The sequence below is a fragment of the Ambystoma mexicanum genome, chromosome 4q (genome assembly GCF_040938575.1).
Source record: "Ambystoma mexicanum isolate Mex_15411 chromosome 4q, UKY_AmexF1_1, whole genome shotgun sequence".
Taxonomy (NCBI): domain Eukaryota; kingdom Metazoa; phylum Chordata; class Amphibia; order Caudata; family Ambystomatidae; genus Ambystoma; species Ambystoma mexicanum.
This window is the reverse complement of record NC_090928.1, coordinates 1212779640-1212851728: the sequence shown is the minus strand read 5'-3', so window position 1 is coordinate 1212851728 and position 72089 is coordinate 1212779640.

The window sequence follows — 72089 nt, the reverse complement described above, 5'->3', positions numbered from 1 at the left end:
CAGGTTGTACTCCATGCAACAGCCCTACATCATGGGGGCCTGTTGTCCACAAATTATTTGGTACGAACCTCATGTCATCATCGAAGAATGACGGCGGTGCTCCTACCACTGCCATCAGCTGAACAGGGATTTCCCTGGCTTGAATCAAAATGTCACAGGGCATCGCTATTTCCATTACTATTTCACCATCCCCCTCTGCATCTGAGAAGAGATCCTCATCTGTTAAGTCTCTTAGGGCGATATTGGCATTTGTACACAGTACTGTACGCCACTCACATCCTTCCATATCTATTCCAATCACAGAAATTCTTTTCGCTGATATCTGTACAGCATGCAAATCTAATGATACCACTGATCCTGGTGCTGTGTCAGGGCACACTATTGGGCGGAAGAGGAACTCCGCTGGAATCCTCCAATCCATTCTTCTCAGCTCTGGAATTATGAGGGCCAATGTCTTTAGCCCTTCAATAAACCTTTTCTCGTTTTCCGGCAAACCTCGTATTTCTTGTGTGGTTGTGTGAGCCTGTACTACCAACATTACACGTAATGGGCATATTCCGGGTGTTGAACACACTATACCTCTCTCAGTGAAGGATATGGTCATGTTGAGTTTACTCAGGAGATCCCTCCCTAATAAATTTATTGGTGAGTGTTCATAATACAGTAAGGGTGTCTTTACAATTTTGCCCCCCACTGTTACATCCAATGCTTCTGTGTAAGGAACTTCAATTACAGCCCCAGAGAACCCCTGCGTCTCTAACTTCCGGTTAGATAACGGGAACCGGCCCTCTCTAATGCATGATTTCTCCGCTCCCGAATACACCATGAATATGAACTGCTTGTCTCCTATCTGTGCCCCTACCAATGGTTCCTCTGATGCATCGTAGGTGGTAGATAGAACTGGACACGCAAGTGTTCTCTGTGGGCTGTCCTATGCGGGGTGTCTCATTGCCCCCCCCTGATTGAAGACGCTCCCTGAAACCACTGACACGCCACTATAGGGGGCTGGTGCGGGGGCCCCATTTGCTGTTGTCGCAAAAGGGTTGCCTGGCGTGTACTGCATATTGTCATTGTTTTGTGGGTGGTTCTGTGTTCTATACTGATGCCCCTGTTGTTGCTCATTGTGCCCCCGGCCTGGGTTTCTTTGTTGTTGTTGTCCCATTGGGAGACGATATGGGCTCCCCGGATGGGGATGGCCATAATGTTCTGCCTCTTGGAACCCGTTGTTGGGTCTGCTTCTGCACTCCCTAGAGTAATGTCCCCATCTTCCGCAGTTCCAACAACTCCCTTGTACACCTCTAGGACCCTGCCATCCATTTCCTCCCATTCCCCCATACCCTGGTCCACCTCCTCTTCGGCCCCTGTACCCACCTCGTCCCCCTCGAGGGGCCCACTCTTGCCACTGCGGACCTCTGCCTTGCTCCTGCTCGTTCCACTGCCGCTGTCCTGCTCCAGCCCAATTAGTTGCCATCCTTCCTTGTATTGCTACCAGCCCCTCCTCCTCCTCATCTCCCTCCCTGCTGTGTAGGAGCGCGGCTACTGCTGCTGCGACCTTCACCAACTTTGTCTGCACTAGTTTCGCTTTGTCTGCCAATCTTTTCTGCGCCACCTCCTTCTCCCTTTGTTTTATTCTCTTACAGTGGTGCACTATTATGCTTTGAATCTCAGGCCATCCTTTCGCTTCAATACCTGCTATCTTGTCGAGCGCCTTTTGCACCTCTTTTGGGAGCCCTCTTTTTATAATGAAGTAAAATAAAGATGTTGATTGATACCAGGGCGTACCCGTTTCTGCTCTCCACATCTCTTGGACCTGAAAAATGTAATCCATAGCGTCTTCCCCGTCATTCATTGTACACTGCATTACTGACTGTAAGTCTGGTGTATCTGGAAAAGTTTCCCGCAAGGCATCCCACACCCTCGCACGCACTGTGTTAAAGGAGGCCCCATCATGGCGGTCGCAGTCTAATGTTACTCCCGGGAAACCAGCCTTGACCCACACTCTATCAGCCTGATCTCCCACTGCTGATACAAGCAAGCTCTTCACATCTCCTATTGCTAGGGGTACCCCGGCAGTGTGTTTTTCAAATGCGTATATCCACTTGCTCGCCCCTCCCGATAACGGGGGCAATAACTTTAATAAATTGGCCTTATCCATCTGAGCCCACGGGATGTAATTCGGCCTCCCTCCTCCCCTATGTATCAGCGGGAGCTGTAACTTTCCTTTCATCGTGGTATATGTACCCGTCTTCACTCCTGATGTTCCCAATGATGCCATTTTCCCCACCCTGTTTCTCATTCACCCCGTCCACTCATCATCCAGTGTTCTCATTGAACATGCACCATCTAACCCTTCACTTCCTCCTCCCAGTGCCATGCTCAACCTGTCGCTTTCCTCCAAATCGTCCCTTATATCACATAGTAGTTCTTCCCTGTCCCCTATAGGCCTTTCTTCATTGTCAGTACATCCCTCTCTTGTCCCTAGTTCAATTATTCGTGTTGGTTCTTCTTGAATTCTGAATAGTATCTCACCTTTTTTCCACCCGTCTTAAAGTGTTCTGCTCTCGCTCGGCGCTCTAGACGTGTGCTCTGATCTCGCTGCATTAAGTGCTGTTCGCTCACATATGCCTTTTATCCTCGAGAGCTCATCTTTGGCTATTGAGAGTCTTGACTCCAGATCGTCTGTTAGCTTTTCTATGTCCACCCTTTGTGTACTTACCTGGGCTCGCTCCCTAGTACTCTCGTATGGCGGGGGTGCCGTTGGCCTTTGGGGTGTAGTAGTTGTGGGGGGAGGCACATAAGTGGGGTCACTGTACCCCTCTGCGGGCACAGGCTTGTTCAATATCGGGTACAAACTTATTACCTCTATTGGTGGCTCTGCATTTGGCAATTCTTTAGCATCTTTCTGTATCATTAGTGAATTTTCAGTGGTAGATGGTACGTCAGGATTTAATTCTGGCGCTTTAGGCGGTGGTATCTCTTCAAACAACCTCCAGAGATCTAATATTTCTCTCCTATTATGCAACTGCTTCCCCTTGTATTTCAAACAAATGCATGTGGCTACCATATCCAGGACACTTTTGTCAAATGACCCCCCCTTGGGCCATATCTGGGGCAACCCCTCTCTCTTCAACTCTGTGATCCATTGGTCATGATATTTCTTAATTCGCTCCGCGTACCCCGCTAGGTTCTTACAAATATTTGATAAGGGTGTTTCTGCCCCCATCCTTTGTGCCCTCCTGGTACTTGTGTGTCTCTGTGTATCTCAAAATTACAATGTAAACGTATCACCATGTGAGTCCTCGTCTTCTATGTCTCATTCAATAATGGGCGCCTTTGTGCTCCTCCCCTTGCCTGCACGCCACAAGAATGGCTGTACGCAGTCTCTATTCTATTCTCTTTGGGGGGCACATACGAGAGCAAACCATCAGTGATCTCGGCAATGTTAACCCAGAAATCAAAAAGGTACACACTCACTTCACCTTATTATTTTTGTCTTCATGAAACTTTGTCCGGCCACACTTACCATGACCATTCAATGGCTATACATTTATGACCATTTTTACACACCCACAACACCAAATTATCTCCTGACGCATACGATGTGCACACACCTTTCTGTAACACTCTATTCACAATTCAATTTGCCCTCCCTTTCCTCCCTGGCCGGCTGTCCCTGTCCGTCTTATTCAGATATATGTATCCACATATATATATTTATAGGTTTGATCTTCACTCTTACAGTAGAACTCTCTGTCTCTTACTTTATCTCTATGGTTTTGTACTAATCTCACTTTTATTTTTCCCCCAACCCTAAAGAAAAGAATAGAAAGAATAGCAGTCACTAATATATTCTCCGTGTCCCCCTTTGCCAGACACTTTTATCTTATTATCCACTTCTTCATATATTCCCAGTACTAGTCAAGATTGCACTATGCGGCGCCGCCTTCCACCCCCTCTCGGAGCTAGGTTCCCGTCACTTTTGTCTCTTATTCACCTCTTAATCCTAATGGCCATATGCAAAGAAAAAGCAAAGAAAGTCTAAGATGGTCCTTAGTAGACCTACGTAACCCCCTTTCTACCCCTCCTCGTTCCCTGTCCTAGATTTCCTCCTCCACTCCCTTTATGATCACTCGCACTCAATACTCACGTGCCCGTCTTGAACCGATAGTCTCTGAAACTGGGTCCGTCCAGGCAGTGTTGCCGTCCGCTCAACAGTCAGCCCCGGCTCCGGCGAGCGGTACTCAAAGGGGATTTTTCACCCGGGATCCCGTACCCTCTCTCTGTTGAGTGCGCACTTCTGAGTGTACCGGTCGCCGTTGGTGGGCAGCCTCCCTGAGCCGGCGCACAGTGCGTATCCCTTTTCGACCGGAGATTTTCGTGCCAAAAGGGGACGGTAGTGATAGGTTAGGAAAAAATAATAATAATCACGCTTTCAGGGTCACCACTGAAGGCAAGCGTCCCCAACCAGCACGATCCTCCCCGCAATGAGAGACAATGAAGGACTCTCCCAAGTTGGGAATAAAGCCAAGACAGAGTGCGGGTGAGCTTAAATGGGAGTTTATCAATCAGAATAGGGCATGCAAAGAACTCTGCAAACTCCGATAGCGCTCTGTCTGACAATAGCAAAGTCAGGCGTATATATTTACAAAACACGTCATCAGAACCTACATACTATAAGGGGCACAAGTTCAATGGGATTGGGTGGTGATGACTAGCTATAGGTGCTGCTGCGATGTGGTTGGCCTTGGCTGGAGGACGTCACTGGTCAGCCTCGTGGGTTGGGCTGGGCCTGGCGGGTCGGCTGAGTTCATCCGGGCGGTGTTGTTGTGCTATTGTGGCCAGTGTCAGAGATGAATGTCTTTTCCTGACTTATTTGCCCTAGGCCATGCACACCGCAGTCATTCAGTTATTGCAATATTATCTTCTTTAGTAAATCTTTCAATAGGTTATTCTACAGGTTAATGCAACACAGAAGGAATGCACCTTGTGAGGGGTCTGATGGACATTCATCAGTGCATGGTTACCAGTGTCCTGTTGACCGGTACCATAGGTCGAGGGGCTAAGTCTCAGGGCATGGGACGGGCGTACATGCCTCTCTGTCTTGTTAGAAGTCGTTATGAATGGGCTGCTGTATGTTGCCACAGTATTGGGTATCCTAATTGCACAGGGCCATAAGTCTAAGGTGATCCGGTGGGTTGTGGGGTTTAAGAGGGGGCGCCTTTGGATTTGTGTATTCAGGCAGAGGTTTACTGCTATGATGTAAATAATGCAGGTGGCGGGCCGTGGCCTTAGGTGCTGCAGAGGGGACTACAAATCTTTGAAGCGGCTCAAGCCTGGTTGGGGGAGGTGGAGCAGCGCGGCGCGGGCCTCTGCTCTCTTGTTTGGCAGTCTTCGCAGGGTGGGAGGGGGAATGGCCTTGCACATATTCACAAAGGTATCTTCCTCGTGTGTTGCTGACTTTAGGTACAAACACTCTATAATACTCATTTGGATCACTCGAAAGCATACATTTCAACTTTGCTAAATGTCTCTCAAATATAGCCAGTCTGAGCACCTTATTTGTACACTATGTTTTAACAACTACAGCATTTAGTTATATGCATATACATTTGCAGTAAGTGAGGTAGTAGTGTGGTTGGTGGAGCACAAAGAAAGAGACCCGCCACCGTGCGTGGCGGTAGTGGCACATAAGGGCTTAGACATACACACATGACGGGTGAATTCTCGCGCGTCCTTCACATGAGCCCTCTGTATGATTACACTTGTCTTCCCTTGTACTCTAGCAGCATTAATTCGGTTATGGCGCGGGACCGTGGAGTGTAAGCTTTTCAGTGATACATATAATGAATAGTCCCCCGGAACGCTTTTTATTATTTGCACACAACTGCAGGGGTGTGGGTCCTTCATTGCTGGTGTCATGTGGACATGCGTTCTACCATAATTACACATTTTTACATGTTTCTTTAATCGAAGAAGTTTTGTGAAGAGAATGCGCGTATTACAAGTAGTTTTGGCATTAGTATTTGGGGACTTTTCTGCTTTCATCTGATGACCATTTTATAGTTCTCTCCATCACCCAGGCCTCGCTGGCTGGGTCATGCTGGGAGCAGTGATACACTGCGGAAGGTGAAATGTTACAGTGTTAGTATCTTACGCTAGCTCATGTCCGTCTTGTTCGTGGGAACGGGCTCACAGCGGATCTGCCAGGGCGCTGCGGCAACAGGGATAATTGAAACTCTCCGAGGGTGGGGGCCGCGCTACAGTGCGCTGAGCTCACACCATCTTTATTAGACAAAATGGTTTCTGAGGCCTAGCTAAATTCAATACGTGTGGGCAATGTCTTCAGCAGGTGAGCCCTCCACCACCTGGGCCCTGGTGGTATGAGGGGACGCCCAATGAGCCATGGCCCTCACCTGGGGAAGGGATGTAGGCAAGGGGGGTCTCTTCGACCAACCCTCCCCTACACACCCATGGGGGATCTTCCCATGTATACATGCCAGAGAGGTGCCCGGAGCTCGCAGATTGATTTTATATATATATTTCTGAGGCTTGTGGAATCTGCTTAGATCACATGCTGTGCATAGGCCGACATCTAGTGGAAGCTGCGGAGTATTACAGTTTGTTTTTCGAAAGTCGAAAATGGGCGTCGACACAGGCGTGCCAGTAATACTATCCCTAGTGTGACGTCCACTGTACCCAAGATCCCTCACGCGTGTAGGATCCTCAGATTGTTTTTTTCCGCCATACTGGTCGGAAGCATCTTGCGGAGTTCCCTGGCCTTAGCCATACTTTTGCTGTTATTATAATTATACTTCTTATTCATTCCCTTCCCCACCCCAACGTCGACCCTCAACCTCGACGACGGCTGGAGAAGTCATCGACCGTCGGCTGCTGCACGACGGATCTGGGCCTAGGAAGGCCGCCGGCCTCGGCCCGGGCCTAGTAGGCCGCTGGCCTCGGCCCTTACAAGTAGGGAGAGTGGGGGGTGGTACATACTCTTCACTCTTGATATATAGATTTACATTTATATATTCCTACACTTAGCAGCCCGCTGCCTTAAGGTGCGTATGGAGGGTACCCCTTTTCAATTCTGCCCCAAGTGCAATCGCAAATACCCTTGGGTCGACAGGCACGCCACGTGCAATCTCTGCTTGCCGAGGGATCACCCCGAAGCGAACTGCAGAGCGTGTAGTAGGTTTAAACCTAAGACACTTAAGGACCGTTCGACAAAGCGTTGGGCCCACCACGCCAGGCAGGAGGCCATGGCAGCGGAGGGCGCCTTCAGCGATGGCAGCGACGCCGTACTTTCGGACGGCGAGGGCATTATGGCGTCGAAAGACAGCCGACGAGCGCAGGTCCCCGACCTCGGAAGGTCGTCCGGCAGGGCGGCTATGGGGAAGACCCCCGGCGACGCAAGCGCTACACACATAGCATACACTAAACACACTAAGACCAACCGGACCTCGACGACGTCGACTTCCCGGAAAGAGGCACAAAAAGAACGGTCCGACTCGGTGTCCTCTGGGCGCTCTCGATCGAGATCACCTCACGACGCAAGGCAATCATCCACTCTTGCCAAGGGTGCCTCGCTACACACATTAACGGAAGTTCGATCGTCGGGAGACGAAGACGACTTCCACCCCCAGGCCGCGCTCCAAGATACCGAGACCGCGGTTAACACCAGTGAGGCCCCACGCCCAAATACCTCTCCAGACCCTCGGCGCCAGGCGTCGAAAGTCTCTGGGGCCTCCAAGGGACAGGGAAAACATTTTTCCACGCACGGGGAGGGGGGGAAACAGCGGAAAGCACAGCCTTCCACCCCTGTAAAGCCATCCTCTCACCCTAGGCAGACAAGTAAACTCAAGTCTACCCTTGAAAAGTCCCATAAATCATCACCTGCTAAAGTAATACCCTGTTCCAGGGAATGGTCCAGTGTAGACATAGACAGAGTTATGTCTAGGATGTCTTCCTTGGCTGATTTTTATGACAAGAACCCAGAACACTTTCTTTCATATAACCCTCAAGGGGCCACACCCTCAGGCTCCTCCGATCCTATCCCGCTAAGTAAAAAGTCCCGGGTCGAAAGTCCTGAACCCTTCAAGGTTCAGCCTTACTCCACTCCATACTCTACTCCACTCCCCAGTTACCAGGGACAAGTTTTCCCGAAAGAGGACCAGGAGTTAGAAATTATGGAAGAACAAACCGGGACAGATTACTATGCAGAAGATGAGGACCTGGAGGAGGAAGAAGATGAGCAGGAAATGTACAGAGTAGATTCCCCAGTACAAAGCGAAGCCCCAGTTACTGACTCTCCAGTTGATAACCAGCCCCTCCTTAACGAGGTTCTCGCGCGAGCAGCGGAACACTTCCACATCGACACCCACGGTGTACAGGAGGAAAGGGACTTCGCGGAGGAGTTTGTAGGAGAGAGAAGACCGGTCGCTCAGACCATCCCTATCCTCAAATCCATCCAACGAAGAATAGATCCTTCCCTGGTGAATCCTAACCTCACCAGAGCTGTCAACCCCAGAATTGAAAAGATTTTCCGGGCAGCCCAGTCTGACCCTCTGTATATAAGGGGACATCTTAGACCAGATTCCCTAGTGGTGACCAACACTAGAAAAAGGGCTGGCACGCCCTTATCTTCATCAGAAGCTCCTCCCGACAAGGAGAGCAAAAAGCTTTACGGGTTTGGCAGGAAGGTAGCCTCAACGTCCGCCTACCAAGCAAGGATTGCGAATTCCACCACCCTGTTGGCTAGTTACAATTGCCATCAATGGGAAGAAGTCGCGGCGCTCATTGCCTCTGCTCCAGAACCGTTAAAGGGCCAGCTGGCTCGGATCTCGGCAGAGGGGAGAGCCGTGTCTGGTTGCATTTTAAAGGCAACTTTCGACGCCGCTGACAACGCAGGGAGATTGATAGCAGAAGGTACTGTTATCAAGAGACATGCGTGGTTACGGCAGTCGGGATTCAAGACAGAGACCCAGGCTTCTTTAATAGACAAGCCAGTGGAACCCGACCTATTGTTTGGGAAAGCGGTCGAAGACGCACTTAAAAATGCCAAAGATGAATATGAGACTCTCAAATCCCTTGGCCAGCTTACCAACAAACCCCCTAACCAGAGGGGGAACAATAATTTTCGTCGCCCACGCGGCCAAAATTCACAAAGAGGCAACTATGCCCAGGGACAGGGTACACAATGGAATAACAACCAGCAGTCTACCCAAAGTTACGGCAGGGGTAACAAGAGAGGTCGTGGAAGAGGCAGAGGCAGCCCCAACAAGGGAGGGGGCACGCCTCCACCAAAACAGTGATGCTCAGTTCAGGGTCCCTTGCCACGCAACCCCAGTAGGGGGACGCATTTCCACCTTCACCCAGGCTTGGGAAGGGATCACCTCAGACAGATGGGTGCTGTCAACAGTATCCGCAGGATATTGTATAGAACTACTGCAGCGTCCCCGGAATCATCCCCCACGACAAAGAGTGCACTCCCTAGAGCATCAAAGGATCCTTCTCGAGGAGATCGCCATTCTGCTAGAAAAGGACGCGATAGAACTCGTCCCAGGACACCAGGTAAACAAGGGTATCTATTCAACTTACTTCCTTGTGCCAAAGAAAGATTTGACAATGCGCCCAGTATTGGACTTACGGCCTGCCAACAAGTATGTCAAGCCCCAAAAATTCCGTATGACCACGCTACAAGAGGTAATCCCCCTCCTAAAAAAGGGGGATTACATGGCAACCTTGGATATGAAAGATGCTTATTTTCATATTTCCATGCTCCCAGCGCACAGAAAGTACTTGCGCTTCAAGGTAGACAGTCGCCACTACCAATTCAAGGTACTGCCCTTCGGGATAGCTTCAGCACCAAGGGTTTTCACCAAGGTACTGGCGGTGGCGGCTGCACACCTACGCAGGGAAGCAATCCCGGTGTACCCTTATCTGGACGACTGGCTCATAACGGGGGAAACCCCAGGAATTTGCAGATCAAACATTCAGAGGACTATCGACCTCCTCCACGAATTAGGCTTCTCCATCAACGAGAAAAAGTCAAGTCTGGTGCCAAGCACCTCAAAACAGTTTCTAGGAGCTATCCTAGATACTCAGAAAGGATTGACCTTCCCTTCGGAAGAGAGAATTCGGAATATACTTCTGCAAATTCCGCATTATCAGTCAGGTCAACAGATAACAGTACGCAAAGCAATGCGGTTACTGGGCATGATGGCGTCATGCATTTACCTGGTCCCCCACGCGCGTCTGCGCATGCGCCCCATGCAGGAATGGTTGGCGAAACAGTGGTCTCAGGCAAGTGGTCAGTGGGACGATCTAGTGGTCGTTTCGCCAACACTAGTACAAAGCCTACTCTGGTGGACAAGAGAGAATCTCGCAAGGGGAAAACCCTTTTACGATCCAGAAGTACAGGCAGTGGTGACTACAGACGCATGCCTGACTGGGTGGGGAGCTCACCATCTCCACCACACAGCTCAGGGTCTCTGGTCTCACTCAGTAGCCAAGAACCACATCAATCTGCTAGAGCTTCTGGCAGTATTCCGAGCGCTAAGGGCGTTCGAGCCCCATCTACTGAACTTGTCGGTGCAGATCAGGACGGACAGCACGACAGCCATGTTCTATCTGAACAAACAAGGAGGGACTCGTTCGCCAAATCTGTCCAAGCTTGCCCAGAAAATATGGATATGGGCACTCAGACGGAACATCTTCCTGTCATCGCAACATGTTCCAGGGGAGCTCAATTCCCTAGCGGATGCTCTAAGCAGAGACTCCCTCCCAGAAGAACACGAATGGGTCCTTCACAGAGACGTAGTAGAAGATCTCTTCTCTCAGTGGGGTTTCCCCACTATAGACCTATTCGCCACAAGCGAAAACAAACAATGCCCAGGATTTGCATCCAGGTTCCCCCAACCGGACTCCCAAGGGAATGCCCTGTGGATGAACTGGTCAGGGATGTTTGCGTACGCTTTTCCACCAACTCCTCTCATCAGGAAGGTGGTGTACAAGATGAACAAGGAATCGATGACGCTCATCCTAGTTGCTCCCATGTGGGCGAGACAACCATGGTTTCCACACCTACGCAGGATGGCGGTGTGCGAACCCATCAGACTCCCAGCCTGGTACAACCTACTGTCCCAGCAGCAGGGTCAAACAGTGCATCAGGAACCCAACTCTATGAACCTAGCAGCATGGCTCCTGAAGTCATAGAGTTTGGACATCTCAAATTACCTCAGAGGTGTATGGACATTCTAAAGGAGTCCAGGAAACCAAATACAAGGCACTGTTACTTTGATAAGTGGAAAAGATTCGTTATCTGGTGCCAGTATAAACAAATCAACCCGGTTGATTGCACTCCTTCCAACGTTGTAACATACATGCTCCACCTGCTGGATGCAGGGTTGGTTTTTAACTCGCTGAAAGTACACCTGGCAGCCCTCTCGGCTTACACCACATCCCATAACAAGGTCTCGTGGTGGAAAGTACCAGTGGTTAAAGCCTTCATGGAAGGAGTAAAGAGACTTCACCCTCCTATTTCTAACCCACCGCCAGGATGGGACCTCAACGTGGTGCTAGCTAAGCTCATGGGACCCCCATTCGAACCCATGCATAAAAGTAGTCTCAAACACCTGACTTTTAAAACGGCCTTCTTAGTAGCCATTACCTCCATAAGAAGGGTCAGTGAAATTCAGGCTCTGTCAGTGCAGGATCCTTTCTTTACTATCCACAAGGACAAACTGGTTTTACGCACACACCCTAGGTTCTCACCTAAATTCATATCCAAGTTCCATGTAAACCAGTCCATCGAGCTTCCGGCTTTCTTCCAGAACCCGCAAAGCTCGGCTGAGGTGAAACTACACACTCTAGATGTGCGTAGGGCGGTCCTATACTATGTAAATAAAACCAGACCGCTAAGGAAAACAGATCAACTGTTTGTCTCCGTAGCTACAGGCAGAGAGGGGGATCGCGCCTCTAAGGGCGCTATCTCGAAGTGGATTATCAACTGTATACAGCTGTGTTACTCTCTTTCTGAAAAGACTCTGCCTTTTACGCCAAGGGCCCACTCTACTAGAGGCATTGGTGCCACTCTGGCTTTCATTGCAAATGTTCCCCTCGACACCATTTGCAAAGCGGCTACTTGGAGCTCTATTCACACTTTTACTCAGCATTACTGCATTGACACTCATTCCAAGGCAGATACACAAGTGGGACAAGCGGTTCTAAGACACCTGTTTGCTCATGACCCTTCTCACATCCCACCTCCTTCTTCTGGTACTGCTCGCTAATCTATGCACAGCATGTGATCTAAGCAGATTCCACAAGCCTCAGAAGGGATACATTACTCACCGTAATCGTATTTCTGATGCTTGTATCTGCTTAGATTCACATGCGACCCACCCTTCCTCCCCTCCGAGAGAAGGCGCATGATTGCTTGTGGTCTTACCTTTCTGTCTATCTGCTTGGATTATCTGTACTCACGCTACTCCTCATGCTTCCTCATGTCAGAAAAAATACAATCTGAGGATCCTACACGCGTGAGGGATCTTGGGTACAGTGGACGTCACACTAGGGATAGTATTACTGGCACGCCTGTGTCGACGCCCATTTTCGACTTTCGAAAAACAAACTGTAATACTCCGCAGCTTCCACTAGATGTCGGCCTATGCACAGCATGTGAATCTAAGCAGATACAAGCATCAGAAATACGATTACGGTGAGTAATGTATCCCATATATATATATATATATGTCTACCCCCGTAATAACAAATTGTGGACCTCTTAAACTATTTGATCCAAATGTGGGGGACCACATGGCCTTACATTTTACCTTCAGATTTTTCACGATGCACATGAACAGCTTCCTATCCTGTCTTGCAGGGTGAGGACATAGACCTAGGTGGGATGAGAGATTGTGCCAGAGGTTTGTGACTTTTATGCTTGAGAAGATAGATGAATCTGGATTGAGTTGATGTTCCTGTGTATCTGGTGGCAGAATGGTTGCTAAATTTAATGAAATCATTACCATCTGTTTAAAATGGATTACCTTAGATCATTCAACGATTGTGGGTAAAACCAACACATTTCTCCACCGATTTGATGCAAAAGTCACTGCTTCTAAGAGGCTCAAACGTAAAGCCTTTAAAGGGCTCTGTGATAAAGGTTTACACCCTATTGCATATCAGAGAGAGAAAAAACCCATCTGCCAAGGTCACAGTAATTAGACTAAATCACTTAAGATGGATTTGTTTATGGAGGACTACCAAATCATGCTGAACTATTTGATGTGGGCAAATTGCAGAGATTTTTGGGCTAGTATTAATAAAAGCGTAGGTGATTATCCTTCTTCTATGAGCTATTTCAGAGGGCGTATAGGTCGAATTCTGCAGAGACATGTTTCAGTTGCCCCACACTTTTTCTGGACTAAAGGACCCCTTGATTGGTAATTTAATTTCTGGTTCCTGTCCATGGTCAGAGGAGGATGTTGAATGGTCTATTACTAAATTAAAACCAACTAGGGCCTCCACCCCGGAAGGCATTCCATCTTGTGTCATAAAGAATGCCCCATCACTCTGGATCCCCTTCCTGAAGGCCCAATTTGATCTTATTTTAGAGATCCATATTATTACATCTTCATGGTGTCAATCCATTGTTATTCCGGTCTACAATTAGGTGATCCGAGTTCACCAAAAAACTATAGACCGATTGCTTTAACTGACTCCATTAGCAAGGTCTTCTCTATTCTCATCTTGAGAGATCTTAATTTAGTTATACGCAAATGTTCCATTCTGTCAAAGTACCAAGTGGGGTTTCGACAAACCATGGGCACAGTTCTAAATGCGACTGTGTTATCACATCTACTCCATACTGTCTGACACCGCCATACGGGCCTTGTCTATATGGCATATGTGGTCATGTCCTTTGCTTTCGACTGCGTAGTACGAGAAAATCATTGACTCAAACTGATAAGCTGTAGAGCCCTCCCAAACTTGTGCAGCTAATTGCTCTTCTACCTAGGGATACATCGATAAAGATCTGCTTAACTTGGGAGGGTGCCCTCACTAGATCCATTCCCTTCCAGGTTGGCCTCAAGCAGGGCTGTATTTTAGCCCCCACACTTTTCAATCTGTATTTGACTGATATGATATGATATGATGTGATTGGTTCGTTATAATGCGCCTAATACCCAGAGGTTTCAAAGCGCGGACCCGGGGATCGAACCTGTATTGCTCCACGTCGTCTTGCTTCCAATGCGAGCACGTTGCTCCTGAGCTATCTCCTCGAGATATTGATGAGTTGGGGCAGGTGGATAATATGCCCTGCTGGGATAGGTAAATTAAAGCTGCATTGGTTCGCTTTTGCAGACAATTTGATTTGTTTTGACCGCACGTCCTTTGGCCTGCAGCTAAAATTAGACATATTGTTTCAATATGCAAGAAAGAATAATCTCCAGGCCAATGGTTCCATATCTAAAACCGTCGTCTTCTCGAGCAGCAACAAACCCAAGGGCGCATTGGGTGATGAGAGGATCGAGCATGTTCCTTCCATTAGGTATTTGGGGTATAATGTTTCAAATGGCTCTACTTTAGCTATTGGAGGGATTCCCTGAAGGGTAAGCGGCGTCCTCTCATCTCACACAGGAAACGCCTTTTGACACAAGTGTTTGGACTTTCCATTCTTCCGGCCCTACGTAATTACCTCATGAAGATCGAGCCGTTCTTACTCTATGGGCTTGATCTTTCCCTCTTGGATTTAGGTAATTATTTGAACGTCCTGCAGGGGCCTCTTTGGAAGGATGTCCTCAGTCTGGCCTCATCTATCCCCAAGGCAGTAATTCGTCATGAGCTGGTCCTCGCATCTCTGCAAGCTCGCTACTTGTGGAGACAATTGTTAAACTATTCTAAGTTTCTCAGGCTTTACTGCATCCTAGAAGAGGTGGCCGGGGATACATCCTCACAGTCAATCAATATATATATATATATTTATATTTCTGATGTCTGTTAATCTGCTTAGATTCACATGCTGTGCATAGGTCCGACATCCAGTGGTCACTATTGCATTTTGTTTTTCGTAGTCGAAAAAGGGGACGTCGACAAGGCGTGTCTGTAAAACTATCCCTATAGTTACGTGTGTTGTACCCACAATCCCTCACGCGTCGAGGTCCCTCAGATTGTTTTTTTCCGCCCAGCTTCTGGTCGCCTTACGCGGAGCTCCTAGAGATTGCAAAATACTTAATTATACTTATTATATTGTTAAGGATCCCTCCACTCGATGTTAGCTGTGAAGCTGTTTCTCCGCCGAGCAAGTTTTCGACGGAGGGGAAGAGACGGAGGGGATCCTTCGGCGCTGCCGAACACGTGGCCTGGCCTCGCCGGCCAACATACAGTAGGGAGAGTGGGGGTTCGAACTTTTATCTTCTCTTTGAGAATGTCTTTCTTTCTCCCCTATCTTTCCCTTGGGGTTGTTATCACCAGTTATTATTGCCTCAGCTATGGAGTGGACACCTTTTAAGTTTTGCCCACGCTGTAGGGGCAAATACACTTGGAAGGACAAACACAAGCTCTGTAATCGTTGCTTGCCCCTCGATCATAAGGAGGACAGCTGCGCGGCCTGTAAGCTCTTGAAACCAAGAACTCTTAAAGAACGGAAAGTTAAGAGGTGGGCGGACTACGCTATGTCGAAGTCAGTTTCCTCACCCGCCGCCGCTGTTACAGAAAGTGACGACGAGGGTGATAACTCGACGTCCGTTACGGAAGTCATTAACCCCCAGAAGGAGCGCTCGCGCTCCTCGACGTCCGTCCCCGGCCCCGACGGGCTCGGCTCACGCCCTGCTTATGGGGATGAACACCCCGGCGACAAGGACGCACATAGACCCCATAGGCCTAAGCACACAACCCACAGCTCTTCTGCGTCAAAGACGAAGGATCCATCAGCGCCGAAAGGGACGCAGGGCACTCCGGCGTCTACCTCAGACCGTAAGGGTCTCAAGCCCCACCCGCAAACGCAGCCGCGACCAGCGATTGGGCTTTCATCAAACACGGGCGCTACCTCAAAAACATCCGAAGTAACGCTCCATAGAGCGGCCGTCGAGAAACAACGCGTAACGCAGGCAACGTCGACACCAGAGCCCTCTACTGACGAACTCGTTGTCGAGAGCCTGGCGAGAATTGTTTCCGAAGCCAAACGTAAGCGGACGACGAAACAGACGTTGAATACCGCACCAAAAGCTATAGAAACGCCGAAAAAGCACAAGAGTAGCCAGGAACTGCCCCCTTCATCTAAGGGCACTTCTGAACTACCGGAGGGCTTTTCTGAGGGCGACGGAAACCTTTCGTCGACGTTGTGGGAGCGTTCTAGGCGTTTGGAAGGTGAAAACACTGATTTCCCCCCTCTAGACTATTCAGGGGTCCCCCATGAGACTCTTGAAAGACTCCATTCTTGTATGGAGAAAATGGAAAGGTTTTTGGGAAGCCAAAACCCACCCACACCCACACCCAAAAGACCAAGAGAATGGCCCCAGGATGACCCTAGGGTCAAGATTCCTAGGCTGTTTCCCCCTTCTACAGACGCATATGACCTCACTGAGGAGGAGCAATACCTCCAGGAAGATGAGGAGTGTTTGGGTGGAGAGGAAGAACATGAGGAAGAGGGGTTTGAAGAAGATCCTTACACTAGTGCAGGAGCTTTTGAAGAAGATACAGCTACCTCGCAGCCCTGGCAATCCCCATCAGTGCAGCCTTGGCAATCCCCATCTGTGCACTCAGACCCTGATGCCTTTCACCCTTCTCCTCTCAAGGATTCACCTATTGGAAACACATCTCCCATAGATGACCAACCTTCACTTAATGCACTATTGCGCAAGGCAGCAGCGCATTTTGAAATAGACACAGGGGAAACTCTTCCTGACATAGACTTTGTAGAAAAAGTTATTAAAGAAAAAGCCCCTGTTAGTCAGTCTATTCCGCTCCTGGCTTCTATAAAGAGAAGAATAACTCCTTCCCTTTCCAATCCTGCATTAGTCAGAGGGGTCAACCCTCGGATTGAAAAGCTCTTCAGCCCTTCGTCCTCTGACCCCTTGTACATCAGAGGACATTCTATTCCGGACTCCCTTGTAGTTACTAATACAAGAAAAAGAGCGGGGGTACCACTATCCACTAGTGAGGCACCACCTGACAAAGAGGGCAAGAAGCTCTATGCACTTGGGAAGAGAATCACGACCTCCGCAGCCTTCTCAACTAGGATTGCAAATAACAATTCCCTACTAGCTAGCTACGCAGATGCACAGTGGAGCAAGCTGCGCAGCGAAGCAGAGGACGCACCAGAACCCCTGCGTTCACGCCTGTTAGCTATCATCTCAGAGGGAACTCTTGTAAACCAGGGCATCGTAAAGAACTCCTTAGATGCTGCAGAGACGGCTGGCCGTTCCCTGGTTCAGGGAATACTTCTCAAACGCCATGTCTGGCTGCGCAATTCGGGATTTAAGCCAGAAACCCAGGCTTCCCTGATAAATAAGCCCATAGAACAAACACATCTGTTTGGGATAGCAGTTGATGAGGCCCTAGAACATGTGAAGAAGGAGTTTGATACCATCAAGACTCTTGACCAAATTTCTAGGCCCCCTAACAGACGCGGCTATGGCAATAGACGCTCCTTTCGTGGCCAACGCCAGCAAAACCAACAGCAATTTTACTCTGCTACCAACTGGCCCTCTAACCAGGGTAACAACCAGTTCAGTCAAAGAGGCCAACGCCGTGGCAAAGGAAGAGGTCGCGGCTCCAGCCCCAAAGTTTCCACGCCCAATACCAACAAATGACCCGAAGATTCGGGTCCCCTCCCATGCATCACTGGTCGGGGGCCGGCTAACATCGTTCCTATCAGCATGGGAGGAAATATCGTCAGACCGCTGGGTTTTATCCACCATAGCCCACGGATACTGCATCAAATTCAACGGTTCCCCGAAGTACAGACCCCCAAGGAACCGACGCATGACACCGGAACACCTCACCATTCTTCTTCAAGAAGCAGAAGAGCTACTGAAAAAAGAAGCTATAGAGGCTGTCCCCCTATCTCAGGTAGCAGAAGGTATTTATTCAGTGTACTTCCTTATACCCAAAAAGGACTTAATCATGCGCCCTGTATTAGATCTGCGCCCAGCGAACAAGTTTGTCAAACCCCAAAAGTTTCGTATGGTGACCTTGCAGGAAGTAATCCCACTGTTATCACAAGGGGATTACATGACAACATTAGACATGAAAGATGCATACTTTCATATTTTAATGTTGCCAGCGCACAGAAAATACCTCAGGTTCAAGATAGAGAACAAGCACTACCAGTTCAGAGTACTACCCTTCGGGATAGCATCTGCACCAAGGGTATTCACGAAAGTACTGGCAGTGGCAGCAGCCCACCTACGCAGGTTATCCATCCCGGTATACCCTTACCTCGACGACTGGCTCATAACAGGGGATTCTTACGAAACATGCTTCTCCAATACCCAAAAGACCGTAGACCTTTTGTCCCAACTGGGCTTCTCCATCAACGAAAAGAAGTCCAGCTTAGACCCCAGCCAAATCAAACAATTCCTAGGGGCTCTAATTCAAACAAAGGACGGCCTCGTCTTCCCCTCCAACGAGAGGGTCCAAAACATGCTGTTTCAGATCCCACATTATGTGGCAGGTCGAGAGGTGGCGGTACGCAAAGCAATGCGCTTGCTAGGGATGATGGCGTCATGTATTTATTTGGTACCTCACGCGCGCCTGCGCGTGCGCCCAATGCAAGAGTGGCTCTACAGCCAGTGGTGTCAGGCCAGCGGACAATGGGACGATCTAGTGGTGGTCTCGCAGGCCTTGATCTCTCGCTACGGTGGTGGACAAAAGAAAACCTGTTATTAGGGAAAACTTTTGCCACACCCGCAGTGGAAGCCACTCTAACCACAGACGTATCCCTTACAGGATGGGGAGCTCACCTATCCCATCAGACTGCTCACGGAGTGTGGACTCCGAGCTTAGCATCCAAGCATATAAACCTGCTGGAACTACTAGCGGTGTTCAAAGCACTGAAAGCCTTTCAGGAACACGTACAAGGAAAGACAGTGATGGTCCTCACAGATAGCACCACAGCCATGTACTACCTCAACAAGCAAGGGGGCACTCACTCTCCAGGACTGTCCAAGCTGTCCCAGAATATATGGAAGTGGGCTCTCAAACACAGCATGTTCCTACTATCACAACATGTACAAGGGGAACTCAATCTGCTAGCAGACAAACTCAGCAGAGACTTCCCCCTGCCCGAAGAGTACGAATGGCAATTGCACGAAGACATCGTCTTAGACGTCTTCACGCAATGGGGATTCCCGGAAATAGACCTGTTCGCAACCCTGGAGAACTCACAATGCCAAAGTTACGCCTCCAGGTACCCCCAGAACCAGTCCAAGGGGAACGGTCTGTCGATTCAATGGTCAGGGAAATTTGTTTACGCCTTTCCCCCGACTCCCCTTCTCAACAAAGTGGTGCACAAGATGCACCAGGAGCAGGTTACCATGATACTAGTGGCCCCAATGTGGGCCCGGCAGCCATGGTTCGCTCACTTGATGGAGATGTCCCTATCTCCCCCAGTGAAACTTCCCTGCCCGTACAACATGCTGTCACAAGACAAGGGCAGGACACTGCATCCATGCCCTCAGACCATGAACTTAGCAGCCTGGCTCCTGAGATCATAGAATTTGGACATTTACAACTCCCGCAGTGATGTATGGACATCCTCAGGGAAGCCAGAAAACCTAATACTCGCCACTGCTATTCTAGCAAGTGGAAAAGATTTGTCATCTGGTGTAGAGGTAAGAGCATCAACCCGGTTGACTGCTCTCCCACTAACATTGTTCTGTACTTGACCCATTTACTGGATTCAGGTCTAGTGTTCAATTCCATTAAAGTCCACCTAGCGGCACTTTCTGCATACACCACTTCCCAACTTAAAGTGTCGTGGTGGAAGATACCAGTTATCAAGGCCTTCATGGAAGGGGTAAAGAGAATACACCCTCCAATAGCTAACCCAGCTCCCGGATGGGACTTAAATGTGGTACTTTCTAGACTCATGGGCCCTCCTTTCGAACCCATGCACAAGGCAACTCTTAAAGACCTCACTCTTAAGACTGCTTTCCTAATAGCTATCACCTCCATTAGGAGAGTAAGTGAACTACAGGCTCTTTCTGTACTAGACCCCTTCCTAACAGTTCACAAGGATAAGGTGGTTCTACGCACACACCCAAGGTTTGCACCAAAATTCATCTCGAAATTTCATGTAAACCAGTCAATAGAACTACCAACGTTCTTTCAAAACCCTTCCAGCTTGGGAGAAAAAAGTCTGCATACACTAGATGTACGCAGAGCTGTCATGTTCTACATGGAAAGAACCAGACCACTGAGAAAGACTAATCAGTTATTTGTCTCTGTGGCAGCAGGAAGAGAAGGAGATGCAGTTTCAAAGTCCACTATATCTAGATGGATTGTTCAATGCATCACTCTCTGTTACACTCTTGCTAAGAGAGAACTACCCTTCAAGCCAAGAGCACATTCCACTCGAGGCACTGGGGCTTCCATAGCGTTCATTGCAAATGTTCCCCTTGAGTCCATCTGCAAAGCGGCTACCTGGAGTTCTGTGCACACCTTTACAAAACACTACTGTCTAGATGCACATTCTAGATCTGACTCCCAGGTGGGACAGGCAGTTTTAAGACATCTTTTCTCTACTGTTCCTTCTCATAACCCACCGCCAACTCCCGGTACTGCTCGCTAGTCTATGCACAGCATGTGATTCTAAGCAGATTAACAAACATCAGAAGACAATGCATTACATACCATAAAAGCATTTCTGATGGTTGTATCTGCTTAGATTCACATGCGCCCACCCTCCCTCCCCGCTTGGATGGAAGGAACATAGACATCTTTCTACATCTCTCTCTTTTCTGTACTCACTCACATATAGAAGGCTCCCTCAGGGCAGAAAAATACAAACAGAGGGACCTCGACGCGTGAGGGATTGTGGGTACAACACACGTCACTATAGGGATAGTGTTACAGACACGCCTTGTCGACGTCCCCTTTTTCGACTACGAAAAACAAAATGCAATACTCCGCAGTGACCACTGGATGTCGGACCTATGCACAGCATGTGAATCTAAGCAGATACAACCATCAGAAATGCTTTTACGGTAAGTAATGCATTGTCATACATAGGATGCAGGACTTAATTTCATCTATTAGTTCTTCAGAGGAGCAACGTCTAAATCGTCCTGAAGGGTTAAAATTGAAACCTTTTAGACATGATTGGTTGCAGGCAATGGACACCATTAAATCATATTCCTCCTACACTGAGTATACGAGATTTATGAGAAAAAGATGTATTTCTTTGTATTTGATCTGTTTTCCTTGCAGTAAATATCATTTACTTTACATGCAGTTTAGACTTAATCAGTTCCCCACCAGAGAACAGATAAAATTTTGGGGTTTCTTGGAAACTTAAGGTTCCTCTGGAAATCGTCCTTTTTGCAACCTTTTAGGTTGTCTTGAGACATTGTGTGACTGGATTTTGGATTGTCAAACTCTACAGCAGAGTAGATCCAGATTCTATAGGTACCTCGAATGTTTTGACAGATTTTTTCAGAGATCTGTTATGGGCCAGATTTATGTGGGGGTAAAATGTGTCTTTAATAATTGTGTTATGTCAGTTCTTAAGTCAGGTTTTAAGTAGTTTGCATTGATTGTATATGTAATTTGGCATATGTTTTATTTCTTTTGATAATGAATTCTTTTTATCTTGTGTAAGGCTATTGTAAACCATATCACAACAAATAAAAAAATGGAATCAAGCATGGAGCTCACTTATCCTGACTCCTTAAGTCCAAATCCTTAATTATTTTTTCATCCTTTTTTTATTCTCATGCTTGTCTTTCTGCAAAGGAAAATGTGGCAATAGAGAGGAAGAAAATCACTGCAGAATTTAATGGCATGCACCTGCTCCTGAAAATGCAAGAGCTGATCTTCCACAGTCAGCTGCTGGAGATGGACAAGGCGATTGAAAGTGCTCCTTTATGGAGGCTGGAATCACAATTGCACTCTCTAGAAAGCCGGTTCATGGAGATCGAGGAGAAGTGCAAGCTGTCAACCTGTGGCTTTCCTGAGGTGAGACGTGAGATCACTACTTTCATCCAGAACCAAATAAGGTAGTTCTGTGTAATTCCTTACTCACAACCGACTGATGAAAAACACCATGGCATGTGGCTCGCAAGGTTCTGCCGAATCAGTGCTTCACAGCCTATAACTCCAGTGAGCCCCAACGTGTAACTCGGGATCATCATGTTGCTCGCGGCACCCTAAATTGTTGCTCACCAGTTGCTCTGGGCCATGGTGTGGAGGCTTACAAGGAGGTACTGAAGGGATGAGACCTCAGTAGCAGTATACCCAGGACAAGAGTCCTGGACTGTGCATGAAACTTGGCCAAAGAGCCTGCTGTTGTTCCAGCTGTCTTATTTTTATACATGCAAGATTTGTGTTTGTTGTCACCATGCAAATTATTTTTCGGTGAATGTCCTTACTTATTATAGCAGCGTCATTGTTAAAACCCTGTCCTCTTCAGATACTTTGCTTAGCTAACAAATAAATGAGCAAAATAATTGAACCATGCATGTGTCCTGGAAAAACTTTTATACAGCTAGTAGGCGCATAATGGGCAAATAAGTGGCATGATTATACACCTTTCCTTTATTAAATAATTTGCATGCACTGCGTTTTGTACAAGTGAGGTTTGGGTTTGATGCCACCATGCATTATATTTATCGGAAATATCAATTTTAGTGTCATGTATATTTATTATTACATAGTGTTCCTATCGGAAAAGTCATCATCGTTTGATACTCTGCCCATCTGGCACGTGGATAATGGGCAGATAAGGTAAATGTATGACACATTTTTCATAATTAATTTGCCCTATATTCAAATAAAATTAAGTTATTGTTAATAAATGTAAATTAACAAGCAAATTAATTAATCCAAATACTTAGTTAACACCACCACACCTCTGGATGAAGTGGTCATCAAATGCTCAATGTTTTGACCAATGTTTGCCACTAAGTCTTGTGAAAAATCCTTTTTGTGCAGAGAAAAGAGGCTCCAAATCCTTCAGAAAAATAGTATTATTATTCCTAACCACGTTTTCACCAGTGTAGCATGCCCCAGAAGTTTTAAAATGCACTATTTGCCATTACATGCCAAATAGATTCTTAGGAGGTAATCTCTAACGCCCCAGTGAAGTGACCTTTAAAGCCTAGCATGTAATAGCCAGTATAACTTAATCAATATTTATTTAATCGCATTTCTTCATTAAGTTAGCAACATTTAAAAACATGCATATTTCATAATATTATCATAGAACAAGCACAAAATAAAAAAGCAGCTTTAACATATTCAAACAAGCTATTTATAAAACCGTGATCATTACAATTAATTATATAAAACATAGCTGCCATGTATGTCCACGCTTACGCAAAATAAAGAAACAACAAATTCACAGAAAATGAAATCTTTATCACCTACTTTGCAGGCACACGTTGTGCTTCCTCCGGCACACCGTAATTTATTGAGGGGTGGGTACATTTAAAGGTACCATTAGCATCAGCCTCCCGCATTCTGGGGATCTTATTTCACAGATACCAGCTTATATAAGTACGTAAGTCTGTATATAAAGTTAAAGAGGGCAGCCTATGTATATTTTGGGCATCTGCCTCTCTCCCCATCGGACAAGCTCTTGCTTTAAGAGCTATTTTGAGTTGACTTAATGTGCCTAATTTAGTTATATCCCACCCTCTATCCAAATAGACAGTGCCTTACAACCCCCCGTACCACAAGTATTTTTCTTTACCTGGGGAGGCTGCAATCGCATGTGCACAAAAATTCATTTTATGATTAGCAGAAAATCCCAGATGCGCTTTAAATAAATAATTACAAATCTTAAGTAGCGCGACACCTTCAAACTGAACACCTCTGATTCAGCTCATAAGGCGATACCAGGTGTATCTTCAGGGAGGCCTGCTATGCCATTTGGCACAGGAATTTATTTAGCAATCCCTCCAGCACATGACAGTTTGAACCACCCTAGATTTCGCTGCCATAAAAATCATGGAATAGAACTTTGCCTTATAGACCTCCAAGCGCTTGTCCAATCAGAATCCCCCAAACTCGAAAAGAAAATGTAAAAAGCCCTTTAATCCTTAATGACGGCTTTCAGCTGTCTTCTAAATATGATTGACCCAAGCACCGCTCTTTGAGAAGAGTAGACTCAAATAAAAATGAGATTGCCCCCTCATCTCTACATTCATTTAAAAACTAGCTACAAGGTTTCACCCTTTTACTGAACGCCATCATTTTTGTTTTTATCATACTTAATTTCAAACTATAGTTCCCAAAATAGTCATTTGTGAGCAGTCCCTTTTGGAGAACTGCCGGGCTTAAGTCCATATTAGCTGTGTCTTCGGTTTAAAGAAGCATGCTATAACATGTACCTTCCAGAGAAGGTGGATTAACTATTGTAAGATAAGTACTAAAATTAATGTCTGAACAGAATACCTTGGGGCCAGCTGACGCTATCGATCAAATCATATGTTTTCTCCAAATCTGAAAAAAGACAAAAATCTCACTCCCTTAACCATTTCTCCATTTTGGTGCTCAGAGTGAAGCAGCAGTTCGCTGTACTAAGCCCTCCCCTGAAACCCGTTTCAGAGGCCTTCAAGATATTGTTACTTTGAGTCCACGTCTCCAGTCTGAGCAACAAACATTTGGAGAATATCTTACTTGCAATGTCCAATGAGGAAATTGGCCTATGATATGATATGGCATTTATAACGCGCCTATAAACAATTGTTCAAGGCGCGACGAGGCAAGGGACGGGAACAGAGGGTAGACAGAGACAATGATCCTACTAGGCCAGGTGACATTCAGATTGCGCAAGTGCACAAGTGCAGTGGTATGGGGAAGGGGAAAAGTGTAGGGGGAAAGGGGAGGGAGAAGTGCAGTACATAGTGTAACAGTAAAATAAATAAAGACAATACATAATAAATAAATAAAGTGTGTCCAGCTGGTGGCAAGGGTAAGTGCAGACATCAGGTGTCAAGTGCTAATAGGGGCTGTAGGGATACAGCAACAGTCCCCGAATGCAACAGTTGCCAGGGGGTCAGTGCAGGTGTGCAACTGGCAGGGAGGGGACTTGGGCCCGAGATCAGAGGGTAGCCAGGTAACCAGTGCAGTTCCAGATTCAGCCAGGAGATCAGCATGGGAGAGGAGGAGAGAGAAAGCAGAAGCAAAGAGGAAGGTCTTGGGGTGCTTCTGGAACCAGAGATGGTTCTCCTTAAGTTTCAGAGAGGCAGGGAGGCTGTTCCAGAGGGAGGCCGCAGCAGAAGAAAGAGATCTACCACCAACTCGCTGCTTGGAGAAGCGACTAACCCTGAGCGAATTGGAGGCGGATGAGCGAAGAGCTCGAGAAGGAAGATATTTAGGAAGAGAGAGGTTGGCTTGAGGGCCTTGGACCAAGACGGTACCATTCACGTAAACATTAATGATGACTTTAGAGGAGAGGGTCTCCCACCGGGTGCCACCATTAATGGGACAGGCAGAAAAGGGAGAGAGCACAGAGACCATATGTAGAGTCCATGGGTCTGGCGAGGGAACAACAAAGGATGTCGGTGAAAGTTTGCATGGAGGAAGCACTGGTATAGGTGTCGGTGATAGGGAGGCCTGGGCTGGAGACCAGGACGTCCTTTTTAAACTTCTTCCTACCAGATTTAGTGAGGAGAGCAGTATAGTCGAAAACGAAGAAGTAGTTAGAAAAGATAGGAGCGACAGAGAGCACCATAGAGTAGGTAGGGAAAGGAGAGAGGAGGAAGGGAGTGGGAAGGGATAGGAGAGAACACTAGGGAAGGACACAGGGCAGGGAGCAAGAACAAAAAGAGGGGGTGCAAGCAAAAACTTCAAAAGGGGCTAGGGCACTAGAAAACCTAAATTAGGTCAATGATACGCAAAAAAAGAAGTACAATGCCCTCTGGCCATGTATAACAATGAACTTTTAAACAAAAGCAATCTTTCAATGTATATAAAGCAAACAATACTTTATTTTTATCTATATTGTAATCAAAAAACAACACACAATTCAAATGGAACATAAATTATTTGCCTAACACAGAAATACATTTGTATTCCTAACCGCAATGCAAATATGACACTGCTAACCAACCATGTATCACAGCAGACCTACTACTTTCATACCACTGTTACATACCACAAGCAGACATAACATAAGCAGTCATCAACAAACAATAAACTTTAAAATCATGTAGATTGTTCTATTACTAAACCAATTGCATGAATGAAACCATTGATTTTTTCATACAGGTATCTGAAATTCTCCAGCATTGGATCTTTCATGGATTCACATGCTTAGAATATTCCCCGTCGTCAGACTGGGAACCCTCGGTACACTTATGAAGCCGTTTCCCATAGTAAAACTTCTGACACTTTTGTGTCCTATCTAAGTCGTTTTTGGGGCCGCCCACGCTTGCCCCACTAGGACGTAGCGGTATAAATGCCCCGCCCTCGCGGCTCCCTTCAGATTTCAACCATCTCCAAAGTAGTGGGAGCACCGCGTGTAGTCTACTATTTTGTCTAGGTTGTGCTGTTGGAGTTTTGTCCTGATGTCGGGGGAAAAGCGCTGTTCCGCCCGTGCGCTACGTGCGGGTTGAAGAAGGTGTATGAGGGGGACAGGCATATAGATTGCATATATTGTCTATACCCTCATCATTCGGCAGACAAGTGCGACATATGTAAGGGCTTCTCCCAGAAGACTCTTAAAGATCGAAGTCGACGACTAGTGGCATGGTTAAACGATGGAGAGGGGGCATGCCCGCCTTCGGAGGTAGGCTCCACGCGCAGCGTGGCCTCAGCGTCAAATTCTTCAGGGGCCCCGCACCGTTCGACATCGTCGGAACCCCGGTGAAGAAATCACGTCCGGAGGAGAAGGAATCATCGAGAAGCCATTCTAAGGAGTCCTCCTCGAAGAAAGCCTTGCCATCCTCATCTTCGACGAAGAAAGACAGAAAGGAAAAGTCGAAATCCTCCTCGGGCGATCACCATAGATCGACCTCGAGTCAAGAAGCGGAGAAGCGTAAGTCAAGTTCAGAAAAGGCGGGAACACCTCAGGGACCTACACGACCACCACCATCGTCGACGGCAAGGCAGTCGTCGACCCCTTCTATGCCACTGACACAATTGGTCTCAACTATTCTTGGGCCGCAGACGGTCACGACGACGACGGGGACATTTTTAGCCTCGTTGACGGAGATTCCGCAAGAGGCCTGGCGACCAGAAGTATTCAACCCGGTTTTGTCGGAGACACTACTGCAGCAAGAGGCGGCCTTCTCGGTGTCCTCCGGAGATGAGGATGTGAGAGTAGCTGGCCCTGCAGACCTCGGGTTACGGGGAATTAGCAGGCCTCTCTCCGGGGGAGCCAGCATTCCGGGGTCTACCCCTCTTCTCAATCCGCAGTCACTCTTGTCGCTGGAGGTTTTATCCACGTTACAAACTTTGCTGAAGACACTGGACGAGAGGCTACCTCAAGCAACACCGGCCAGGTCGGCCATCGACGAACCGGGCCCGTCTCGTCGGCCACCTCCGTCAACCCCCACGGCAGTGCCAGCGGGTGAAGACCTTTCTGCTTCACGCCACGAGAAGGGAGAACTGATAGATTCGGACAGGAGAATCTTATCGGATGTCTCACTTTCCCCCTCCAGGGATCCAACCTGGGAGTCTGAGGTGGAATTAGAAACCCAGAGAAGCCCGGCTCAGCCGTCTCCCCCGGACGACATTGGGCCATTTCACGCCATGATGGCCAAAGCGTGTACAGAATTCGGGTTGGCCCAGGAAGAGGAGAAAAAGGACTGCTTTCTTTTCGACCACATGGGAAAAAGAAGAAGGTCGGTGTTCTCGGTACCCATCCTGGATCATGTGTGGCAGGAGGGGTTACAGACCATGCGTCACCCTTTCTCAGAACCGGCAATAAAAGGTTGCCTGGAGAAAAAAATGTAAGGCCCCAGAAGCTGCCCCCAAGTGTCTGTCCTCCCAACCAACCCCTGACTCGGTGGTGGCGGCGGCGAGAAAGGCGAGGGCCCAGCACAAGTGCACGACCCACCCGGAAAGTGAAGCCAGAAGACAGGATGCCTTTGGCAAAAAAAGTGCTGTCGGTAGGAGCAATCACAGTGAAAGCGGCCAACTCTCTGGCTATAGTAGCCAGATACAACAGAGAGATGTGGCACCGACTGGCACCTATGCTGGAGCATCTTCCGGAAGAACATTGTAAGTCGGCGATGTTACTCGTCAGGGAAGGTGAAGAGGCCTCCAATCATGCCATAAACATCGCGGTGGACCTCGCAGAATCTGTGTTTAAACAGGTGAATCACGGTGTGGTTCTCCGAAGGCAAGCATGGCTGAAATGCACCAACTTTAGACCAGAGGTGCAATACAAGGTGCTGGATATGCCCTTTGAGGGAGACCTTCTGTTCGGAGAGAAGGTGGACGAGGCCCTGAAGGGCATGAAGGAGGACTCGGACACGGCGCGTTCCTTGGGTGCCCTCCAGAGTGCTCGAAGTTTCAGGTCTTTTCGCCCCTTTAGGGGAGCATTGGGAAACTCCAGATTCTCGGCATCGAGAGAAAGATCCTTCAGTAGGCCGACGTACCCCTCCCAGGGATACAGACGGGCTTCTCAAGCGGCAAAACGACGCTGGGACTACCCGACCCCCAGGAAGAGAACGGGTTACTCGTTGTCGACAGGAGATAAGCAGACCAAGGTCCAGCAATGACGGGCATCGGAACGTTCTGGGAGGCAGAGTATCGTGCTACATCGACGAATGGGAGCAAATAACACCGGATCAGTGGGTGTTGGACACAGTAAGATACAGACATTCCCTGCAATTCAAAAACAACCCCTCCGCACATTCCACCGGCATTTGTAGCTCAACTCCATCTGAGCGTGTTGCAGCAGGAAGTAGCACTTATGCTACGAAAAGGTGCTATAGAATTGGTTCCGTCATCGCAGAAGGGTCAAGGGGTTTGTTCCTGATACTTCGTGGTGAAAAAACCAAACGGAAAATGGCGTCCCATTCTAGACCTGCGCGATCTCAACAAGACATTGAAAAGCCTAAAATTCAAGATGTTCACGCTCCAGGAAGTGATCCGGTCAGTTCAGGAAGGGGACTTTCTGGCGTCTCTGGACCTGCAGGACGTGTACTTCCACATACCAATGTGTCGGCGACACAGAAAGTTCCTATGGTTTGTGGTAGGACGGACTCACTACCAGTTCACAGTACTTCCTTTTGGGCTGAAATCCTCTCCCAGAACGTTCACGAAATGTTTGGCCCCGGTGGCGGCTTGGCTGAGAAGGCAAGGTCATTGTGTGTACCCGTATCTTGACGACTAGTTGGTGAGGGGGTCCTCCCCTATGTCGATTCACACAAGTTTGCAGGCCACCATGCAACTCTTACAACGGCTGGGGTTTGCGGTAAACTTCGAGAAATCTTTGTTGATGCCCTCTAGAAGCTTGGTGTTCTTGAGCGCGCAATTTGAGACCCAGTCAGGGTTAGTGAAGCCATCCCTCGACAGAATCACCAAACTCAAATCGATTGGCAGGTCGGCTGAGAATCAATACCAGACTATCAGTGAGAACATATGTGTCGATTCTGGGCACTATGGCGTCCTGCATTCCTCTAGTGGGCAACTGCCGCCTGTTCATGAGGCCGGTTCAAGAGTTTCTGGCGGACCGGTGGATGCAGGCCCAAGGGCTCTGGTCAGACAAGCTGACCGTCGACGATGACAAGCTCCTACTAGCTCCTCAGTGGTGGCAGAGCTTTCAGAATCTATCCAGAGGGGTACCCCTACAGGAGCCGGAGTTTCGGCTAACCATAGTGACAGACTCATCCCTGACAGGCTGGGGAGCACACATGGACACTCTACAAACGCAAGGTCGTTGGTCCCGGAGGGAGTCACTCCTGCACATCAACGTTCTGGAACTGAGAGCAGTGCGCTGGGCCTTGGAGTCTTTCCTGCCGCACATCAGAGGGTCCATAGTGAGAATATTGACAGACAACACGACGGCGATGTTTTACTTAAGGAAGCAAGGTGGCACGCGGTCCAGAACCCTTTCCGCCGAGGCTCAGAAGGTGTGGCATTGTGCTCTGAAACACGATATATCCATCGTAGCTCATCATCACCCGGGAGTAAGGAACGAGCAAGCGGAATCACTCAGCAGTAAAATGGACCAAATACACGAATGGGAGATAGACAGCGTTCAGTTGTCGAAGGTCTTTGAGAAATGGGGACGGCCTCCGCTTGATCTCTTCGCAACGAAGAGGAACAAGAAGTGCGAGATGTATGCCAGCAGACGGCCACAGGATGGTTCTCTGGGGGAAGCGTTCTCCTTCCCGTGGATGGACAAGTTCCTTTACACCTTCCCTCCGTTCCCTCTTATAAGGAGAACTCTGCAGTGGATACGCAGGTACAGGTGCCGGGTCATCCTAGTGGCACTGTGTTGGCCGAGGCAGCCGTGGTTTTCCGAACTGCTTCAACTGTCAGTAGATCAACCGATAACGTTCCCGAAGGTTCCCAATCTCCTGTCCCGGGATGAAGGAACAGTGTGGCATCACAATCCAGACAGTCTCAATCTCACAGCTTGGCTCCTAACTTTTCGGAATTTGGTGCCTTGAGCATTTTGTCGGATTGTCGGGGAATCCTGCAAGCAGCACGGGCCCCTTCCACCAACAAGTCGTACGCATGTAAGTGGAAAAGGTTCTGTACGTGGTGTCAAGGACAGCCGGGAGTGCAACCTCTAAGGGTAACTCCGGAGCAACTTCTACCGTATCTGCTACACCTGGCTAAGAGCGGATTATCTTTTTCATCAATAAAGGTACACCTGGCGGCCATCTTTAGGTTCACGAGGAGGAGGCAGTCGTCTCCCTTGTTTAGTGACAGGCTGGTGAAACACTCCATGAGGGGTCTGTTCCGAACATTCCCGCCGGTTAAACGTTTTCCACCAACGTGGAGTCTTAATGTGGTGCTAGCAGGGTTAATGAAAGCACCCTTTGAACCAATGGCCTCGTCGTCGATGAAGTTCTTGTCATGGAAATTGGCTTTTCTAATAGCTATAAGATCTGCTAGGCGGCCCTCAGAATTGCAAGCATTGGTCGTAGACCCGCCGTACCTAAGGTTCTTTAAGGACAAAGTGGTTCTGTCAACTAATCCTCGTTTCATTCCAAAAGTTCCTACGGCTTATCATAAACACTCGTCCATTGTCCTGCCTACCTTTTTCGCGACCCCCTCATCGGCTGCGGAAAAAGTCCTGCATACCTTGGACGTGAAGAGAGCTCTAAAATATTACCTTCATCGGACTCAACAACTTAGATCTACGCAGCAACTCTTCATTGCATATGGTCCATCGGCGAGAGGAAAAGCAATTTCAAAGCAGGGACTGGCCCGATGGGTCTCATCGACAATTGCCTTCTGTCATTCCAAAGCGGGAAAAACGCTACAAGGGCATCCGAGAGCTCATTCCACAAGGGCAACTTTGTCTTCGACGGCGTTGTGGGCAGGAATCCCGCTGGCAGACATTTGCCAGGTGGCGGCATGGTCAGTGCCTCACACGTTTACCCGCCATTACTGCATCGAACGGCAGCATGCAGACGAGATACAAATGGGAAGAGCAGTCTTACGCCATCTGTTTCAATAAGGTAAGCCCTTTTCAGGAAGGGTCTGTACTTATTTTAACATATGTATATATGGACGTATATAGGTATATGTGTGTGTATATATATATATATATATATATATATATATGTGTATATATATATATATATATATATATATATATATATATATATATATATATATATATATTGATATTTGCATGTACTTTTGCGTATTCATAAGTTGGCAGTTTTACGTAAGCATTGTTCGGTATACGTATGCTTAGGAGGGTGCCGGATTGCATTCACACCTCCCCTTTTCAGGATCACTGCTGTATATTCTATTCTAAGCATGTGAATCCATGAAAGATCCAATGCTGGAGAAGGGAATAGTTTCTTACCTGTAACTCCATTTCTCCAGCATTGGTATCTTTCATGGATTCACATGCGCCCGCCGGCCTCCCCGGAATGCAATCTACTTGTATAACTAGGTTTTCACCCCATTCTGCTTTGGAGGGGTCGAAATCTGAAGGGAGCCGTGGGGGCGGGGCATTTATAAAGTGGGGCATGCGTGGGCGGCCCCAAAAACGACGTAGATTGGACACAAAAGTGTCGGAAGTTTTCCTATGGGAAACGGCTTTATAAGTGTACCGAGGGTTCCCAGGCTGTCGACGGGGAATATTCTAAGCATGTGAATCCATGAAAGATACCAATGCTGGAGAAATGGAGTTACAGGTAAGAAACTATTCCCTTCTTCAATATTTTGATATTGTTGTGTACCAATTCTACATTGTTTAAAAGTTTTCAACTTCTTGGAAAAAGGTATGAATCCGGGGTCTTCGTCTAGTCGAGTTTCCGCTTAACAGAGTTCCTCAAGATGCTTGATGGACCAGCCTCATCAGGACGAAGTGGATGAAAGGTGGTGAAAGAAATTGCTTGTTTGTACTGTGATAGAAAAATTCATAACCTTAGAATAGTTCATCTACAGACAGCAACATGGTGGGTTACTGTGCACCCATCACTTGTAAAGTAAATTTCAAAAAGGAAAAGAAAAGGGTGGGATGGGAGAGAAAAAAGGAAAAATTGCTTCAAATCCAAGATTACTAACTGAAGACTTTTAACTAATAAAAGATTAATAATGCACTGGCGTTCCCTGCAGAACCCCCATCCGGGCGGAGCGCCTCAAGAGTCAAAGTCAAGCAGAGAGAGAGAAAGGACAAGAACCAACATCAACCAGGATTGTTGGTTAGTTGGTGCACAAAGCAGCATTCCGAGATTGGAACAGCGTGATGGCATAGAAGCTCAGACTGAATAACATAGGTAATCTCCCAAAGTTCAAAGTGGAGGTGGAAAATCAAAGAAAGGCAGGTAAAGGCACCCGTATTGTGATGTAAATTCAAACCTGAAGGCCTTTATGGCCATCAATTGACCTGAAAACCGGTGTTCTGTGTATAGGGAAGTTATTGGCACTTCTTGATAGATGGTACTGCGGCAGAGTTTGTTGTGCTGTAATGAACACATTCTGTCATATTAATATGCATTCTTGCCTATACATCAGAGACAGAAATGTTTGGTCCTCTACATTTCTAAGTGTGCATCTCTCTAACTTCTCATTGCACCCACTGTGTCAATCAATCAGCCAACAGCCAGGCATGAATCCAGCTAGGCAAAACCAGTGTGAAGATGGAATACAAAACCCCTTACCTACTGTCTTTGTCACCAGTCCTTGATGGGGGTCACATTAGGTTGCGTGTAATAATTCCCATCAGCGCAGGTTGAATGAAAAATGGGCCACGTTGCTGTGAAAAGGCAGACAAGACAGAGAGAGATGAGACAAGTTGACAATTGGACAGACAACAGGCGCTTAGATAGTGGTAGAAAGATTTGCCAGATGAGTGCTTTGCTAGGAGGCAAAGCCACAGAACGGCACTACTTTCACAATTCATTTTTAAAAACAGGAGAAAACACACATAAGTTTGAGAGTCCTGAAAGAGGGGAAAGGCATATGTTTCACAATGCAATTTTAAATACTTTCACAATGCAATTTTTTAAATTAAAAAAACAGGAGAAAAAAGACGTACGTTTCAGAGTCCTGAAAGTGGGGAAAAGGCCTAGGTTTCACAGTGCAATTTTAAATATTTTCACAATTTTTTTTAAAAACAGGAGAAAAACACCTAAGTTTGAGAGTCTTCTATATGGACAGGATTGCAGGGTAGAGTGAGGTTCTGCACCTAACCCGGGCCACTCCTATACTCCGACCTTACTAGGAGCTGATGGTTGACGGCTGGCAACTGGCTTCCCCTGCGGACACCTGTAGACACTAGCTTGAGCCGCCACTAGAGGAACCGCCCTTTGCCTAGGGGCCCTTAGCCGCAGGGAATGCACGGGGAGGTGAGTTAAGTGTACGGAAGGGGGGCTGGTGGCCCAAAGACTACTTTTCAATGAGATGGCATAATGATTGTCTTGGCAACTGCATTAAACATAAAATACGTTGGTGTCCTTCAAAAAAGCTTGCATTGTTTCCAATAAGTGCCATTTTAAAACTATTAATCTGGCCAGCCATGTACACACCACTTATTAAATTGTGGTGGAATTTTCTTTTCAAGATTGTACATTCTGCATCTAACCATGGGGCATCCCTTTCTATAGCCTGGACATCCTGAACTTGGGGATACCGTTAGTCAATAGCTCTGTCCCAGATAGTTTCAACCAAAGACTCAAACTGACACTTTCCTTTGTGGCCTCTGAACTTTTTAACAGTTTTAAGAGAATATCTTAATTTCTGGTGATTTAGTAATTCTTTCCAATGCCTGCTTGTGAAGCTTGGGCCTCGCCAACTAGCCCTTCTGACTGTCGGACATCTTCTCAGTAGTGCCTTGTGTTAATTGGAAAATTAACACAAGAGGATAGTGTTCACTCTTTGTTCGAACATAAATGTAAAATTTCATAACATTCCTGAAAAAAAAAAGAAAAAACAATCCTGAAGAAAAAACAATCCACTATACAGTAATCGATCGCTGTGGAACAGTATTGCTGATCTTATATGCTTAGGAGTGCACCATTTGCCACTGAAGATCCCAGAAAAGTGGCACCCCAAAGTACACCTGAAAATCAATGTTCCACTTGTGACCACTTTTACTGTCCAAACACCTGCACTAAATTTCATTAAAATATTTTGCTTGAGAACCTGAAACTCCTAGTAATGTTAAATGCAGCCCTACTATATTTTTGAACTTGACCCTATGTGTCTAAAATGTACTACTGACTACTCAATTTCCTCACCAATTTCTGTAAACAACCACCTAATGTCAAATGAAGTTCAAGGCTTTGCAAATTTCCTTTACTGGAATTGCACGTGGTCTACCAACTATTAAGTACTGCAAATTAAAGTGTTCTTTGAACAGTCATAAGTTTATTACATTTCTAATTTGCGTTGCAATCATTTGTCTGCCAACTCAGCTGCAATACGTTCAGTCGAAAAATGGATGCTGCTCACCATTTCATTTGATATGCACATTTTGCTCATTGTGTACAAGAGGTTAGGGCCCCCTGGCCTACACAGTAGGAAGAGTGGGTGGAAAAAGACTTCTAATTTTACATTTAGAGGAGAATGCCTCTATATTTTCCCCTTACTATCTAGAGTCTCAATGTTCACCATTGTTGACCATGGAAAATACTCCATTTAAATTTTGTCCTACATGCAACCGAAAATTTCCCTTGAAAGATGCACACAATGGGCCTCATTACGAGTATGGAGGTAGCCATGCCGCTTTTAGCGGCATGGCTACCGCCATACCGGGTCCGGGTTCCTGGAATGGGGAAATACCGGGCCATTCCGACCTTGGAGGGCCCAGTGATTACTTTCCAGGGACCCGGTATATCCCCATTCCCATTTGAGCCCCCATAGGGCTCAATGGGAATGGGGAGGATGCTAACAACAGGCCCGTTAATGACAGGCCCGTTGTTAGCATCCTGGTCTGCTAGCGGGTCCTGCTAAGGACGCCTGGTTTTACGAGACGTCCTTAGCGTGACCCGCTAGCAGACCTCGTAATGAGGCGGTAGAGGGTTAACGGCGCCGGCAACTCTATCGGCGACGTTAACCGTCTACCGCCTGGGTCGTAATGAGGCCCAATGTATGTAAACATGGTCTTCCAAGAGACCAGCAGGATTATACATGTCTGGTGTGTAAACTCTTCAAACCGAAGACGCTTAAGGATCGACTGTCAAAATGCTGTGTGGCCTACTCAATGCAAGCTGAGGCACCGTCTGAATACCCCGCTAGGCGGACAAATCTGAGGCTGAGCCGGACTTTCCCGGTTTCGTTAGTGATACCGAGGAGACTTCCGATAGGGAGCCTAAAGATTCCCAAGTTACAGTCTCCAGCTCTGAACAGCAGGCATCAAACTCCACTATGGGGGCTTCGCCTGGCAACTTGACCAAAAATAAAACCTCCTCATGGGGCAAGCTTGGTGCACAGCGCAACAACGCCAGCAAAGCATAGCTATATTACTCTGCACAAATATTAAACACCCACTCCCGCCATTTTAAAGCATTCTTCAAAAGGGACAAAGTCTTTGGTGGAACGCAAAACCTTAGCAAGCAGTTTTGCAAGTGAGAGGACCCCTGCACCGAGTAGCTCCCTCTCAACGCATGTTCATAATACATTGCAAATGCCTAACGTAACCAGTTCCACACTGTTAGGCAGAATCCTATGCAGTTCCCTTAGGGAGCACTACAGAAGATTAAGACTACAGGTATATGCAATAAATCCCCTTTGGTATCAGTCTGTACCACAAAGATTTAGTTGGTAGCTGTGGCTAAGCCGTCAGACTTATCTCAAAAGGGAGATGAGCAGTACTCAGGGTTTACACAATAGGACTACAATACTATGGAACAAGGAAACACTGACCAAAGCTTTGTATCAAAAAGAATATATATATTTATTTTACACACTCTGATGTTCACACACAAATCACTATTACTAAAGTAGGTTAAAACAGTCAAGAAGAGTATACACAACTCCCTATTTAAATTGTATACAAGTTTGAGCAAGAGTGAAAACTGAGCAAAACGGCACAGTGTAAACTAAGCAGAAATGGCACTCTAACAATTTCTTCAGAGAGTGGGAAAGAACGAGTTATACAGGTTTCGACTCCTAAAACACACCAGCAACACTTCCCAATTGGATTGTGAACAAGTTAACCACGGCAGCACTTTAGCATCAACGGTACTTTGGTGAAAACCTAGCAAAATGGCACTTCAGCAATTTATAAGGGGGAAGGAAAGGTGGTTATAAGAGTTGTAGGTGCACCAACACATTTCTTGATGAGAAACAATCTAGAGAAGGCAGTTGTAACAGATTTAGCCAGAGTCAAGAGTCCTGTGCCAGAGTCAGTGGTACAAGGCAAAGTGCCTAGGTTCAAAATGTTCTAGTAGCTGCAGTCAAGTCTTTGTTAAACGATTGACAAGGCGGTTGCAGGACGTAGAAAGATAATGTTAGATGAAAAGGCGGCCAGCCCAGAAGGTAAGTAAAGGATTTAAAACACCTTTAGCAATACCCAATGAAACGGGGAGGCCTGGCGGAACAGTGTACCTTGAAAGTGGAAGAGGCTCCTGCAGTGGCGGTAGTTCCTGGCAGTTCCTGCAGTTCGGGAGATCCAGCAGAGGAAGAGAGGCTCTCGTCGTGGAGGAAGGTTCGAGTTACTGCACTGCCCACGGATGAAACCCGCCGCGGTGCTGCCAAAACGGAATAAAAGGTACGCTCCTTTAAATCGCGGTCGTGGTGGACGGGTGCCTAGCTATCCGGTCTCCTAGTGCTTGGCACTGGTGATTCGACCAAGGCAGGTCCTGGAAGGCGATTGGCGAACTGGTTGACCCCACCAGCTCAAGGGAAGAAGACTCTTGCAGGTGAAGATCTTCTCGAGTTGTTGGAGAAAAGTGGTGAGGATCTGCTGCAGGGCTTCACCGGTGGTTCAGTCGTTGCAGATGTCTTTGGCTTCTCTCCTCTTCAGCTTCTTAGTTCCAGTGGCGACGTCTTGTCCTCCATTCCTCAGGACCCTACTTTTATGCAAAAAGGCCCCCATTCATACAGCCTAGCTGTCACTCACACAGTGGTGTGGCAATCCTGGAGGGATAACCCCCAGCCTATCAGGGCAGAGTGCGACTTGGGTTGCCTAGGTAACCCTGTCCAGGGTGCCTATTCCCCCTCCCACACATCCTGTCTACCCCAGACTCAGTGGCGCCGAAAGGAGGGCTTCTGTGCAGAAGCCCGCCAAAAGGACGAACAAATGATCCCCGACCTGGGTTAAGATTTCAGAGAAAGAAATATTAAAGTTCTGGCAATAAAAACTTACCGGAGTAAAGTTAATATAAAAATAAACCGGCGGTATGTTAGAGGCTGTCAGTAAAATTGGTATCCTCGAACAATGGGAAAATCCCATAGGAAAATATATGCCACCAGCCAAAAACTTTGGAGAGAGGGACTGTACGATACCCCCTCGAAAATGAATACCAGGGAAAAACTATTAACCCTTCCAGTACTTCCATAGTAAGATGGGTTGTACTGGTTTTGTTCATAACTATTGACTAGTAAAGTCAATGGTAACTTTCCATGCCCTGGGAGACAGTCAGTCCCAGGTTATGGAGTCTATGTTTAGGGGTCGCTACGACACCCCTGGGTTACTGCACTGAGGGTGCTGTGTAACACACATATTAAAAGATTATACCTATGAGGGTGAGAAAAACCCCATAGCCGATAAGCACAAAAATAGGCTGAAACAAAGCACAAAAATAGGCTGAAACATACATCAAAATACAGCAAAGAGTGGGAAAAGGAGTCTCACTCTTAGTAGGAGTAAAAAAACAAACCCCTGAAATCCAGCAAAGCTGCTGGGGGACTCTATAGGTAAGGCAAAAGAGAATTCTCCCTAACACACACTGACATCTACCACACGTACACCGAAACAGGCTGTTTCGACACCAGTTAAGACACAAAAGTCAGGTTATACAGGTAGTTTTTAACCCTTTAGTGGATATACTAAAAAAGAAGAAAGAGGCTCCTGAAAGTCCGGAGAAGTGGTTTTTCCACTGCAAGCCCCACCTTCAAGTGGTACTTGCTCAAAAGAAAGGCGTGGGAAGGCTTAAGGTAAAACGTCCCCATTTTTTGTATTTTTAAGACAAGTATCCCATAATACATAAACATATTTTACAGGACGAGGAGGTCCCAGCTAAAAAAGCTAGGGTAGAACCTAATCACCATTATGAAGAACCCATAATTGAGCTGTATTTAGAGGAAGCAGAAGACTTTGCTGAGGAAGACCCAGGCACTGAGCCTGATGATTTAACTGTCCCATACCCAGACATTATGGACAAGCCCATATCATCATCGGCCATAGATGCTCACATCTTATATAACGACTGCTTTAAAGAGGCGGCAGACTTTTTCAAAATGCAAACCCATGTGTCTCAAGAAGACACAGATGTTGATAATTTTCTCACTGAGAAAAAGCTAATTGGATAGTATATTCCTTTGTTACAATCTGTCAAAAAGAGATTGAGACATCCCTTTCCACTCCAGCCCTAACTAAAGCTAGTCAGAGGGCATCTTAACCCAGATTCACTGGCTGTCCAGTTTAAAGGCTGGAACACCCCTAGCCAAGTCAGAAGCGTTTCCTGACAAGGAGAGTAAGAAAATGTATTCCCTGGGTAAAATGGTGGCAACATCAGCAGCTTACCAAATGCAACTTGCTAATAATACAGCTCTCATGGCAAGCTTTGATAGAGTACATGGAATCACATGGAAGATCTTGATAATGCTGTTAATGAGCACATGAAGTTAGAAATGCTCAAAACATTGAACAGAAGGCAAAGAAACGCTAACACTGTTACGAAGAATACACTTGATGCCACAGAAACTGCTGGCAGTATAGTTTTCGAGGGCACTCTTATTAAGAGGTACGCATGGTTAAGGAGTTTTGTTTTTAGACCAGAAACTCAGGCCACACTGCTTATTATGCAGGTAGAAGACAATGGGCCTCATCACAAGGTTGAAGGTAGCCTTGCCGGTAAGAGCGGCAAGGCTACCTCCATACCAGCATGAAAGTCCGGCACCCGCGAATGGGCAATTACTGCGGTATTCTGACCCCGCCAGACCTAGTAATTGCCCTTTCGCGGGTGCCGGTTGATTTCCATTTCAGCCCTTTAGGGTTCAATGGGAATGGGGATGCCTGTAGCACCGGTACCGTTCATAACAGTGACCGTGCTACAGGCATGCTGTGCTCGCGGGTGCCTTTCATTCCGCCAGGGCAGATCTGGCGGAATGAAAGGCACCCGCGGCACAACTCAGAGTTTGCCGGTCCGGTAACAAAGGTACCACCGGCAAGCATACCGGTACCGTTGTTACCTGACCGGCAACCTCATAATGAGGCCCACTGACCCTCGTTATAACTTTGCTGGTGTCCTGGCAGTAATTCCGCCAGGATACCTATGTTACCAGCACTTGGTCCGGCGGTATTACCGATGGATTGCAACTGTTGGTAAGGGTTTTAAATCCCCATTCTCCAGCATGGGGTCTGGCATGGATTCACATGCTCTTGAATATTCCCTGTCGTCAGGCCGGGAATCCCTAGTAAAAGGAAAAACTGTTTCACTTATAAACTGTCTTTCTCCTATAAACCAATCACTGAGCTCTGGGTCATAAACCAATGGCTGCCCTCTGCCTAAGTCCCTCCTCTGGCAGCCATCATCAGGTTTTTACCGCACGTCCAAGTATTGGGAGTCCTCCGGTTTCGCTCTTGGAGCTTTTCTGCATTTTTGTGCTTTTTTGCTAGGAAATTCCTATTTTTGTTCGTTGGAGCCTGTGTGCTCTATGGTTTCTTCATCTGACTAATGGGGATCCATTTGTTGGCGTCTTTCATCGCCCCTCAAGGGCAGAATCGTCTAGTGTTTTCTTTGAAAATTCCAGAAGGCCATAAGGCCTACGCCGCACACCGGACCATGTCGGAGGAGAAGAAGGACGGAGTTTCCCTCTTCCAGCTCTACACCAGCTGCGGTTTGAGGAATGTATTTGTGGAGGACACGCATTCCCAGTGCCTCTATTGTCTTCACCCGACACACAAGGAGGGGGATTGCGAGATCTGTCGGGGCTTTACCAAGCGCACCATCAAGGATCAGCACAGCAGATTGGTGGTGTGTCTCCACGCCAAGGCCTCTACCCCATGTGGTTCAGAGGGGCATGCCTCACCCAGATCCAGCCAGTCAGAGCAGGCTTCTAAGTCCTTTGAGGGCGCTCTATCAGTGGGGGCCCAAGACAAGGCCAAGCACCACAAGTCCATTTCCATCAGGGTAGCCGCACAAGCGGGTCCCGCGATGAGCAGGGCGCGCTCATCTTCTCCATCGGCCTCAATCTCCAGCCATCGCCCCAGTCCTTCGTCGAAGATGAAGTAAGCTACGACTGGGAAGCTGCAGGAGAAACCGGAGAAGGCCAAGCTACAGGGTAAGGTGTCCGACCTGCCCGTGAAGGCCCAGGTGATCCGAGCTAAATCGTCCTCAACTATCGAGTTGGTGTTGGCCGCACTTTCGAAGGTGAAAAGGGCTGATCCGGTCCAGGGTGCCACAGCAGAGGCCAGAGTGGCTCTTACTCCTGGGTGGGAAGCTTTGCCAAACCAGTGGAAAAGACTCTGGAAAAGAGGATGGTGTCCCTAAGCATGAGACCGACCGCTTGGGACATAAAAAAGGGTGAGGGTGGAAGTGCTCCAGGGCACGGATATTTCTTCTTCCAACGAAGAGGACATGGTTTCTGTCCACACGGTCCCGGAAGACTTTGGGGGTGATGACGGGAACATCGAGGAGGAGATAATCGCTGGAGGGGGCAACAGCAGTGAAGATGCCAGTGGGGACTACGACAAAGGCGCTGGGCCCAGCAAGCCTGCTCCCCCGACACTTCCCAGAGATTTGTCACAGGACAGTCTTTCGACTCCCCATGCGCTTGTTTCGGAGATACAGAAGAGCATGCCGGCTGCAACACCGGCACCGGCCCCGTTAACACGGGGCCACTACCGCTAAAGAAAAGGAAGCGTCTCACCAGCTGTCACACGTGCCCTCCCCCCGTAAGGATACGGGGACGGACGCGGTGATGACAGACAACGACGGCGACATCTCTCCGCCTCCAAGGGATTATCCCCCAGACAAAGTGGGTTCATTCCACTCCATGGTCGCCCGCGCATCAGAACTGTTCTAGCTCATGTCGGAGGAGACAAAGAAGGAGGGCTTCGTTTATCAACGCTGGGAGGCAAAAAAAAGAACATTCTGGCGTGCCCCTCCTGGACGACGTCTGGGATGAGGGCCTGGCGCTGCTAAAAAATCCTGCCTCAGCCCCAGCTAAAAGAGACCGGCTGGAGAAGAAATACCGGGTCCCGGAGTCTACCCGTCATCCTCGGCCTTCGTTCCCTCGGACTGCAAGGGGAAGAAGTTGGACGCTGTTGGCAGAAAGGTCAATTACTCGATGGCTTTGACGGTCAAGGCGGCTAACGCTTTAGCGATCCTGGCCAGGTACAACCGGGAGGTATGGTAGAAGATGGCCCCACTACTGGAATTCCTCCCCGAGGACAAATGGTTAGAGGTGCTGGAGATCCTTCAGGAGGGCGAGGTGGAGTCGGACCACGCCATCACCATGGCCCTGGACATTGCGGACACAGGGTTCTGCCAGATGGGGAATGGGGTTTGCCTCTGTCGTTGTGGCTGGTTGAAGGCCACCAACTTTAGGCAGGAAGTTCAGACGAGGGTCCTGGACATGGCGTTCGACGGGAACAATCTCTTTGGAAAGGCCTTTGATGAACCACTACAGGCCATCAAGACCGACACAGAGACAGCCCGTGCCCTGGGCACGCTACAACAGCACTGTCCATCCTTTCATTCCTCAGGAGGGAAGCCGGGCAGATCATCGAAAGGTTTTGGCGGAGGATCGTCCTCGTACCGCCAACCCTCCCGTTCCACGACCCAGGAAACTAACAGGGGTTGTTCCAAGACCTTTGGAGGTGGCTGCCATTGTCATCAAGGCTCCCAAGGGTGGCATGCTGGCCTCCAAGCAGGATTGAACCGCCCAAGACGTCGGGCACCCGCCCCTGGACCCCGGTGGGAGGCCGGCTGGCGAACTTCGTCAGCGTCTGGGAAAACATCTCCACCGATCGATGGGTACTGAACGCTCTCACCCATGGACACACTTAACACATCCCTCAGCTGCAGCTGGAGGTTCAGGCCATGTTAAAAAAGGGGGCGATAGAGCTGGTTACAAAGCGGCTCCGGGTCTCCAGAATTTACTCTAGATACTTCTTAGTAAAATAAAAGAGCGGGGGCTGGAGGCCCATTCTCGATCTATGACGACTCAACAAGTACATCAAGTCCCAAAAATTCAGGATGGTCACGTTGCACGTGTGCGGCCAGCTGGAGAAGGGAAACTTCCTGTCGTCGCTGGATCTAGAGGACGCGTCCCCATTCACAAACAACATCGCAAGTTCCTGCGCTTTGTCGTGCAGGGGAAGCACTACCAGTTCAAGGCTCTTCCCTTCGGACTGAGGGTTGGGGAGCTCACACCTGACGTCTCCACGCCAGAGGCCTGTGGCTACCGGATGAGAGGGACCACCACATCAGTGTCATGGAGCTGCGGGCGGTGTTTTGGGCCCTCAAGTCGTTCCTCCCGTCCCTCAAGGGCAAGGTGGGGAGGGTCTTCAAGGACAATACAACCACGATGTTCTATATCCGGAAGCAGGGGGAACCAGGTCGCCAGCGCACTCCAGAGAAGTACAGGATTTGTGGCACTGGACCGTTGCCCAGTGGATGTTCCTCATTCTCCAGCATGGGGTCTGGCATGGATTCACATGCTCATGAATAGTCCCCGTCGTCAGGCTGGGAATCCTCAGTAAAGAAAAAATCAACATCAAATCAAGTCCGAGCGGTCTTCTAAGACCTTTGAGAGCGCTCCGGCGAAGGGGTCCCAACAAAAGGCAAAGCACTGCATGTCCGCGAGCACCGGGAGCGCCAATGGTTCGGGCACATTGGCTGCCAGGCAGGGCGCAATGTCACCGACGCCATCAACCACGAGCCAACGCTCTGGCTTGGTGAAGAGGAAGTCGGAGAACCCGGGTAAGCTTCGGGAGAAGCCCCGGTCGATCCCGATGGCGGCAGCCGAGGGGGAGTGTTAGGGAGAATTCTCATCTATGGCTAATTTCCCTCACCTAGTGAGTCCCCCAGCACCTTTGCTGGACTTCTGGAGTTTATTTTTTTCCACTTGGTAAGAGTGAGAGCTTTTCCCCCACTCTAAGCTGCGTTTTGTTTCTCTCTGTTTTGTGATTGTGGACTCTGAAGCACACCACTTCAGCAGCCCCCTTCTTTTTGTGTGTCACACAGCACCTTCAGTGCCCTGGCACAGGGTTGTCTTTAAGACTTCCCTCGACTCCATTTCTGAGGCGACTACTGTCCCCCAGAAAAGAGTAGAGTTACCATTAACTTTACTTAGTCAATCTACCACAGATCCAGTGCAACCCATCTTCCATGGAGTACTGGAAAGGGTTAACTCATATCCCTTGTTATCTGTACCTCCTAGAGCATTGTTTCGCTCTTTTAACATTTAGACTTGGCTGGTGGCAGTGGTATCTACCCTAACTTTTCTACCGCGATTATATTAGATAAATGTGGTACTGTTCTTGGCTATTATATTAGCCTCGAACATAAACCTGCTTGACCAAATCGTCTTTCTTTTGGCTCCGGTTGGGTTTATTCGCCATTTCTTTTTGTTAAAGTCCTTCTTGTGTTTTATTTTGCACGGCAAACTAGGTTCGCCTTCTTTGTTCACTGTCTTTTGGCGGGTTTCTGCTCAGAAGCCCTCCTCAAGGCGCCTGGGTGTCTAGGTGGGCTGAATGTGAGGCAGGGGTGTAGTCACCCCCTGCACAGGGTATCCTAGGAAAAAGTTGCACTTTGTCATGATTGGCCAGGGTAGTTGTCCGGGCTGGACAACCCCCCTGCTAGGTGATTGACAGCCAGGCTCTGTGAATGGGGGGTTTTCGCATAAAAGGCAGGTCTCTTGGGCTAGAAGTCAGAGAGTCGCCACTGGAACTACAAGGAACCTAAGAGAAGCGGAGAGAACGACAGCTGCTGCACCTACCCCGTCCCGGTGAAGCCCTGCTATAGTCCTGAGCTATCTTCCCTTCAAAGACTTAGGGAAGATCCAGTCCGGAGTCTTCTTCCCTTGAGCTTGGTGGGGATAACCAGCTCATTTTCTACAGCCAGAGGATCCTCTTCCTTGGTCGAAATCGCTGCACACTGCTGTAGTGGTCCGGATAGCTACCTGAAGAGCCTCTCCTGTTTTTAAGGAGCGCACCTTTTATTTATGCCGGCTTCATCCCTGTGTGGTGCAGACCCCCTTCAGACGTCCTCCTTCACAACAAAGCTCCAGGAATCGTGGGTCTGCGGGAAACCAACAGGAACAACTGCCAGGGCACCAGCTGCACCACTGGAACAAGGTACTGTGTTCTGTTGAGGAAACTGGGTGAAACCCTTTTTCTTCATTTCCAAGGCTTGCCCTTGTCTTCCCTCCTTCTTATAACTTTTGCTTCCGAACATTGACAATATCGAAGTACTTTTGGCTACATTGAATCGTGAGCTGTTTGACCGTGTGATCTTCGGCAACTGGCCCCAGAGTCTTTCGAGCCTGGCTCCGGCCCTTTGACTTTTGAACTCCTGTCTTTGAGCGTTTCTTGATTCTGCCTGCCTAACCAAAATATTGCCTGTGATTTTTGTCTCCAACTCCCTCTGGGTATCTCAAGTGCTAAGTGTCAGTCGCATTTCATGTCACGGATACGCGTTTGTTTAGTAGACCGAACTGTCAAAAAGTGATCGCAGTTGTATTCGCGGTAACGTGTTTTGATTTGTAACACCGGTTCATTCAAACACAGGGTACTTACCTTGAGACTTACTGTACAAAGTGAATTGGTTAGTTGTGGTATATTTAACATGTGGTTTTTATTTGCGTTTAATAGAAGTGTTGTGTTTATAACGAATGGTTAAAAAAATAAATGTACTTATATTTCTTTACCTGAAACCATAAGTCAGTGTTTGCTTGAGTCACAGTAAATGTGTTCCCTTTGTGTAATCTCTGCTACTGCTCATATACTATTGAGATAAGCCTGGCTGCTCCGCCACTGCTGCCACTCTGACATAGTAGTACAGGCTTGTACCAAAGGTAAAACTTGTATTGCCACCTGTAGTCTTAATTGTGTGTAGTGGTCCCTAAGGGCACTGCACAGGATTCTGCCTGACACTGGTGTACAGCGGTGAGGATTTGGAAGTAGAGTGATTACACTTAAGAGTGCTGCTATTGCTTGGGTTCAACTAACCACAAGGCTAACACCACTAATTCTATTTAACTAAGAAATCATGTAAAATATAGAAAACTACACTGAAGAGAGTGTTTTACTCTATACTGCTGAGGTTCTGAGAACCATGTGTAGGGATAAGAATATCTCTGGTAATGGGAAAGAAATCTGAACTGGTTGCAAAATTAATAGGAAAAAGCCTGGAGAGTGGGTCAGAAGGACCTACCACTCCAGCAAATGTGGAATTTGATGTTTCTGATTCTGAGAGTGTTAATTGTGAAGAAGTAGATGAGTCCTTGCTAGGAAACCCTACAACTCCATTGCCTTCTCAGAATGCACAACCTCTGTCCACAGGGACCCCCACAGATCCTACACTTACTCCTGAATGTATTGCACTTGAGAAAATGAGACTTGAATTAGAAGTGAAACATCTTGATGCACAAACTGCCATGAAACATCAAGAGTTAATGCTCAGAGAAATGGAGCTGAACCATGAACTAGAAATGAAGAAACTGTCTCTAGAAAATGCTTCTCTCCCAGAGTCCTCTAGGTCTTCAAGCCCTAAGAGACCCCGTATGCCAAAGGAAATGATTGGTATGTATGAGACTAAACTTGATATTTTGGATTGGTTAGCAATGTTTGAGTACAATCATGGGATTCAAGGTATCTCAGGGAATCAGTTGACTCCTTGGCTTTTCTCTAGGCTCCCCACCATTGCAAGTGATGCTGTAATGGAGTTGGGGGAGGAGGATAACTAGCATTAATAGCTAGGTTTGGGAAGACCCCTTCCCAGTATCTTAAGAGGTTTAGAACCCTCAAAAAGCATGATAGTACCCCTTGGGCTACCTGGGTGTGTGAATGTTTGAAAAACCTAGATGGTTGGGTTAAGGGTTACAAAGCGAACACTTAATAAGGTTTGAGGAGTCTTGTCATGTTGGAGTCTATTTTTGATGTCTTCTCTCCTGAGCTCAGACCTCACTTGGCTGATTCAAAAGGAGATACATCCTAAGAAGCTAGCTAAGGGTGCTGACTTGTGGGTTGCCAACAGGGCCACACACAAGGATTCTGGGGATGCTCAGAAGAAGGATGAGGGGAAGCAGCCAAAGAAAGACAACAAAGAGAATTCCAATAATTCCAATCCAAAAGATGGGCCCAAACATAACCAGGGTAAGCCACAAGGTAAACTGAATCAGGCTAGTGTACTGTTACGCTCACCTGGTATCCACGGGGACGTCACTCAGCCTGTTCTGACCTCTTAGGACCTCAAACCCTTTCCTTGGAGGCTATTCGACTGGAGACTGGGCCTGAAACACAGGATTGGAAGAGTTTAACTCCCTATTGTCTCTGTGTGCTTGAACCCCTTCTTCCCCGGGGTCGAACCCTTCCCTTTGATCCACAGCTCACCTTGTTTTCTTGGATAGTGTGTTCTCCGTCCTGCTTTTAGCACAGGGGCACGTTGATTGATGCGGGCTCGTTGCTGCCTAGTTACTTCACTGGCAAGAGTCCGACAGGTAAGTATAATGAGTCTTTTGAACAGTTCTCTAACTTTGTTCCTTTCCTTCCTTAGATGATGGCCAGCGTCCGGGGATGGCGGCGTGCTGCTGAGATGAATAGCACTGAAGGTGAGTGAGAGCGCGATGCGCGATGTACCCCTTAAGTATTTGTATTGAACTGAGTTCTTTTTCTGTGTCTTTTAGGTGCCGCGACGTTTTCAACGTGCATGCCGGTTATGAAGAACAAATGCGGTGAGTAAGCGCGGTGTGCGGCGCCTCTAGATGTTTCCACGCTAACCTGGAGTGTCTTTTCCCTCTTGCAGATGGATGAGAAGTTCCGAAGACAGAGTTCCCCCAAAGCGGCTGGGATTCAGGTAAGCGTTTGAAGCTCGAACAGTATTTAAAAATAAGCGAAGATTTGCAGAATGCTTACTGATGCCTTTTTTCTCTTCTTTTCCCTTTTCCTTAAGAAAGGGACGTGCCGGGATGGGAATGACACCGCTGAAGATGCCTGCGGAACAGAAGGCGCGATGAATGATGGGTAGAAGCGCTGCAAGGTAAGGCTGTTCCTAACAGTGTTCTTGTTCTTGCTGGGGCTGAGGGCAGAAGAAAGATGCAGGCCTACTGGAGACTGATCCGAACACGGTGAGTGTCACGCTGCAGGTGCAGAAAACGCAAAGCATGTTTCTCAGCCTGGGCGTGGCTTAAATAGTCCCTGGGTATCCCAGGTGTCTCTGGGCTGAACCACACCCAAAATACTAGACTGCACATGCAGTTCTGGGAACCGAAATATGTGGGGGCATCCATCTTGTGCCCATCAATGCACTACAAGTCCAATCCCCAATTTTATCCTATGGGAGTCAGTGAGTCTGGTGTCACAAGCGCCAAGTCGGACTCCAAGTGGGTCTTTGGAGGGATGGAGAGGCCCTTGAGGGCCATGTAGGTGATCGTGGCCTGGCTCCAGCCTGACATCTTGGAGGGCTGGGGACATGAGGGGCAGGAATCATGACAGCACTCCCCCCCAAGGCCCTCTCAAGGTGGCTATTCTGTCTGGTCCTGGTTTGGTTGGATGGTTTTGATGAAATCGTCTAAGCAAGCGAAGTGCATGGATGTACTCACACGGCTCCCATGTCCTGTCTTGTGGACCATACCCCTTCCAGTGTGCTAAGTAGTATAATTTGGATCTGACGTACTTTGAATCTAGGATGTCCTTGACTTCGAATTCTGGCTCCCCGGCGACTACTACTGGCTGCAGTGGCGTTGCTACCCGGGTCCCGGGTTGAACAGGTTTAAGGAGGGACACGTGGAACACAGGATGAAGCTGCATGTTTGACGGCAAAGCTAGTCTGACCGCCACAGGATTTATCACAGAGGTGACGGTGAATGGACCCAGGTATCTTGGACGGAAAGTTTGGGTTCCTTTAATGGACACGTGTTTAGACGCCAGCCAGACTTTGTCTCCCACTTGGTAGTTGGGGGCCTTTGCTCGGTGTTGATCAGCAAACTTCTTTTGGCGATTCTTAGCTTGAAGTAGGTGTTCAGCTGCCCTTTTATAGGTTTGAGAAATGGTTGTGTGCAAGGTTTTGACTGCTGGCATTTCCAGGGTTGTAGGAACGTCCAACTCGGAAGTACGTGGGTGCCTGCCATACATGGTATAAAAGGGTGTCTGCCCAGTGCTTGGTGTGTAGGGAATTATTATAAGCATATTCAGCTATCCATAATAGGTCGAACCAGCTTCCTTCAGCTTGGTTTAACATGCAACGCAGATACTGCTCGAGCGTCTGATTTGTCCTCTCAGTTTGACATCCGTTTGGGGATGGTGACTGGTGGATAGCCGGATGTCGATCTGGGCCATAGAGCTGCATTTTTTCCAGAAGTTAAATACGAACTGAGTACCTCGGTCTGAGACCAAAACTGAAGGAAACCCATGGAGCCGTACGATGCCTTCAAGAAATACCTTTGCATGAGTGGAAGCATTTGGTAGCCCCTTAAGAGGAATGAAATGTGCTATTTCTGAAAATCGGTCCACGACCATAAGAATAGTGTTAAACCCTTGACTGGGTGGTAAGTCAGTAATAAAATCGAGGGACAACGTGTGCCAGGGTGCTGGTGGGATTTCCAATGGTTGTAATAGCTCAGCCGGTTTCTGCTTGCATGACTTGTTTTGAGCACACGCTCCACAAGATAGGATGAATTGGATTATGTCTTTACGCCAGGTGGGCCACCAATAATTTTGTTTTACCCTGGCTAGGGTTTTAGCGATTCCGGGGTGACCCTCGATCAAGGAATCATGAGAACCGGACATGACTTGTTCTCGTAGTTCTTGGTTTAGTAAGAATAAATGATTCCTGGAGTAGGGCAATTGACCTTTTATCATGTAATGTTCTCCTTGCGCACTCCACGCTTGTAATTGCTCCGGACTCATCAGGTTTTGGATTTCTTCATGTAATTCTTTCTGAGTTATGGTTGCTGTGATTCCTAGGAGCTTGTCACGCGGGATTATTGCTATTGGGTCAAGGGTCTGATACCCTTGCTCTTCCACCCCCATACGAGAAAGGGTATCGGCCTTCCCGTTTTTCACCCCTGGTCGAAATGTAATCACATAGTCATATTCAGCAAAAAAAAAGAGCCCAACTTAGTTGTCGTGAGGATTGGGCCTTTGCCGTTTTTAGGTACTGGAGGTTCCGGTGGTCAGTTATTACGGTGACTGTGTGTCTGGCGCCCAAGAGGTAGTGCCGCCATGCCTTAAAGGCTGACTTTATGGCCAGGAGTTGTTTGTCTGTGATAGCGTAATTGAGTTCAGGGGGTGTGAATTTACGCGACCAGAAGGCGACAGGGTGTAACTGGCCCGTTTTGGGGTCCTTTTGTGAGAGGACGGCTCCCATAGCCATGCTTGAGGCGTCCGTTTTCCACCGGGTATTGGAGATCAGGGCGAGGGTGGAGTAAGATTGGGGCAGATGTGAATCTTGCTTTGAGTTCCTGGAAAGCCTCCTCGGCTTCTGTTGTCCACTGGAACTTTTTGTTGATTTTCCTTAGTAATGACGTGATGGGATGCACGATTTGCGAAAATCCTGGGATGAACCGGCGGTAGAAGTTTCAAAACCCAGCATACTTTGAACCCCCTTGAATGAATTTGGGGATGGCCAGTTCAGGATAGCATCTACCTTGTGTACATCCATTTGGATTCCATTCGGGCTGAGAATAAAGCCCAAGAATTCCACCTCGGAGACGTGGAATGAGCACTTTTCGCGCTTGTCGTAGAGCTGGTGTTGACGAGTTTCTTCAATACGGATCGGATGTGTTAAACGTGGTCCTGCTTTGATGCGGAATATACTAGGATATCGTCGATATACACTAGAGCACAGACATCAATCAATTCCCGTAGGACATCGTTCATGAAGTATTGAAATGCAGCAGGCGCATTGCAAAGGCCAAAGGGCATTACTTGATATTCGCACAAGCCGTATTTGGTGCGAAAAGCGGTTTTCCATTCGTCCCCCTGTTTTACGCGAACAAGGTGATATGCCCCCCCTCAGGTCTAGTTTTGTGTAGATTTGGGCATCTTTGACTTGATCAAGCAATTCAGGGATCAGTAGCAGGGGTAGCGTTTTTTTTTTACAGTAATCTGGTTCAGTGCGCGATAGTCGATGCACGTTCTCAAGTCCCCCTCCTTTTTCGGTACGAAGAATAGGGGACTGGCTGCTGGAGACTTCGAGGGACGGATGAACCCGTTGGCCAGGTGTTGGTCAAGATATGCCTTCAGGTGCTGGTTTTCTGGTTCCGTGAGTGCGTAAATTCGCCGACAAGGGATTTGTGCGCCGGGTATCAGGTCGATTTGGCAATCGTATGGTCTATGCGGTGGCAGGTTATTAGCCTGTTCTTTCTGAAAGACATCTTGAAGGTCCTGGTATTCGCTTGGTAGGGTGCCGATTGCCACAGTTGCAAGCGTGGACGTTCTGGTGTCTATTGGTTGTTTCTCTTGGCGATAACATGTGTGGGCGCAAGTCTCGGGAAAGGCCAATTCTTTTGCTCGCCAATCGATTTGAGGATTGTGAGCTTCAAACAATGGCATTCCCAAAATCAACCGGAACTGTGGTGCCTTAATGAGGTCGAAAACAATAGATTCTTGGTGTCCATCCTAGCACAGAAGGGTTAAAGCTGCAGTGCATTGGGATACAGGACCAGAAGCTAATTCTGTGCCGTCGACAGTGGTTACAGTGTCGGTGGTTGATTTAGGGCATAACGGAAGCCCCATCTTTGCCGCAAGATCCTGGTCGATGTAATTCCCAACGGCTCCACTGTCTATGTATGCTCTTACTGCGTGCATCCGAGATGGTTGTTGGTGATTGATCAAGACCAGAGATAGTGCAAAATGGGAGGTGTGTAGTTCACTTTCCTCGCTCGACAAGTGGACCCCTACACTTGCCGGGCTGGGGAGTTTTCCAATTCCTTGATGGTATCTTCCTTGTCAGTGGCCCCTACCGTCCTCCTCGGTGGCTTCATAGGGCACTCTATAAGGAAATGACCTGACCTTCCACAGTACAGACTTAACTGCTGCTGTCTCCTTTTATCCCTTTCCGCTTTAGTCAAGGGGGATCTGACCCCCCCCCCCCCTGATTCGCATTGGTTCTCCTGAACCTTCTGTTGTTCGGGCAGTATTGTCCTTTGAGCGCACATACATAGGGCGAGGGTCCGGTCTGGTTCGATCTGCTCTTCGGTCCTGCAACCTATGATCCAGTTGAACAACAAGGTCAATGAATTCTGAGCAGTCTTTCGGGGGTTCACTACTTGTGCGAGAACATCCTTGAGCTTCCCCCGCAACCCCCAATGAAATAACGTGGTTCTCTTCTCCACTAGCCATTCTGCTTCAACTACGAGTCTATTGCACGTGGCTATGTATGTTAATAGGTCTTGATTCCCTTGGCGTAGGGACAGAAGTTCGTTGTCTAATGCCTGCCCATGAGTACGACGGGCGAACAGCTTTTTCATCTCCTGCTGAAAGCCCCTGAAGTCATGCAGCAAAGGATCGTCTTGCGCCACAAAGGGTACAGACCAGTCCGTGGCACTACCACTCAGGTAGGATAGCACAAAAGCAACCCGTGATTGGTCATTCGGAAAGGCCCCTGGCCTACAAAGGAAGTGCAGGCGGCACTGGTTCATGAATGTTGCAAACCTCTTGGGATCCCCGTAAATCGTTCGGGCGGGGCGAAGGGATCTGCCCCAGGAAGGGTTATCTGAACGGGATTGGCTGATGGCGCTGGCATCGAGGGCACGCTTCCCGGCAATGGTGCATGCCCTGCTTGTGACTGGAGAAGTTGCCGGCTTAAATCATCAGTGCGTTCTTTGGCTACTTTCAGCTCTCTCCTCAGGGTGTTGGTCTCCTGCCTGGCTGCATGTACTTCGGAACGTAGCTGCCCCAACTAACTGGTTGGCTTCTGACGTTTCCATGACGCCCAGGTGGATTTTGATGTGAGGCTTTGTGTTCTGTAACGCTCACCTGGTATCCTCGGGGATGTCACTCAGCCTGTTCTGACCTCTTACGACCTCAAACCCTTCCCTGGAGGCTATTTGACTGGAGACTGGGCCTGAAACACAGGATTGGTAGAGTTTAACTCCCTATTGTCTCTTTGTGTTTCAACCCCTTCTTCCACGGGTTCCAACCCTACCCTTTGATCCACAGCTCACCTTGTTTTCTTGGATAGTGTGCTCTCCATCCTGCTTTCAGGGCAGGGGCGCGTTCATTGATGCCGGCTCGTTGCTGCCTAGTTACTTCACTGGCAAGAGTCCGACAGGTAAGTATAATGAGTCTTTTGAACAGTTCTCTAACTTCGTTCCTTTCCTTCCTTACATGATGGCCGGCGCCCGGGGATGGCAGCGTGCTGCTGGGATCAGTAGCGCTGAAGGTGAGTGAGAGCGCGATGCACGATGCACCCTTTTGTAGTTGTATTGAACTGAGTTATTTTTCTGTGTCTTTTAGGTGCCGCGACGTTTTCAGCGTGGATGCTGCTTATGAAGAAGAAATGCTGTGACTAAGCGCGGTATGCGGTGCCTCTAGATGTTTCCACGTGTTAGGCAGAAACCTGTGCAGTTCCCTCTGGGACCACTGCAAATGATTTAGGACTACAGGTGTTTGGCAGTAAACCCACTTGGTAGCAGTCTATACCACACAGATTCACTTGGTAGCTGTGGCTAAGCAGTCAGACCTCCCTCAAGAAGAGTTAGGCAGTATACAAAGTATCCACAATAGGTCAAAAGAACCCAATAGAACAAGTAAACACTGACCAGAGTTTGGTGTAAAAGAGATATAATTATTTATTTAAAACCACATCTAGAAAAACACACATGCACTAATAGTAAGCAATCCAAAAACATGGTCACTAAAAGATATACACTCCCTTAAAAGAATATTAGACAAGTCTTAAGTAAAGCCCCACTTATTTTCAGACAACGGTGAGCCCTTAACGTAGATTGCACTCTAATAATTTGTTTTAAAAAGGGAGAGAAAAGCAGAGAATAAATTGAAACAGATCCCAACACTTTTTCACGAACCCAACAAGAGAGGAAGAAAGTAACACCGTGGGTTTAGAGTCAGTAGGCCGGATCCGCTTTAAGAGGATCAAAATGAAATGTGTCCAAGGTCACAAGGTTGCAGTGCACAAAAGTCTTGTAATGGTTCAAAAAGGAGTTGGACCAAAGAAAGGGACCGGTTAGAGGGTCAAGGCGGCCAGCCCAGTCCAGAAGGTTAAGGGGTTATTATTACCTTGTAGCAATCTTTAGAAAGGGAGGCCTGGCGGACACGGTACCTTAAAGTGGTGAGAATACTCCAGCGGGGGCAGTTCATCCTGGCAGCGGATGCAAGTCGGTGCTTCGTCCGGGGGAAGAGAAGATCTCGTCGGGGAGGAAGACAGGAGTCTGTTGCACTGCCAGGGAAGAAACCAGCCGCAGAGTTTCTCAGGTAAAAGGAGCGGTCCATTGATTCGCGGTCCAGTGGTAAGTGGCTATCCGGTTGCCGGGGTGCTTGGCACGGGCAATTCGACCACATGCCGGTCTGGGGTGCGAAGAGAAGAAGGTAAAAATGGTTGTGCCCACCAGTCAGGGGAAGAAGCCTCTCCAGCCGGGAGATCTTCTCTGTCATCGGGAAGTGGTGAGTCGGTCCCGCAGGGCTCCACCGGTGGTGTCGTCGTGGTAGGTCGGCTCAGCTTCTCCCTCGTCGGATTCTCAGGTCCTGTGGCAACTTCTGAAGTTCCAGTCCCCAAAGCCCTGCTTTTATGCAGCATACCCTCATTCACTCAGCCTAGCTGTCAATCAAACATGCTAAGTGGTGAGCCGGCCGGCTCACCACTTGGGCCAATCACACAAGAGTGCGACTTGAGTTACCAAGGTAACTCAGTCCAGGGTGCCTAAACCCCCTCCCACATCCCCTGTGGTACCCAGACAGAGTGGCACCACTTTTGGAGGCTTCTGTGGAGAAGCCCGCCACAAAGTGGAACAAAGGGCTCGACTTGGGTTGGAGTCACAGAAGATAACACAAACGCCATTTTAGAATCGAGTCCTGGCAAAAAATACCAACCGGCGAATTAATATTAATTAAATAAACCGGCGGTATGTTCGAGGCTATGAGAATTAAATAATTAAAGTTGGTAGCCTCGAACAATGGGAAAATCCCATAGGGATATATTCGCGGTCAAATATAAAAAGTAGTATCCACTGCCACCAGCCAAAACTCGATCAGGGGGGACGGAGACGTGCCCCTTCGACTAACAGACCCCGGGGCAATCGAATTGCCCCGACCAGTACATCCACAATATGATGGTTTGTACCGGTTTCTGTTAAGAATTTGGGACTAGTAAAGCCAATGGTGACTTTACAGGCCCTGGGAGACAGTAGTCAGTCCCAGAGTATGGAGTCTATGGTGGGGTGTCACTATGACACCCCTGTGTCACTGCACGGAGGGTGCTGTGTAACACACATAGTAAAAACACATGAGACCCTATGGAGTGAAGGACCCCATAGCCCATAAAACACATTAACAGTCAAAAGAACATCATAAATCATGTCCAAGAGTGGGAGAAAAAGAGTCTCACTCTTGGCAGGAGAAAAAAACAAACTCCAGAAATCCAGCAAAGCTGCTGGGGGACTCACTAGGTTAGGAAATTCAGCCTAAAGCGAGAATTCTCCCTAACACCACGCTAACCTGGAATGTCTTTTCCCTCTTGCAGATGGATGAGAAGTTCCAGAGACAGAGTTCCCCCAGAGCGGCTGGGATTCAGGTAAGCGTTTGAAGCTCGAACAGTATTTAAAAATAAGCGAAGATTTGCAGATTGCTTACTAATGCCTTTTTTCTGTTCTTTTCCCTTTTCCTTAGGAAGCGGCGTGCCGGGATGGGAATGACACCGCCGAAGATGCCTGCAGAGCAGAAGGAGAGATGAATGATGGGCAGTAGTGCTGCAAGGTAAGGCTGTTTCTAACGGTGTTCTTGTTCTTGCAGAAGCTGAGCGCAGAAGAAAGATGCAGGCCTACTGGAGACTGATCCGAACACGGTGAGTGTCACGCTGCAGGTGCAGAAAACGCAAAGCATGTTTCTCAGCCTGGGCGTGGCTTAAATACTCTCTGGGTATCCCAGGTGTCTCTGGGCTGAACCACACCCAAAAGACTGAACTGCACATGCAGTTCTGGGAACCGAAATATGTGGGGGCATCCATCTTGTCCCCATCAATGCACTACAAGTCCAATTTCCAATGTTATCCTATGGGAGTGAGTGAGTCTGGTGCCACAAGCGCCAAGTCTGACTCCAAGTGGGTCTTTTGAGGGATGGAGAGGCCCTTGAGGGCCATGTAGGTGTTTGTGACCTGGCTCCAGCCTGACATCTTGAAGGGCTGTGGACATGACTGGTAGGAATCATGACATGTACCACCTGGTTCCACACCAGATGGAGGCCAGGGCAAACCCCCATTCCAGAGAGCATTTGGAAAATGCTTTGTTTGTGGTTTGCCTGGTCATGTGAAAGGATATCCCAAGTGTAAGGCTAAACCTTCTGGGATCAACACTGTCTCCTTAGCCTTCTCCCAGGTGGATGAAGTACCTGTGACCAGTGGAAACTTTCAGCTACTAGCTGATGAGCCCATGAGAGTCTCAGCTAGTGTTTCCTTAGTATCCTTAGGTCTTTGGGAACAACAGAATTTAGATGTCTATAACTCAATCCCAGATAATACTAAAGAGTATTATAAAGATAGTGTTCTTGTGAATGGCCAGGAGACCCCTGCCATCAGAGACACTGGAGCCAGCATAACTGTGCTTGATGAATGTTTTTTCAAAGTGGAGGATGTTGCTAAGGCACCCAAACACTTAACCAAGTTACCTGGAGGCCCTGTGCAAATGGTTCCCCAGTTACCAGCTCTCATCCAGTGTAATGACATGACTGTCAGCATACCTTTAAGTGTACAAAATAACGTACCTGGAAGGGTCCTGTTGGGTAATGACCTTAAAACTCTTGGAGTTGTGTGTAGCACCCCCAAACCCCCCCCCCCCCCCCCCGCAGAAGGAAGCAGGAGCTCACAAGGTCTGCAAGGGAGACAACCGTAAGAGGCTCTCCTGGGGACATGATAGAAGAAGCTATCACCCCAAGTCCACAGGACTTACTTACTGCCATTGCAGGGAAAGAAAAGACAAAGGGGAAACCTAAGTCTGCCAGCAAGAAACCAGCAAGCACTCCTGTGCCCAGAAGGACATCTCCGAGACAGTCCAAAGTCACACCTGTGACTCCCACACCAGCTGAGGCTGAGTGTGAGGTTCAACCCTGTATGGTCAAACTAGATACTGAGGAATCAGATCTAGAAGAGGATCTTACCTTGGTAGGAGATCTGGACCCTGTTGACATCCTGAGCTGCAGTCTTTACTGGCAGAAGGTGGACCCAACAGAGAAGGTTTCAGTAAGGGACAAAGAGAGTGTCCTACCTTGGAAGGTCTTCGCCAACAGGCAGCTTCTCAGCTCAATGGGACTGAGCGTGGGAAGTATAGGTTGCACTGGGAAGATGGCCTCTTCTACAGTGAACCAACTGAGTCAACCCCTGCAGTTAGCCTATGAGGTACCTTTGGCTGGTCACTTAGGTTTTAAGAAGATCAAGGAAAGGCTATCTCTGCAATTCTACTGGCCTAAGATGGGTACAGAAGTAGACAAATTCTGCAGAAGCTGCCACACTTGCCAAACCTCTGGCAAGAGTGGATCCAAGAATCTGGCCCCCTTAGTGCCTCTCCCAGTGGTGGGAATTCCTCTTGAGAGGGTTGAGATTGACATTGTTGGTCCTCTTGACCCTCCGACAACTTCAGGCAACGGGTTTATCCTGGTTGTCGTGGACCATGCCACTAGATTTCCTGAAGCCATGCCTATGAGGACTGTTACGGCTCCGGCTGTGGCTAAGACCCTAGTTGGTATTTTTAACAGAGTGGGTTTTCCTAAGGAGGTGATATCTGACAGGGGATCAAACTTTATGTCCCACTACATGCAAACCATGTGGAAAACCTGTGGAATCACCTACAAGTTCTCAACTGCCTACCACCCCCAAACCAATGGGCTGCTAGAGAGGTTTAACAGAACTATGAAGAGCATGATAGGTGCTTTAGAAGAACCTCTTAGAAGAAAGTGGGACCTTCTACTGCCATGCTTCTCTTTGCATATAGAGAAGTCCCTCAGGAGGGAATAGGATTCAGTCCCTTCGAACTTCTCTATGGCCATCCAGTCAGAGGTCCATTGGCCCTGATTAAGGAGGGGTTGGAGAGTGCTCCTTCCCCCAAGCCAGTCAGAGTGACTGACTATGTGATAGGTCTCCGGAGGAGAATGTCACACATGATGGCAGAGGCAAGTGATAACTTGAAGGCTGGTCAAGCTCTGGTCAAACATTGGCATGCCCAGAAGGCTAACATGGTTGAGTTTACTCAAGACCAGCTTGTTCTTGTTATGGTCCACACAAGGCAGAGGGCCTTGCAGGACAAATGGATAGGACCCTTCAAGGTTGTGGGCAAACTTAGGTGAACTATCTGGTGGACTTAGGCAAATCTAAGGAGGCTCCCAGAGTCTTTCACACCAACCGTTTAAAGGCTTATGTCTCCAGACCTGACATAGGAGCTTTGCTTCTAGCTCCAGCTCAGGAGGAGAGTGAACCTCTACCTGACCTCCTCAGAGGCTTACCTTTAGATGAGCAAGTGGAAGAAGTTAATCTCTCTTCCAGTCTCACATCTGACCAACAGGACGAGTGCAAGTTACTGTTAAATCAGTTTACCTCCCTGTACTCACTTTCACCCGGCTTCACCCCTTGGGGCCAGCATGACATACACACTGGTGACTGTTTGCCTGTCAAAAGTAGGGGGTACAGAATGTCAGACAATGTCAGATCCCACATAAGGAATGAGGTCAACAAGATGCTTGAACTCGGGGTAATAGAACCCTATACTAGCCCATGGTCTAGCTCAGTTGTGCTTGTACCAAAGGCAGGATCCAAGGAATTGAGATTCTGTGTGAATGATAGAGCTCTAAATGCAGTCACTACAACTGATGCCCATCCTTCGCCTAGGACAGATGAGCTGGTGGACAAACTTGGTGCAGCCAAGTACTCAGTACATTTGACCTAACGTCAGGCTATTGGCAAAAAGCCCTGACAGACCATGCCAAGGAGAAAACTGCATTTTCCACCCCAGCTGGCCTCTACCAATTCAAGGTAATGCCTTTTGGATTAAAGAGTGCACCTGCTACATTTCAGAGGATGGTCAATCAAGTTCTGAATGGGATGGAAGACTTCTGCATGGCATACTTGGATGACATTGCAGTGTTCAGCCCTACATGGAAAGAACATGTTGAACACCTAGGTTATGTATTGCAGGCTCTTGAACAGGCCCATCTGACCATAAAGGCAAGCAAATGGCAACTTGGTCAGAGTTCAGTGGTCTACCTTGGACATGTGGTAGGAGGAGGTGAAATGAGGCCACTGCCTAGCAAAGTACAAGCTGTACAAAACTGGGCCGCCCCTACTACTCAAACCCAAGTGCTTTTGCTGCAGTGAGGAGAAGTACTTTGTGCAATACGAACGCTCGGGAGTCTGCTTCTTTATTACAGCACTGCGAGTCACCAAGGACTCTTGCTGTTCCATGTTCGCTCCCTGGAAGGGGCGGAGCCTGCTGGCGGTCACGTGAATCATCACGTGACTTCAATCCACTTCAAAAAGCACCCACATTCACCCTCGCGGCGTTAAGCCCGGCCGCGGAGTAAAGGGCGGCGCATCTTGCATTTACCAGAACTGTTTTGCTGCTGTTTGGCTCTTGGTGGCCCTGGTGTCTGGAGGTAATCCTGTGACTTAACTCCCAGGAGGTAATATGTTTGGATTACTGTTTTTTTCAGTTGGACATTGGGGAGAAGAGACGGACTAAGGCTGCTCCTCAAGCCATCGGGCGTTCCCAAGGCAGTGCAAATATATTATACATAATCTTTTTTAAATTTTATGTCATAGTGATTCTCTGAAAATTGTTGAATGTCATACAGATTTTAATCGAATTGTTTTCTTTTCCACCCATTTTATATATAATTGTTCTTTTTGCTTTTTAAGAGGTTGCGAGTTGTACTCTCTTTTTTTTTTATTGGAAGTGGGTGTTCCCTTACAATCAAATTACTTGAATATGCCTGCACTTAGAAGTGGGTTTGAAACTGTCAAGAGTCAAGAGACTAAAATAGTAGAAGGCCAATTGGGCTCTCCGATACATTGTGAGGCACCCATTAATATAGATCATAGGGAAAATATGGTTGCCTCTAATGTATCTGTTGAAAACAACAATGAAAATCCTAACTATAGCTTTGAAACAAGTATGGAGGGATATCCCACTACTGATCCCGCAACCTTGGAGGTTCAAGTTCCTATTGAGGGAAATTTAGATATACTAGAAATAGAGGCTACTTGGGCTCATAAGGACATGTTGGATCCTAGACAGGAACTTAAAGATGAAGAATGCCTCCAACAAAGTTTAACTGGTACTAAAAGGGTGGTTCGTTTTCATGCTTCCATTCCTCTCCAGAAGATGATTTTAAATGGAAAAATGCAAGCTGGGGAAATCTATGGCTCAGATTTATCAAAATTGAATATGATGGGAAATAACAAGGGAAATTAACCGTTTGGCACTAAGCAGTCCACTCATATCTCACCTGCAATATTTATTTTTGGAAAGGATGATCAGGATAAGATGCTAAATGTACTTAGTCCTACCCAGTTGGGGAGCACTAAGCATTTGGTTGGGGAGAACAATTTAAAGGGACCCCTATTCGTCCTAAGCATAATCTTAATTGACCCATTGGGGAGAGTGACTTAGATGATTCTTTTTTGCTTATGGCAGACGCTACGGGTGATTTGCTAAAAGAAATTATTGATTTAGAGATACCGGCAGGTAGATTTCTATCTAAAGATAAGGGGGCGAGGAGCTTATCAGAGGGCGCGCCGAGTAGTGCACTCTCACAATTTAGAAATACTACTATGATGGGGAAATGTTAGGTAAGATTTCCACAGAGCTGGTAAATCTTCCTTTCCTGGTTCAACCCCAGAACTTTTTGCTTTTCTAGTGAGATATTTTTCATTAATACCTCAGTGAGTGGGAACCTTTTTTCACACTCCCCTAATCTTTAACTCTTTTTATGGGTGTCATTTTTAAGACTCTCCATAGTGTCTTTTTAAAGTTATCATGTCTAACAACTTATTGGCAATAAGTGCTTGCTGTTGCTGGGTTGCCCTAGGGGCTCCCCATTTAACTTTCTTGTGCTAACCTTGAGTGCACTATCTCCAGAGACACGAATCGAGTCCGAAAGTCCCCTCACAAGAGTGCTGGACCTTTTAAACGACGAGAATTCAACCGCGATTTTTTGTCTTCTGTGCTCCTTGAAAAGGCGCCAAACCCGCAGAACCGCATTCAGCCGCGAGAGAAATCTTACCTAGAGCCTTCTTCATCAATCCCTGTTGCAAAGTCCCTTCTGAGGTCTTGTGTCCAGTCTCCAGGACAAGGAATCCACTGACCGGGTATTTGGCTTCAGTCCCTGAAGTTTTCCTGCTGCAATCTCTTCTTCATTGCTGAGGTACTGTGTTGGCCTGGGTATATACTTACCTTAAGCCTGTTGGGATTTCTGTGTAGTCCTGGGGCGTTTTCTGTGATTGGGAGGTCTCATCCAGTACACCCAGTCCCACTGCTAGAATCCTGCTGGGGTGTCTTCTGTGAAGCCCCTGGACCCTCTTCTAACCCTAGAAGTAAAGTACTCACTTGTTTGCCAGTTTTCCTAAGCAAACTCTTGACTTTTGCTACTAAAGAACTTATTCTAACACTGCCTTTTGGTCACTAGTCCTAGTGACCCCCCTTCTGCTACTGAGAACACTCATGCTCTAAAGACTTTGAAGGGATTGGGACTCCTGCCTAGAAAAGAAATCAAGTGTTTTACTTACTTGTAAAGAGTTGGTTGGTTGGTAACTGTAATTCTAAGAGTGAACAGTTACAAAAGTTCTTACTGATCTTGAAGGTGTGATGCACAATTCTTAAAAGTATGGTTAATATCTTTTCTTCTTTAGCCACTGTTTTACCAGTCTAAAAGAAAGTAGATGTGAAGGTATTTTTTTTTTTATTTTTTTTATTACTTGTACATAATCAACTAGAAAAACATGATTTTTACAAGGGGTATCAGTTCTTAATTTCAATAAGTTTCGAAGACCCACACAGGTGCAAAAGCCGGCGATCAGACGGGGCGTTAGAAAGTTGATGTGAAGTCAAGTCGGGAGGAAGTTTTACAGAATAAAAGGGGAAATTCAGCCGAAGCCTGGTTCGCCAGTTGAGACCTCGTGTCGTGCATCTGTGTGATCATGTTGGTATCCAACAAGCGCCTCCGGTGAGGAGTTTGTGCTTTGGTTCGCAATTTTGAGAAAAGCCTCCTGAATTATTTTTGCCGTAGCCGTTGCCCAACGGGGTTTTTCACCAGAAATCAAACGGCACCACCATGTGTTTTCTTCAATCAAGATTGAGTCGTGCCATAGTGGAGAAAGGTAGGCCAGCCGTTCTCGGTTCAGCGAGGGGCAGTTTAGCAAAAGATGGCGTATTGACTCCGTGGAGTCAGAATCGTTACATAGCCTGCAGGTAGTTGTGGAAGTTAAAGATCTTATCCCCAAGATTTCTCTTGTGTGAAGCAGGTTGAGACGTGCTCGCAAAAATATTCCTCGAAGTTTTTTATCTGGGAATTTTGCACAGTATCCTAGGGGCGACTTCAACTTGTTAAATGTTGGCGGAAGGTGTCTTAAGCATTTCGCTGCTACCGCTTTGTCAATGGTGGAAATCCAGTCTTGGTTCTTTAATTTTTCGCTTACCCTTTGGGGGTTCGAAATTAGGTCAAGTTTGGAACATGACACTTCCTCCAGTGTGTATTCTTGCCGACGCACCCAAAGCAGGGCGGCTTTGGAGGACGTGGAGGACAGCTCTTGGCCGATGAAGTTACAGATTGGAAGGCCATCTTTTGTTAAGGTCTTTCTAAACAGGGCAAGCGAGGCCACACTGACAGTCGCGCTTAAGGAGAGCAGCCCCAGCTCTCTTCTGACTGCTTCAATGGGAATTGCATTTGGTAAACCCAGAAGTGATTTCCAGATGTATCCCTCTAGCCTTCGCCATAGTTGGTGTGGAATCGTAAACATTGCGTCCATGCCGTACGTTAACGCTGGCACTATTTTCCCTTTGTAGAAGGTAATGGCCGGGGATAGTGAGTATTTGCCAAATTTTCTGTCGATCGCTTTGAGTTGAGAGGTCAAAAGCTTAGTTTTTGTCCAGAGGTGAGCTTGCATTTTCTGTTCCTTGCTTGAACCATCGATGACCACCCCCAGGTATTTGAAGTGGGAAACCACCTCAATTCTGATGTTATTTACTGACCACGATGTAGGTTTTTTGTGAAGACGAGTGGCTTTTGAAAAAATCATGATTTTGGTTTTGGCCTGGTTTATTAGTAGGTTGTTGGCTGACATATAGGCTGCAAGGTTATCGAGCTGCCGTTGCAAGCCGATTGGCGTCTGGTCAAACAAAATCATGTCATCAGCGTAGAGGAGTCGAGACAGGACCGTGTTTCCAAGCTTTGGAGGAAAGGAGCGGACAAGCCGCTCGGAGTCTTTATAGTCTCCAAGAAATGCGACAAAAAGGGCTGGGGCCAGTGGGCAGCCTTGCTTGACCCCTCTGTTTGCACTAATTTCCCTAGAGAGAGTGCCTTGTCTGTTCAGCCTGACCTTGAGAGTGGTGTTGGTATGCAAGGCCATTAGTGGGTTTAGGACCGACTCTGGGCAATTCCAGTTTTTTAACTTGCCCCATAATTTCCTTCTGTCGACTTTGTCAAAAGCCTGTGAAAGGTCGATAAAAGCAGCATAGACAGGCTGAGAAGTTTCTTTCGTTTTCGCTTTCAGCAGGGATAGTATGAATATATTCAGTGTAGTGCTCCCGTTCTTTTTAAAGCCCGTTTGAAGAGGGTCACTGCAGGGGGCTGTTTTGACCCATTGTTGAAAGTGACCTAGGAGGAGAGAAGCAAAGATCTTGCCCATGATGTCCAGCAAGGCTATCGGGCGATAATTACCCGGGGCGTCTCTAGATCCCTGTTTGTAGATGGGAATAATGATGGATGTGCACCACGAGAGTGGGATCTTTCTCGTTTGTCTGCAGTGGCTGAACAAATTAGAAATGAAGATGGACCATTCATGGTGATGTTTTTTTAGGTCTATGTTAGACAGCCCGTCCGGACCTGGCGCTCTGGACGATTTTAGCCTTTTGATTGCGAGAGATATGTCTAATACGGCTGAAAGATCCACCCATGGGGAGTCTGACATGGTGATACACTGAGTTTTTGCTGCCGATGGACTCGCAAAAAGGTCGGTAAAGAAGGTAACCCAAGCTTGCTCCGGAACAGCATTAATCATGTTTGAAGAGGTTGTCGCTTGCGTATGGTTTATTAGAGACCAAAAATCTGCTGTCTTTTTAGTTGTGAGGACTCGGAGCATAAGTTCAGCGTCCCGCTGGTAGATGCCTGCCCGTCTGGCTCTTAACCATGCTTTATACATTCGAAATTCGTTGGCCCACTTGTTCAATGCTTCGACGGTTTTGACAGCTTTGACTTGTCTTTTTAGCTTTCTCAGTGCTGTTTTTTTGAGTGCTATTTGTTTGTCGAAGTGGTGAGTGTGGATCTTTTGGACTTTTGGACCCAACGTCGAAGGATGCTTATAGGATAGGAGGAGTGGGAGGTAGTTTGGTCTACCAAGAGGCTCCAAGGGTAACTCAGCGGCTTGATTTGTCGCGTACTGAGAGGTGATTGCCCTTATATTTGTGGCAGACAGACGCAGGCGCGTTTGTTGTGGGTTGAGCTCCACCTCGGGGAGATAGTTGCCGTTCGAGAGCGCTGTAGAGGCCCAAGAAAGGGACAAAAGGTTATGGTCGCTTGACATTGTTTCCAGCACTTGGAAGTCTTGGACTTCTGTGCACAGGGCTGCAGAGGCAAAAATGTAGTCCAAAGTGGCCGACCATTGGCCTCTTTTCCATGTTGGTAAAAGAGGCTGGCCTTCTCTGATCTTGGCGACGTTATATAGGTTCCTAGAGGACATGAGTGTCATCCATACTTCACCTCTTCGTTCGGCTTGCGTGGGTTCCCTGTCCTTCGAAGAGATCTCTTTCGGCTGGTCGCATTTTGCGTTGAGATCACCACAAATGATGATCCATGGCGTCTCCCATTCAATACAGATGTCATCGATTGTTTCCTCCATAGTTTGGCAAAAGAGAGATGAAGAAGTTCTCTGTGGGTTCCAATAGGTGGTGATCAACGCAAGGGGGGGCAACGGGCTTGATTTAGAAGATGGTTTGGAGGAGTCCGACGGGCTGTTCCATGCCAACAGGACCGCCAGAACCCCGTAGGAGTTAGCAGTAGTTTTGAGAATTTTTAAATTTTGGTCCGATCTCACCGCTATTAAGAGACCCCCTGAGGGACGACCCAGAAGACCCTTTACCGCAGGTGATGTCACAATTTCGTAGCCATCCAACACGGGTTTGTCTAGCAGCCATGTTTCCTGGAGGCAAAGGATATCGAACTGTTGTAAGTCAATGCTGTTTTGAGTCGCTAAGTGAGCATGTCCCCTTGTGTTCCAGGAGGCCAGCGTTAAAAGTTTTGAATGTAGGGGGGCGTCGGCTTCCTCTAGTGATTGCTATTTTGCCTTGTTTGGAGCTAGGACTTCTTTGATCCAATGCCATGGTCCTGTTGGCCTTGGAGTGGTTTTCGCTGGTGATAAGACAGAAGTTGAGTGTCGGTGTTGAGACTTGTTGGCACGACTGTCACTTTGAGGTGAGCAGTGTCTCCGGGCGTATGCTGGTCTACCCGTGCGTTGTCTATCTTGCTGGTACTGAGACAAGCAACGGGTAGGTGTGGCTTGCCTGTGTTCGTTGTGACAAAGGGACCTTTGAGGTGATGCATCTGCCCAGGCCACTTTCAATGAGGTTCTGTATTGAGAGGAGTAGTCCCGGGAAGGGTCTGCCCGATGTTCATGGGCCTGGTCGGAGGTTGACTTTTTTCTTGATGAAGCATTGAAGTGAGACCTTAGCTTGTCTCTGCGCTCATGGAGGCGTCTAGATGGGCTCTGGTCGTTGGTAGTTTTCTTCTTTGAGTGTGCCCCAAAAGGGGTTGGTTTGTCGGCGTAGGTTTTTATTTCTGAGAGGAGGAGCCCCATTGCCTTTAAGTCTTCACCAGCTTGTTTACAGATATCTTGTGTTGCCGAGCTATAGATGTAAAGGTGCGCCTTGGCCTTATTGTCTCTATGGTACGGTTCGACCCGCTGAAAGTGGTCCGATTTCAAATGTTTTAAGGCGGATACTGACGATGATATTTTTAGCACAGTTCTTCTGTTGAGAATTATGTGTTTATCTTTGCTTGAGATCTGCTCAATTTTGAACAGAGTTATGGTACTAGTCGTCTTAACGTTGGCCGTGTTCAGTTCCGTTGGTTTGGGGGAATTGGATAGCTTTGACGGCCTTGTTTTATCTACCACGCTGTTTTGAACATGGTTAGTGTTCAGTTTGGTCGAAGCGGTTGCAGCAGGCGTGGGCAGGTGGTGAGTCTCGAGGTTCCTCCCGGCCGGCTCCCATGTTGAGGTGGATAGGGCGTCAGGGAGCGCCTGTAGAATGGGCAACCGGCGAGAGGTTTGTCCAGCGTCTTGAGTAGATGAGAGTGCCATAGGCAAATCGTCCACTTCTTGGTCTGGGGTTGGAGATAGAAGGCTTGAATCGAAAAATTCTTCAGGGGTTTTCGGAGACTGAGCCAGGGCTGTTATAGTTTGAGGCCGTGGCCTGGCCAGATCCAAAGTATCCATTGAGATAGAGTGGCTAGAGCTTGTTAAGCCGCCTTCTGACAGGTGGTTGCAGGGATGGATCGGCGGGGAGGAGTGACGATCGCTTGGCGCTAGTTTTAATGTCTTTTTACCTTGGAGTCTCCGTTGGGTCCGGTCCGGGTTTTGAGCGGGTGTAGGGTGAGAACTGGAAGTGGGCGTTAAAGCCACTGACGTAGGCTTTGGTTTACTCGAGAATATTGGAGCAAGGTCAATGAAGGAGTTAGTATAGGGCGTCTGTGTAAAGCTGTCAGCCCAAATCTTTTGAGGAAGGATCATCGCCCTTGTTGCAGGTGAGTGTGGTTGCAACGGGCCCAACGGTGTAGGATCTTTTGAGGTGTGAAATATGTCATGTTTCAAGTCGATAGCAGTGATGTAGCCTTCGAGAAAGGTGAGTTTAGACTGGATAGAGGCTAAGATGGCCGTGTTGTCTCTTGATGCATCTCCTAATGATTCATAGAGTTTGCAGAAAGGGGCCATTGCGATGGTTATTGCCGACATGATTGTCGTTAAGTCTTTTCTATTGCCCGATGTGTCTTTTTGAGGTGTGGAGGCAGGGTCCAAGAGTGGTCTTTTATTTCTTGGGAAATCTCTTGGTCCTAAAGATGCAAGGTTCGCCAGGGAATGCCTGCGCCTTACTGATCTTCCTTCGAGTTCTACATCGCATGAATATCTCTCTGTGACGGGGCTCTGGTGTTGGTCGCTGTCATCTTGTATGATAATGCTGGGTGGGGGATCTGCCAGCGAAGCCAGGGGGGGGAGAATGGGTAGGTGCGACTTAGTCCACGATTGCGTGGACTTTACTTTGTGAGAAGAGACAGGCTTGGGCTGTAGTAAGTCTAGAATGCCCGAGAGACCCTGGTTTGCCGGGCAGTCTTGAAGTATTAAGTGAGGAAATGAACTGGGTTCCGGGTTTCTAGAGAGGGGCTTCTCGGTTTGGATATCTGGAGCAGTGATGAGTGGAGCAGGGAGGATCCGCTCGGGGGTCAGCGTGACTGGTGTCGGGAGGTCTTGTAGGTTGTCTTTGGGAGTTAAGGTTTGGCTCAGGTCTGTATGGCAAATGGATGACTGGGGGCGTTCAATAGCCACAGTTTTTCTGGTTTTTAGGGCAGGTGCGGTTTCGTCAAGCGCTTCTAAAATTTCCGCGTCAGACAGCTCAGAGTCGGTGGATAGTTTTCTTTTCCCTTGGATCTTGAAGAAGTTCAGCAGAGCAGATGACAAGAGAGGTGTGGGTAAAGAAAGTTTAGGTTCACCTCTCTTTTTCCGGGACTGGGGTCGGGCCTCACTTGGTGGATGCCTGGTGGATTTTACTGATGCAGACATCAGGGCTTGGTGTTTTTTTTTTTTTTTTGTTGATGCCACCAGTTTATTGAGCAATTGTGTCACTGGCACAGGTTTCGTTCTTGTGTTGGCTTGATTTTTGTGAAGTAGCCTTTTTTTAGATTGGAAGAGCAGTTTTTTATGCAAAGCAATGTTCGAAGAAATGGAATCCTCGTCTGAGTCTGTGTCAGTTATTGATTCTAAGAAAGGGTTCGTTAATGTGTCTTTGGATTTCTTTTGAGACTGAGGTTGTGGATCTGAAGGAGGCTTGAGAAGAGGGATCTCAGCTGTGGATGTATTGTCTTGCAGAGTGCTAAGCTCGATGTCGGTTGCTTGTGTGAAATTGACTGAGGTCAGGCCCGGCGTCTTGCGGAGCGCCACTGGGGCCTGAGCGGAGACTGATTGCTTTTTTGGAGGCTCGGTTCCAGCCTTATCCGATAAGTTCCTGGGGTCGTCCGTGATTATATGAATCATCGCCTCGATGGTTATATTGGACGTGCATGGCTGAGACTCGGAGCGAAGATCAGGCACAGATAACGGCTTGTGGGCCGGAGTCAAGTTGAATGAAATGTCTAATGGTGCCGCCATGTTGTTCAGCTCAGCCGTGTCGTCTGATACAGCGGAACCCGGCCGGGCTATGTTGGATGAGTCAGCTGGCGCGGGCGCCCTCAGACCCACTGACAGGGCCCCTCCGGTCCCTGCACAGAACGGGTCACTCGCCGAGGCGGTAAGAGGGCGGGTCGCGTCAGGAGCTGGAATCAGACAGCTGGCCGTCGCTGTGGCGTTAGCTGGTCCGCCTTTATGCACTGTAAGGTGCGTATGGACGATCCGGGACTCGGGCCCAGGGGGGGCACCCGGCCGCACGGGATCCATGGGTGCCGGCGGCTGTATCCCAGAAGTTATGGCAGTTCCGTCAGTTTGACTCGACAAAGGGAGAAGGAGATCTTCTCGAGGAGTCGAGGCGGGAGACGGCAGCGTGGCGGTCGCCGCCAGGGACCTCGATTGCTGTGAAGAAGTTGGGGCCGAGGCGGCCGATGGTGCGTATAAGTTCTTACGCACTTTGCTTCTGAGTCTGCGCTGATCTGAGTCTTCCTCCATGGTAGGGGGAAATGGGGAAGAGGGAGGTGGGGGGGGGGAAGGATCACAGTGAGGGTAGGTGGAGGAGAGAAGGAAGGGAGGGAAAGAAGGCACGGAAGGAAGTGATTGGTGGGTAGGAAGTAGGAAAGGAGAAGAGAGAGGAAGGGTGAGAGAACAGGAATAGGAGACCGGTAAGGAAAAGGTATAAGGAGGAGGGTAGTTGGTAGTTGATAAACTTCGGGGACAGGTTAGTTGTAAAAGTTACCTTGAGGCTCTTAGACCGTCTGGACTCTGGAGCCTTGTCCCGGCGCGGACTGGAGCAGACTGGAACTCTGCCCGAACTCCGCGCGCGCTCCGCGCGCAAGGCAAGTTTTTAAAGGTGTTGCTGGGAAAAAGCCTTAAAGGTACAGCAGCGTCAGCAGAAGAACGTTGAAAGCACGTCCTCACTCGTTAGTGACTGGAGCAGACTGGAACTCTGCCCGAACTCCGCGCGCGCTCCGCGCGCAAGGCAAGTTTTTAAAGGTGTTGCTGGGAAAAAGCCTTAAAGGTACAGCAGCGTCAGCAGAAGAACGTTGAAAGCACGTCCTCACTCGTTAGTGACTGGAGCAGACTGGAGCAGACTGGAACTCTGCCCGAACGCCGCGCGCGCTCCGCGCGCAAGGCAAGTTTTTAAAGGTGTTGCTGGGGAAAAGCCTTAAAGGTACAGCAGCGTCAGCAGAAGAACGTTGAAAGCACGTCCTCACTCGTTAGTGACTGGAGCAGACTGGAGGAGACTGGAACTCTGCCCGAACTCCGCGCGCGCTCCGCGCGCAAGGCAAGTTTTTAAAGGTGTTGCTGGGAAAAAGCCTTAAAGGTACAGCAGCGTCAGCAGAAGAACGTTGAAAGCACGTCCTCACTCGTTAGTGACTGGAGCAGACTGGAACTCTGCCCGAACTCCTCTGTGAAGGTATTTTACTCTCCTGTGATTAGGTTGTGCCTCTTTACATAAGTAATGTATTGGTTTCACCAGATTATTCCTGTAGGGTAATTGTATGAGTGTCCTCCAACTGTTGGTATCACCAGGTTAGTCCTACTAGGATAACTGTATGAGTGTCCCCCAACTGGGTCTTGCTTCCCCTGACTTGCTGCTAGCCTGTCCTTAATAAGTCTACATTAGGTTGTTGCCTACCTAGAATAATTATTCAGTAAAGTGTGACATTGGGTTTTACTTTCCCCTTCATTGTGAAGTTAAAGTAAGTGGGTTTTACTTACCTTGTGTTAGCTGTGTGCCATCCAAAACAAGTTACCAGAGTTATTGCTTACCTCAATCTGGGGTTCCCTGATTTCCAAAGCATCTGTAATTGTACATTACATCCTTAGGTTTTACTCACCTGGTATAACTGTGTGTTATGACAAAAGTAGTTATAGGTTTTTACTGCACCTAGAATAAGTGTTTCACTATTCACCAAAAGTGTATTGTCCAGTTGACTGTTTATGTGATTTGTTCCAAGAGTCACTGTACAACTTGAAGGGCCTACTGTCCTTGTATTACCAAAAGTAATCTAAAAGTAACCATTGGTCTTTTACTCCCAAAGAATAGGCTTGACCTATACTACATGTGTATAACAAGGTTTTGACTTCCCTAGAACTACTGTTAGGTGTTCCAAATAAGGTCTACACTTGGGTCTGTGTACTTTCAAGTATAGTGTTGTGTTTTATATTGTGATTTCATATAATGTGTTAGTACTTACTTAACCCCTAGACTTATCTGGGCCTACCTGTATTTAAATAAATCCTTTATTTTTACAATACAAAGTGTTTCAGTGTTTCTTTGGATCCTTTGTATTACAATTTCACTTGTACTGTATCTACTGCCCTCTCTCCCTCCTAAAATAAGCCTGGCTGCTCTGTCTACGCTACCCCGAACTCAGGTGGTACAGCCTTATACTAAGAGTGGAGTCTTGTACTGCCTCAGTAGAATGGTTTTGCTAGGCCCTTAACTGGACTTTAGAAAAACTGTCCTAACAGGAAACAACAAGAGGGTAGGCAACAACCCCCCATTAGACCGGTAGTAGAGATACCCAAAATCTCCATACAGAGGAAGATAGCTGACACCCAAACAGATAAAGAAGGGTACCTTCGACCTAAAACAGTGGATAGAGCAACTGACCCCCATCGAATTACATTGGAAAGTCATTCTGTAGCTAAAGATAAACATGAAATACCGGGTTTAGGTAAGGAGGATGGAGGAGATTATCTTCTACCCCTCCTATCTAATTTACACATTGGCTTGAATATGGCTCTGAAAACCATGGGTGAGTCCCAAGAGATACTCTGTGGCTCCATGGTAGGGCAACAAGCTGCTTTTAATCAACTTATGACTCGTTTGGCATTTTTGGAGGGCATAGTGGAGGGCAAGACTATTAATGAACATAATATTAAAAACCAGAGTGTATTTGATAAATATAGAAAGGATCAAGACACTAGGTTAACAACCATGGATGCTAAGGTCACTACTTTGTTGGAGGTTATGCTTACAGGGGATCGCCCTACTTCTTCAGATAAAGGGATAGTGGATCTAGATTTCCCTGGCCAAGGAGGTAATAAATCCAGTAATAAAAACTACGGAAAGGAACTGAGGTGCCCTGATAGTTCTTCTGTCCTTTTGGATGTTATTGCAAA